Source organism: Aythya fuligula, chromosome 17 (assembly GCF_009819795.1).
Source record: "Aythya fuligula isolate bAytFul2 chromosome 17, bAytFul2.pri, whole genome shotgun sequence".
NCBI classification, from domain to species: domain Eukaryota; kingdom Metazoa; phylum Chordata; class Aves; order Anseriformes; family Anatidae; genus Aythya; species Aythya fuligula.
In genome coordinates this window covers 9,389,632-9,441,885 of record NC_045575.1, presented here as the reverse complement: position 1 = coordinate 9,441,885, position 52,254 = coordinate 9,389,632, and the positions used below count along the sequence as shown (strand labels likewise).

The 52,254-nt window shown below is 47.4% G+C and overlaps 4 protein-coding genes across 5 annotated transcripts; 3 read left to right on the top strand and 1 right to left on the bottom strand.

The window, feature by feature from the left end:
- Window positions 1-1,961: 1,961 nt before the first annotated feature.
- Window positions 1,962-6,171, bottom strand: LOC116496077 (derlin-2-like). 2 transcript variants are annotated; one of them, XM_032198956.1, is made up of 7 exons: window positions 6,060-6,171; window positions 5,896-5,961; window positions 5,705-5,778; window positions 5,156-5,249; window positions 4,034-4,229; window positions 3,523-3,613; window positions 1,962-2,931 (listed from the first exon to the last, which is right to left on the bottom strand). In XM_032198956.1, the coding sequence occupies exons 1-7, from the start codon at window positions 6,150-6,152 to the stop codon at window positions 2,820-2,822; spliced, it is 726 nt and encodes a 241-aa protein (XP_032054847.1). In that variant the 5' UTR covers window positions 6,153-6,171; the 3' UTR covers window positions 1,962-2,819. The 2 variants fall into 2 exon arrangements, with proteins under 2 accessions (XP_032054847.1, XP_032054849.1); XM_032198958.1 differs by having other exon boundaries at window positions 5,896-5,958.
- Window positions 6,172-15,179: 9,008 nt separating this feature from the next.
- Window positions 15,180-28,520, top strand: LOC116496010 (solute carrier family 2, facilitated glucose transporter member 11-like). The gene is made up of 12 exons (XM_032198813.1): window positions 15,180-16,118; window positions 18,530-18,628; window positions 19,177-19,337; window positions 20,508-20,632; window positions 21,216-21,345; window positions 21,541-21,689; window positions 22,485-22,672; window positions 23,410-23,520; window positions 24,523-24,624; window positions 24,763-24,838; window positions 25,488-25,615; window positions 26,276-28,520. Exons 1-12 carry the CDS (start codon window positions 16,098-16,100, stop codon window positions 26,474-26,476), a joined length of 1,491 nt encoding a protein of 496 aa, XP_032054704.1. The 5' UTR covers window positions 15,180-16,097; the 3' UTR covers window positions 26,477-28,520.
- A 2,007-nt stretch (window positions 28,521-30,527) lies between these two features.
- On the top strand, window positions 30,528-39,648 carry LOC116496184 (solute carrier family 2, facilitated glucose transporter member 5-like). The gene is made up of 12 exons (XM_032199096.1): window positions 30,528-30,556; window positions 31,452-31,554; window positions 32,529-32,689; window positions 33,193-33,317; window positions 34,214-34,343; window positions 35,255-35,403; window positions 36,191-36,378; window positions 37,201-37,311; window positions 37,747-37,848; window positions 38,171-38,246; window positions 38,574-38,701; window positions 39,442-39,648. Exons 1-12 carry the CDS (start codon window positions 30,528-30,530, stop codon window positions 39,646-39,648), a joined length of 1,509 nt encoding a protein of 502 aa, XP_032054987.1.
- Window positions 39,649-43,058: 3,410 nt separating this feature from the next.
- On the top strand, window positions 43,059-51,453 carry LOC116496011 (solute carrier family 2, facilitated glucose transporter member 11-like). Its single transcript, XM_032198814.1, has 12 exons — window positions 43,059-43,082; window positions 44,065-44,163; window positions 44,488-44,648; window positions 45,549-45,673; window positions 46,118-46,247; window positions 46,877-47,025; window positions 47,393-47,580; window positions 48,065-48,175; window positions 48,742-48,843; window positions 49,759-49,834; window positions 50,813-50,940; window positions 51,247-51,453. The coding sequence occupies exons 1-12, from the start codon at window positions 43,059-43,061 to the stop codon at window positions 51,451-51,453; spliced, it is 1,500 nt and encodes a 499-aa protein (XP_032054705.1).
- Window positions 51,454-52,254: the final 801 nt, after the last annotated feature.

Below are 52,254 nucleotides of genomic sequence, written 5' to 3'. Positions count from 1 at the left end.
CCCTACTTGGTGCAGCCTGCAGTGAACTCAAGCATCCAGCTGGCTTACTTGGCAGTGACAGAACAGTGTGTGACTTTGGTTAAGGTAACATTAGTTTGTCAGATGTTAGCCTGGTGAAGTTTCCAACCCTTTTTTCTGTGAAAATTGCAGCTGGAAGACAGTGTCTCTGAACTGGTACAGAAGTCAAAGACTGCACTCACAAACTGAGACTGCAGCTTCTCTTCAACAAGTGGCTTTGCTGTGGTCACTAGCAACCCACACAGCTGCCAGTTACAGCACACAGTATCCAAAACAAAGTGCATGGTCTTGAATACCCTTAGCACTGCAGCGTCAGGATTTTGCAACCCTAGGCACCGCTTGTTTCCCTGGAGAGCTTAAATCAAAATTCATTGAACTTAAAAAAAAAAAACAACAAAGAATCTATCTTGGTGCTGCAGTACACCAGTTCTTTGATGGAGTTCTACCCTTCACTCCAAGGAACTGACAAGCATTGCAAGCAGGGAAGATCTTGCTGGCAGCCTGACAGCTTCATTCAGGCCTCTATGATAAAGCCAATCAGTTTTACGATACTTGCTTGTCCACCCACACTACCAGCACAGTCAAAATCTGTTTTCTGGCTTTAATTTATCAAGTTTAGACTCAAGTAATGCAGAGCCAGTTCTGATTCCTGGGTAGGAGGGAATTTCCAGATATTGGCTTGCAGAAATCAAGAACTTGTAGTTTAACAATTAATATTATTGCAGCCTTAGCCTAGACTCCTGGGCCAGAGTGGTATGCTGTCCCTTACTGCAGAGGGTGAAAGGACAGTTCAGTGCATGAAACAAAACCTGGGATTCCTGCTGCCTCCCATGCAGAAGGGGTTTTTCCTTATGGACATTCAGAACTTGAGTTCTTCCTGAGAACACTTCAGCCTCTTTTTGTTATGATCAGGTGCCTCTTCTGCTAAGAGCCTCCTCAGGGAATGTGATCAAAACAAGTACAAAACTGCCGTAGCCTTAGACCTAGCATCAGGCGTGCATATTTTGCATTGCTGTGAAGCTTGCGGTTAAGTAACCCTAAACTTCACAATGAGGTATGGACAAAGGCACACAAGCATGAGAGCTTCTGTAGGGGGCTTACGAGCACCTCCCTCTGCTTCTCAAGACCCAGAGAAGCTGTGGGAATTTCCCCTCCAAGCAGCCAGAGACAGGACAGGAGAGTCCAGGGGGCCAAGTCCCAGAAAGATGAGAAGAGCCTGCTTTGTCCGAGAATCACAGCTACCAGGAAACAGCTGGGAGCAGCTTTCCCACCCTGTAATTACAGCTCCTTAGTTTAATTCTAGCCCCCACCAAGCACAGTCCAGCTTCTGCGTTTCACAGCTGCAGTTCTGCAGGCCTTAAAGACAAAACTTCCAGGGCCTGAAACACCAGCTGTGCATTAGGTCATGTGGAAAGCACACAGCAAGCACTTGTCTAGTCTGAGGCCACTCAGCCCCTGGTACCTCTCTGGCTCCTAGAAAAAGGTCACCATCTGTGTGCTGCTTCCATTCTCTTCCTAGAGGGAAACTAAGCACAGCAAAACAGCTTTTTTTTTTTTAAATAAAAAAGCTGTTTTCATGGGAAGCCCACAAGGAAGGTAAAAGGAGGGTGGCTGCATTTTTTTTCCCCCCCCATCAATCTTCCTTTGCCACAGGGCCCCTGTATTGTGTCTACCTGGATGCTGGTTACTCACATTTCTGTAGCTTCAGCAGTGGCTTGCAGGCAGGCAGCTGAGCAGAGAGCATGGTTAACAGCTACCCTAAGATACTCTGCAGATTTACTCAAGCTTCTGGGGTGGGGTAGCAGCACAGATGCACTAACCTAGCAAGAATGATCAAAATCCATTTAGTCCAGCTGTGATGTTAGACTAATTTGTTTAGTTTCTTCTAAAATCCAGAGGCTCCATTCCAGAACTAACAAATGCAGCAAGAGTGGAGTTACGGGCATGTTTAGGCAGCCTTTATTATGAGTGTCAAGTGCTACTTCCAGTCAGACTACAACGAGCTTCCAGCCTTGTTCCCTCTCCCTTTTCCAGGCATCCCTTTCTCCAACCAGACCTTACTGTCCTTCTCATACTCTGCAGTACTGCTTACTGCAGAGGGGAAGGACATCTTACAGCTAGATGTAATCTTGCCCATAAGAATAAGAAATAAAGTAAAAAAAGCCATGAGCAAGCAGCTTGGCAGTTTTGAGCAAAGTCCTGATGAGTAGTGGGCCCTAGCGACCTCTGTCCCTGGCAGAAATGGACACACAACTGAAAAATAAAGACTTTAATGTAAAGACTTTTTGGAAACAACAGTGAAAGAGGGTGGGGGGCTTAGAGGAATGGAAGAGGCTGAGCTGCATTCCACTACGGCAGGTTTTTCTTTGGGGACCTGGTTGTGCTTACACCATGGCAAGAAGTACTACTTGGTCAGAAGCCCACACAGATGCCTCACAGCAGTGAGAGCAGAGATCAGTCTTTGTACAGAGGGCAGAAGTGACTTGGCACACAGCAAGTCAGTAACAGCAAGAGAACGAGTAACTGGTTTAATGCCCCGCTTGATCCTTCTCCCCCACCAGGTAACGGGAGCCATGGCAGATTCCAGCCCTTGTCCCCACGACACCTCCGTAAGCGTTTGTCAGTTCTCGTGTGCAGAGCTCTGCGGAACCGCTTGGCAGGACAGGACGATGGGTTACCCACACAGACAGTGAAACAGGACACGGCAGGGTGGCGGCAACGAGTATTATTCCAGTGGGATCTGGGGCACAGCATAAACCCAGCTGGAGGAGAGGAATCTGGCCGCAGAGGCATCCTCCGTGTTACTGGGGGGGCTGCTGGTTCAGGTCCTGGTCTCCAGGCTGGTTTTCCAGACGATCCTCAGGGAGGGGGTTATAGTTGGGATCCTCTTCAGGTGTGTCAAACACCATCTTCCTGGCAAGGGACGTGCCCATCCCACCACGCAGGCAGGTTAGGAAAGGGAACTGAGGACAAACGGAACCCCCAGCCCCCCGAGAAACATCGCAGCCCCTGACACAGCCTGGCTGCACCCAGCAGCCCCCGGCCTGCTGCACAAGCACCGGCTTCTCAGCAAAACATGCAGCAAGGGCAGTACCTCAACCTCAAGGACAGCTGTGATCCCCAGCATGCAGCAGAACATGTTCTGCTTTCTTAAACCACAGGAGTGCTTTAGAAAAAAATAAAGCAGAACTGCCTGCATCCAACACTTCCACAAGCAGTGAGAAGGCTCCAGCTCAGCTAGCAACACTTTCAGTACCTGCAGCTGCTTTATGTACCCTGTGTACCCACGTGTAGCATGCAGAGTGCCAGGGCTTGCTGCTGCAAAGGCAGAAGCTGCCGAGCTGGGCTGCTACCAGCATACATTGGGGTCCTGGGCTTAGCATAAGGCAGCAGCAGGAAGAGTTAACAGCCAAAACAAGGTTACCCCACAATGCAACAAACCAGTTTGCTATGGAAGCACTGCAGCAAACCCGAGAAAACAACAAAAAGAACAGCTTTACTTACAGAAAGCTGGGAGTCAGAAGCAACTTCTTTCCTCCAGGCTGGTTGGGGAAAACATCTTCCAAGAAGTAGTAGATGTGACCCACTGCAATCCCTGGGGAGAGATATCACCCAGGTCAGGCCCAGCCGCACCTCCCTGCCTTGTGGGGCCAGAGCTGCTGGGAGCTTATGCAGCAGAGCTCCAGGAACCCCTCGACTGGATACCCACACCCCCACACCCTAGCTCCTGCCAGATCCCTCCGTGCTGCAGCAGCAGCAGCCTGGCTGTTTGCTGTGATCATGCTTTATGTGGGTGCAGAGGCAGGTGAGGCAGAACCAGACAGCCCCAGAGTGGGGCAGAGCTCCCTGCACTCAGCTTCTGTCCTGGGTAGGACAGAGCAAAACGCAGGGCACAGAGCTCAGCCAGCTCACTTGAGTAAACCCACATCTCAAATAAGATGAAACCAAGAGCAGAACTGGCAGCGCTGTGGCTGCAGAGTGCCCTCGTCCCCAGCTCCCACTGGCTGTGTCTTACCCAGCAAGTCAATGATGATGGAGTTGCCCAGGAGCAGAGAGAAGCCCATCAGGACCCAGGGCAAGAAGGGGGCCTGGAAGTTAAGGAGCCCGAAGAAGTTCATGCGAATGTAAGGGTTCCTGCGACTCCACACGTACACCAGCATGATGGTGAAAGCCTGGCCCAGGAAAAACAGGCTGGCAAAGAGACCAAATAGCTAGCAGCTACCGAGTCAAGGAAAAACCTTCCCTCCAGGTGCAGGATGCATGTGACTAGGAAAGCCACAGCTGAAGGCAGCAGGTCAGTGTGCAGAACACTACCCAAACCCTTCCTGGGCTGGCTGAGATGTACCAATCCCCACACACACCCCATTTCCCTCCCTGTACCTCACAAGACACTCAGCAGTGGTGTGTCCACATTGCTCGTTCCTTAAGCTGCTTACTGAGGCCAGGGAGCCCAGTCCTCTCTACAAAGAGACCATCAGGAGTGGCCTTCAGGGACAGGCCTTCACTTCGTTACAGCACCTGTGAGCTGGTTCTGCATACAAGCCACACGTGGCGGAGAACCCATCCTTCTGTGGAACAGTTTTAGGAGAAATAGCTTTTGCCATTCACAGCCCCCTTTATCCAGGGCACAAACAGGTAGCCAGAGGCAGAAAATTCCCATTGCAGTTGGGCTCCAAATCCAGCTAAGGCCAAGCACGTGGCTGCTCAAGCAGCTGGACACTGAGCAGGCAACAGCCAAGCATGGCCAGCAGCCCTGAGAGCTCACACAGCTCCACACAGGGCTCCAAGGGGAGAGCAGGTCTTTAACATAAGACAGCAGCAAGACGTTCAGAAGAGGTTGTATGCTTGTGAAGGAGATATTTTCCCCTATCTAGACTATTTCATCTTACAATAATCAAACTTCTTGTGATGGGGACATGTGACAGCCCCTCCAGCCAGCAACAGGTGGGCTCATGGTGCCCAGCACGCTGATGGCAGATGGCACACAGGCATTCTGCTCCCCATGCTTACAGCAGCATGTTCTCCATCACAGCCGTGGTTCAGTTTTCTACACCCACCTCGCACCCATCACAGTGCATAACACTATTCACAGCGTCTCAGAAGAACCCAGAGGGCCTCAGCCAGCTCAAAAGGATACTGTCATGAGAAACCCTCCGAAGAGGAACATGAAGACAAAGTCAGCTGTCCTTCCGCGGAAGGAGCCTTCTTCTAGCATGCGGCAGTACCTGTACCTGAGGGCAGGAGAGAAGGGAGGGGTTGCAGTATAGGAAATTAACAGCTGGTCACCCCGTGTCCCCAGCGTGACTTCGGGAACCGGCCAGCTGCAAGCCCTCGTCACAGGAAGCCAGCAGCCAGGTGTCCAAGCCCCAGAGCACAGCTCAGCAAACTCCACCTCGCGCTGCTGACCGCAGGGGAAGCAAACAGCAGCTGCTGCGCTGCTGCCAGCCTGGGCTCAGCCCCAGGGCCAGGTGCTGCTCCCCAGCACGAGCTGCAGCCCCCCACACGCTGCTCCGGGCTGGGGGGCTGCGGGCACGGCCGTGGCAGCCTGGGGATGGCTGTGGTCAGAGCCAGGGCGTTGAGGGAAGCCCCCAGCCCAAGAGGGCTGCCGAGACAGATCAGGCAGAAGAGGGCTGGGGGGGACCACACATAAGGCAGATGAGGGAGCTGCACTGCGACCAAAGGATACAGAAATATCATGTTGAAAAAGAAACTGAATCCCAGGGGCCCGAAAAAGAGGAAGTTGGTGACCAGCCTCCAGACCTGCAAGAGAGGAGAGAGGGGTGCGAGGAGGACGAGGAGGGGGCGGCGCGGGCCCGGCACCCCCGGGGCCTCCCCGGAGGAGGCAGAGGCCGAGCGCGAGCCCCCCGCGGCCCTGACCTGCAGCTTCCTGAAGATGAGGTCGGGGTTGAAGTAGAGCTGGAAGGGCGTGAGGAGCTCCAGCTGCTGCGGGGACACAACACAGCACACACAGCACAGCGCGGCTGGCACCGCCGCCCCAGCCCCTCCCGGCCCCCCCCTCCCGGCCCGTCCCCTCCCCTCACCACGGCGGCGGTGGTGAGCACGCAGGCGGTGGTGTAGGCCCTGGTGACCGCGGGCACCCCCAGGTACTCCTGCGCCAAGCCCGCGTAGGCCATGGCCGCACGGCCCCCACCCGGCCCGGCCCCGCCGCGGGGCCTTTAACGCCCCCCCCCCCGCGCCCCCCCCAACCCGTCGCCGCGCGCACGCCCCCGCCTCGGCCAATCGCGGCGCGGCGGGCGGGGAGGGCCGGCCAATGGGAGCGCGCCTCGTGCCGGCTGGGTGCCGATGGAGAGGGGATGGGGAGGGAGGGGAGGGGGGAGGGGGTCACGTGCGGGAGAGGGGCGGCCAATCAGCGGGGGGAGGAGGGGCGTGATAGGGGCGTGACAGGGGCGTGGTGAGGGCGCGCTGGGGGCGTGGCGAGGGGCGGGGCCTCGGAGCGCGCGCTGCACGTGGCGGCGCGCCCGGTGCTGCTGGGGGCCGGCTGGGAGCGCCCAGGGAGCCCCCGGCAGGGCTCGGAGCCCCCCTGCCTGCCCCCCCCCCCCCCCGGCCGCTGCTCGATGGGCACAGCCCGGCTGGGAGATGGGACCAAGGGGCTCAAGCAGCACAGAACCACGGGCACTGGGCTGGGAAAGGCACCCAGGCTCGCCTGGTCCCAGCACCCCGCGAGGCTCCGCAGGGCGCTGCCTGGATTCAGGAGGGTTCCCAACACAAATGTCCCCCGGGAGCAGCTTTGTGCCTCTGCGGTGTGCGGCCCCTGCTGATGGGGGGACTGCAGCTGAGTGCAGGAACTGAGAGTGAACAGATGGTGAATGACATGAATTAACAAGGCTCTGCTCCTTTGGACAGGGGATGAGAGATTTCACCCGCTGCAGGCGGGCAGGGGCAGAGGCAGAAGCAGAGCCCAAGCGCTGTGATTCCTGCCCCTACCTTGCTCGAGCCAAGGCTGGAGGCAAACATTTGGAGGCTCGGCTGGAAGGTCGGCGTGCTGGAGCTCAGCCTCGCTGGCTGCACGGAGATGAGAGCTCAAATGACCAATCCCACTTAACGCCACGTGGAGGACTGGGTGCAAATCAGACGTTACGTGAAATGTAAAACAATGTCATCAGTTTATCATTTTCCTTTTTTTCCTTTGTCTGACAGCCAAAACCAGAGAAGTCTACTCCAGGGTTTCGCTTAAGGCCGTCTTTTCTGTGAGCCAAGGGGCGAGAGTGGGAAGGTGATGAAACGCATCAGGAAGCTCCCATCCTGCACGGGAGGAGGCCGATCAACCCCGTGACACCCCTGGTTCCCAGGCTGCTTTCTGCCCGTGATCTCACTCCCTTCGGAGCCCAGCCAAGCTGACTTCATGCATTTCGGCGCCCGGGGCAGCTTCAGTCTTTATTACAATCCTTGTCATGTTTTATGGGCTTTGGGAGTTACGTCCTTCCGCCACCTCACATCAGAGAGAGTGGGTCTTGTGCGCTGTTGGCTGCGGATCCATTTGGCCTTTGATGTAAATATATATTTCCTGAGGGGGAATGGTTTTGTGAATACACAGTGACAGACCACTACTGTTACCTCTCATTTTGTTTTCTCCATTTCTGGGGTGATTTTAAGGAATCACAGACTCACAGAAGGGTTTGGGGTGGATGGGACCTTAGAGATCATCTGGCTCCAAGCCCTGCCCTGGGCAGGGACAGCTCCCACCACAGCAGCCTGCCCAAAGCCCCATCCAGCCTGGCCCTGGGCACTGCCAGGGATGGGGCAGAAACATTCGAACATGCGAGCATTTACCTGGGGTGGCAGGCGAGCTTCGTCCTGCGGCAGAAACTCAACAGCTTCCCATCTCTGCAAACCAAACCAGCCAAGAGTTAGCAAACAAAGACGAAAGTTTGAACTCTCCCCATGAGTTAAGCAGCTCACAGACCTCAAGGAGGCACATGAGCAAAGATAAATGGGCTGTCGCACAGTTCATCTCCTTTGTTTGTAGTAAATTATTGTGTGTAATTCATGTTTCCTGTCCATAAATGCCAGAGGAACTTGAAGACATGGAATCCTTTCTAATTTAGTAAAGACAAAAACAATTCCTCTCAAGCCCATCTGGAACTTGTTTTTATCATAATTGTTTTGGGCTCAGTAACGAGTTCAAGATCTAACTGCCCTCCCTAATTGTTTCAAGAATAAACAGATGCTCCGTTTAAAGGCAGCAGCTCCCCTTTTGCCCAGGCAGCAATCTGCGGGGTCGCAGATGAGAGGAGCCGTGCGCTGCGTCAGCACAGCCCTAATGAGCACTCGGCGCCCTCCAGCAGGAGCCTCAGGGCCACCAGGGGCTGGCGGGGCCCAAAACCAGCCCCCAACCATGGTCTCTGTTAGTGTCCAGCTGGTGACACGTGCCCTCTGCTCTTTCATGCCATCAGCTCGTCCCCAGGCCACCCAGCCTGGAGACCATGAACACCACAATGAGCCCCCTGCCCATCTGAGGGGCAGGGTGTGAGGTTGTGCACAACGGCCGGAGGAATCCTCCTGGGGGGCTTCTTTCTGCTCTCAGACTGTCCTTGGTAGCATGGCCGACAAGTGCCAAGAGCCCCAGATCCACCACAAGGCAGTCACGAAGTGTCTCTCCTCCAGTTTTGGAAGCTCAGCTCCATGAACCCGCGGTGCACAGATAAGCCGTGTAATCACAACCGCCCGGGGCACTCGGAGTATTTACTTTTCCCTGTTTAATGGCCATATATAAATTCCTTCTCCTTCACTGGAGGATTTCCTACCACACATCAGCTAACTCTGTAGTTTGATGGCTGAAGTCAGGGGAAGATGAATCATACAGAATTGGATGCTGTTTTTTTATTATTTGCTTGTTTATTAGAAAGAAACTAAAAATAACATTTATTGCTCAGTCCTCCAAGGACATGTGGGTTGCACAGGGTTTGTGGTAAATCAAAGTTTGTGTAGTTTTTATTTCTTATGCATTTTTGGTTCAAAAAGACAGCTTTGCTTCTGGCGTATCATGAGAAAGACGTCACCTCAATCTCCTTGAGCAGAGCCTGGTCACACATCCAAATACAGCACCTCTTCCAAACAGCTTCTGATCACGAACATCAAGAAAGAAAAGCTCCGTCTCTTAGCATAGTTGTTGGTTCTTTGATTTGTTTTGTTTTTTCCGCAGTGCTTAATCACTCTTGTTACATTCTTCTGCCTTGTGATCTGCTCTCTGCACCCCAGGTCACCTCCCAGGGCTGTCAGTGGGGAATATCATGCAAGGGCATTCATTTTGTAACGCTCGTTTCATAACTGCTGTGGCCAGATCACCGCGAGGAGAAACAATGCTCATTTCCTACAAAAGGTCTGTGCTCAGCTGCACACAGCAACACACACACCGAGCATGCTGCCGGCTGGTGAACACCCCCACAAGGCATCAGGAGCAGCAGTGGCACTTTGGTGCTCGGGGAGGCAGGACGATGCACGTGTCCCAGCCCAGGTGGCTCTCAGTAAGCTGGGAACAGCTCTAAGAAAAGGGTCTGTCTGAGGGGATGTTAAATAAAACATCAGGATGGGCCTGATGCTGTGACATCCCTGCACAGATTTCCCTCTCCTCTGACGGGCACATCCAGCACTACTTACTGCCACGTGGCACAGGTCAGTGCCTGTCCCTTGTGTGTCCCTTGCTCTCCCCAGCCTTCAGATCCCCCAGTCTCTCTAAGGCCCTGTACCAGAGTATGGTACAAAGGATGAAGGAACGGGAATAGTTCAGCTACAGCTTGACCTACAGCTCAAAATGGACTGAGAAAAGGGCACTTCAGTTATCAGAAGTCTTTTGGGCTTTCTCAGTTTTCCCAGAGAGCCCCCATTGCTTATCAGGAGGATGAAAACATCAACTGCTGACCAAGGCACAGGACACCGAGCCGTTCTTCCAACATCCCAAATCGTAGCTGGCAAGTGAAAGCAGCTAGCTGCCTTGGCCGCGTCAGCCCTCGTGTCCTCACAGGACTCAGCCCCCACGCATCTCCTCAGGGCTGGAGAGCATCCCAGTGGCTGGGTGGTAGCAGAGGCTCTGTCAGCATCGGGTCCCTGCCCTGAGAAGCCTCGGCAATGAAGCTCATTTCCTGGGGTTGTCACACAGTGCCTTGACCTTACACAGATCACAGTTTTTTTTCTAAGGAACATTGCGGAACTGCTGGAAATGGAATAATGGTGTCACAGCAGGGCATTCGCTTCCTACGCAGAAAATCCCCTTTAACAGCTCAGTTTTACAAGCAGTGCTTTCACCATAAAACCAGAAGAGCTGCTGGCTGTTCCCCCGAGAAAACAGCTTGTTTGTGGATGTGTTACCTGTCTGCTCCTGCCTTCCTAGTGACACCTGCAGGAGTCAGGACAAGCAGCTGGAGGTTTTTCATATTTCACCGTGACGGCCCTTACAGGAAAGAGAGAACGCCTCGCAGAAACAGCCCGGCTACAGCCTGGGGGACAGCCAACACCCAGCCAGGGAACAGCTCCAACTGTCCTGGGAGTGCAGTGTTTGTAGGGGGCATTCATCCCGTGGAGCCAAGCCCTGCAGATGGAAACGGGGCCCCTTTCCTCCTCTTGCAGTCGGTCCAGAGGATTCTGGGTGAAACCAGTGACGTCCAGGAGCCTTTCCACGCGGCAGATCAAAGAGCACGTGTTGATAAGCTTTCCTAATGGCACGGTTCCTACTTGCTGCTGCAGCCAGGTAATTACAGGGAGACTGCCGTCACATTCTCCGAATAGCTGCTCATGGCATCAGATTTCCCCTAATTATGACAGGTTTGAGTTCAGTGAGAAAGTATTTGAGGGAAGAGGGCTGTAGATCTCCGCAGTAGTGCTGGAGACCTGCAAGCTCCCTGCAAAGTCAGGAGTTTGAGTGACTGCAGGAGGTGCCTCCACCAGCATCCAGAGAGGAACGCGTCTTGGAGAGAGTGGCTCTGCACAGCTCACGTGCAGAGGTGAAATAAGCAGGGGTTTGAAGAAAGCCCTTTGGGATGCCCAGAAGAAGCTGCAAACACATACCTCTAGGATTTCCTTTGGACTGTGACCAATACGGCCTTTATCTTCTGTTAAATAGAGAAATGTGCATGTATCTGCCTTGGAAAGACAAGACAAAGCGCTGTTCCAAGCAGGCAGCCCTTGCCCAGGCCATTGCAGAAAGACGTATCTTTATTTGAATGCAGCAGGAATGAGAAGGATGCATCAGCTTCATGGTGTAAGGGCCCAAGGGTATGGATGGAGCCCACACTGCCTGGGTGAGCTGCATTCCTTTGCCTCCTATCCAGCTAGAGACATGCTTTGACGTGTTGGCTTCCATCTAGGGAGCTAGAAATGGAGTGATCTCGAAGGCTCCCGGGACACCTCTCAGTGTCTACAGCAACCTGCGACGTGCCACCTGCAAGCCACAGGTGGTCCTGTACACCACCACCCGAGGGGACAAAGACATGAGATGATTCCTGCTTATGAGATGCTAGAAAAAAGGAGGAAGCTCATGGCTAAGACTATGTGTTTGTTTTTTTAATGGAAGTGATGTGCCCAGACCTGGCCTCATTCTGAAAGGACAGCAGAAAGAAATGAGCTCCGTCCTTTATGAACGCGTTACCATCATCAGCACGTGCTGCCTTCACCAAGGCGCCGTGGCTGCTACCCCTTACAGTTCATACCCTGCTTCCTCAGCCAGCAAGTTACCAGCTGGGAACCCGTTAGAAGTTGCTGTGTCACCTCTGACACAAACCACAGGCAGCCAGCTGCTGGCACCTGGATTCAGAGCCTGGAGGAAACCTTGTGCTTCTCCTGCCGCTTAGTGGCTGACGCTGATGCAGCACCCGGTGCAAACCCTGCAGGGAACCAGCCCTGCTGTGGAACAGGTCTGCAAAACATGAGTCGGGACAAAGAAGTGCTTAAAATAAGTTATTCTTATTCTGGATGCTTTGAAATCTGCCAGGACCCACATGAATTTCACTCTGCGCGATGAAAGGATGTAAAAACACATGATTACACCTAACATATATAGATGTTGTGATATATAGATATATGTAACATACAAATACAGATATTACGTGAAGCAGCCTCTCTGCTATTAGTGCTGGCAACACAAGCCCCTCTGCCTCCACTGGGCCGTGTCTGTAGGACTGACGAGGACACACCATTTCTCACTGGGAGCTGTCTTACAGAAAGGGGCAATCCTCTCACTGCTGGTACTGCAGCCCTCATGGCACAGGGAGCCATTTCTGGAGCAATAACCAGCACCACATCTGCCAGGGGGCTACCAGCTACCCCAGCCTGCTGCAATTACGGGTGGTTAACAAGGGAAGAGTGTACAACTCCCACCCTAGTGAAAGATAAGCCAAAAGGCAAAGATGAAAGGTCACAGAAAACGCCACAGTAGCCATGCAATGAGGCCTTTTCTACTTGTTAGAATTTAGCTGGAGCTTCTCAGAGGTAAAAGGAGTGCCCCCACTGCATAGAGCTCTTTAATTTTTAATCAGGGTTTTCAAACAGAGCTGAGTTTCAATTCTGTACTCCCGGGGTGTGACATACATGTAGATCCACTGCACGAAGACACCTCCACCATGCCTCCATGAACAGCTCTGTTCATGTAAAGCACGTTACATGTTACATGTGAAGCACGTTACATGGCTGTTGCAGGAAGGACAGACGAAAACACGACAACCACCAGTATGGTCAGACCATGCTCTCTCTTCATTACCCGAATAGCCTGACTTTTATAGCAAACTTAACAGGGGCAGATAGTGTCTCACACAAGATTAGTAATATAGCTAAGTCATCATTAGTAAGTCGTACAATGTGGCGACCCCACTGAATATTATCCAGGAACATTTGTACATTTATCAAATTATGTAACACCATAGTTATATCACCTTTCTGTGGACGAATAGTAGAGTCTGATATTTTCCATCCCAAGTATAGCCATGGCTGTTTCCGTTGAACCTTCTCTGGGGCTATCTTCAACCCTTTTGCTTCCAAGGTATCCTGAATGAACTTTAAATCTGAATCCTGGAAGCATTCTGGCCTACCAAACCAAATGTTATCCATATAATGGGAAATAATTACTTCATACCATGCTGTCCAAATTGGTTGTAATGCCCAGGCCACATGTAATTGACACAATGTAGGGGAATTCCTCATCCCCTGCAGAAGCACTAGCCATTCATAGCACTTTGCCGGGGCCTGTTTGTTAATGGAGGGCACCATAAAAGCAAATCTCTGACAGTCCTGTACAGCCTGTGCCACCACATCTGGCTGCGTGGACTGATCAACTCTCTGTACCCTTTCCAACACGTCCTCTACCAGTTTGGTTCTCAGCAGTGTAACTAAGATGTTCTGAGTTTTGGGGTTTGCATTATCAAACGCAAACACTTTAAACATACTGCTTTTAGACTCCACTGTTAGATCAGGATGATCAGGAATTGCTGCCCACAACCGATCGATAACTTTAGCATATGGTCCCTCAGGAGCCTGTTCTACAGATGTGAATGGAGGTGCTTTCTTCTCCCCTGGGAGACTAAGAAGAGCCCTCTGCGAGCTGTGCAGCTGTTTGGTGAATAATCGCAGGGAACTGCAACTGAACCTGGGTACTGAGATAAGGACCCATTCCCTTTAACATCTCTGCAGTAATCCCATACAGAGGGTCCCCCGGTTGACACAGCTGACCCGCTTCCCCCTGTGCTAACTGCAACCATTCCCTTTCAAACAATAACAATGGGGAAGAAGTTAACAATAAGTGTGCCAAGTTTTGACAGTCAAGTGGACACATTAGTTCTGCCTGGAAAACCCACTGAATTATCTGCCGAGCCGCCTGGGATTGTAAACCATAGTCCATAACCGTTTTTCAAGCTTGTTGTAAAAGCTTCCAATCATGCGGCTGCCACAACCCGGTGCCTTGCACAGGGTCGATAATAATAGGGCAGGCCAAGGATGTAGCATGCCAGTGCCCCTCTATGATGGCATCACGTATGACGGAGCACCTGTCCCTCCTTGGTGCTGACGGTGTTGTAGCGATGGATAATGAGGGAACTGGCTCCGGTGGGGCAGATGAGAGAGGAAGCTCCTCCAAATCCGTAATTTTTAAGTTCCCCAATTTCTCTAGCAGTTCTCGGAGCAGCTCCTCCAGTGAAGGTCGATTTTTGCAAGCTGCTGCTGCACCTCTCATTGGTGAAGCATCCCGAGTGGATTTATTGCTGCCTGTCAGAGGCACAGATGCTGGCAGCACAGCTTCAGCAAGATTTTCCGGTGCAGGGGGTGGGGAGGGCAACGCGCACCCCCGGGGTGGGTGCAGGAACCGGTGAAAAGAATCGTGCCAGCCGTGTTCCTGAGGTCTCAGGTTTTGTACTCGGTGGTCTGTCAGTCCCAGACGGTACTGACAAAGCTTGCACCACCACCACAGCCAGCTGCTGTTCGGTTTTCATACCACACAGCGCATTAATCACTGTGTGCCAGGTCATACTTAATCTTTATCTAGCTGTCCACTGGAGACGGCTTCATCCCATAAGCGAGCTCCGATGTGCCGCCGCTCATCAGGGCTAAGCATTAGAGGGACTCCCTTCAGAAACCCTCCTTCTGGGCCCAGCGCACCAAGGCTCGGATCTTTTTTACACTGCAAGACACACCTGTCTTACAGACCATACCGCAGAGAAGCTGCGCGGCCGCTTCCCCCTCCGTGGTGCCGCCGGGCGGGCGGCAGGGCCGTGATCTCCGCGCCCCGCTATGCGCCCTCTCTCCACACGGCGGCGCTCCCCTGGCGGTCCCGCTGCCGCCTCCCGCCGCCCGCAGCACCTCGGGCCCGGATGTTCCGCACCGCGACCCCGCCCGGTGCCTCGGCTCCGCTCCTGGGCTCCCTGCGGCTCCCAGGGCTCTCTCCGCGTCTCGCCGGGTCTCAGCCTGTTCGGGTGCCCTGTGTTGCAGGAAGGACGGCCGGCAACACGGCAGCCACCAGTATGGTCAGATGATGCTCTCTCTTTTTTACCCGAATAGCCTGACTTTTATAGCAAATTTAACAGGGGCGGGTAGTGTCTCACGGAAGATTATCGGTTAAAAGCACTCAGACAACTGCATGAAACAACCCCACCTGCGAGGAAACGACCCCCTTGTGATTAGCAGTCGCGTAGATCCCGTCCTTGAAGCCAGCTGCTGGCAACAATATTTTTTAAATTCCTCAATTGCGCGATGTGGGAACGCTGTCATGGGAACTTCTTGTAGTCGTCCTGGCAGCGTGGTTTGCTCAGCTGCAGCAAGTGATGGCCTCCGTGCTGTTTCAGAAATCCCCCAACACATGGCCGTACTCACATAACGCGCTGTGGATCCCATGAGCGATGTGTCCGAGCACACAGACACCCACACCCTGTGGCACGAGCAGCCCCAGGTCCCCTCGCAAGCGGCGCGGAGATGCTTGAACAACGGCAGAACAGCAGCGGGCGAGATGCTGTGACAGCTCAAAAGGAACCGAGAGCATTTTGATGCGATACTCAGGAGTCATTCGTCCCCCAGCAGCCTCCTCTCCCATTCACACCTCACCCCTGCATTGCAGGACACCAGCAGGAACACGGCAAAGGGCCTTGGCCTCACAGTGGATTTCAGAGGCCTGGGGCTGGTTCCTGCCACTGTCAGGACCAAAGGAAATGCTCTGGTTTGCCCTGCGGATGCTAGATTGAGTTCCAGGGCAAGTGCAGTCATAAAAATAGCTCAGGCTTTACTTCTCCGATCACATTTAATTGGACAAACACTACCGGGCAGCTACGTCGGACGCTTGGAGAGGGAATCCATGCTGCACACCATACCGGCCTTCAACAGGAATTTAGGCAGCTCTGGATCTTGCAGAAACATTTTCCCCAAACTGCCCTGTATTTCAACAAAATTAATTGAGCTGTCTTGCTAATGAACATGCAGCTCTATTTAGAGAATGTAAATCAGCTGGCAAGACACCTGCCAAGTCAAGTGTGTTATCCTAATGTAATGGGTGACTCAATACACATTCCTATGCTGGAGATTTAAATAATCCCTTAGAGCACCGCTGAGAGCACCAGAGGCTTTGGCAGACAGAAGAAAACCTACCAAAGAGGATGAACAAGCTGCAGAAACTGGTAAAAACCATCTACTTTACTATTATTGTTGACAGGTTTTATTTTTCCCCAGTTTTTATATGGCTGTGTAAGTACCAACAGGTTACTGTAGAATTATTTGTCCAGCTCATCCCAGTCCTTGGGATAAAGCTGACAGGCTCATGGCTCTCCTGGCAGCTGCATGCCAGGACAGTCGTGCAGAAGGCAGGTGTTATGGAAGGTTTGGGAAGGTAACCCTGTAATACAGCTCGGCTCTGAGCTCAGAAGTGCTTGGTGGCTCCTCAAGGAGCAGCAAACCATCTTCCCTTAGCTCGTAGCCACAAAAAAAGGCTGTGATACCAGACCTGATAGGTGATGCACTCTACAGTGAAAACAGGGAAATTAGCAGGAGCATTTTATCCTTAAACACTGCGATTAAAAAAGAAGAAATGTGCTGCTGGGGAAGAGGAAATCTCTCTCACTTGGAGAACTGGAGTAAGTGGGAGAAGCAGAGGCAAAATTAGGTGTGCAATCCTTAGCTCTGATTTCAGTAATGAGACAGGGAAGTGATGTAGCCAAGGGAAGTGCGAGCAAGTGAAACGCACCCACTTCTAACTGGGACAAGGGAGAGCTCAGCCTCTTCTTGCTGCAGGGCTGGAACAGCCTGGCTTCTCCTCTGTCAGGGAGAACATTCTGTCTCAGGCTGCTATGGAAGTCGTTTACAGGGAAAGGCTTTGATGAAAGGAAAAATCTGAGATTATTTGAATTTGCAATTTAAAAAACTCTTGGGACACTAGGCAAAATTTTCCTCTCTTTGGTAGATGGATCTCTGAAAGGAAAACGAGCAGGCAGAGCAGAGGGGGCTTCCCAGAACTGGCTTATCTAAGTTCTTCCCAGGGCCAGTGGAGTCATATTCATGTAGCAAAACAAAATCTAGCCTGGGGTGACCCCGCTGGTGGCGAACAGCCAAGGCTGAGCATGGGCTCCTCATGGCACCCTGCAGAGCTGTCCCACTGGGAGGGGTTTGCACGCAGGGGGCTGGCAGAGACCGTCCTGGCAGGAGGTGTCAGGCTCAGGGCCAAGTGTCCCCAGCAGGCTTAGAGTGGTCTTGAGACATGGGACATCTCATGTACAGGAGGGCGCAGGCACAAACTAGGTGTGAACTGACAAGGACTGGTGGTGGGGCTGCAGCGAGGATGGAGGCGCTGAGTGAGGAGGCACGATGCTGCTGACACTCGGCTGTGCTCCTCTACAAAGGCAGTCGGTCCATCTGGGGGCAGTCAGACACAGAAAAGTGTCCAGGCAACCATGGCAAGAATGACCCGAGACTTACAAATGTGACAGAGGAGGAGAAATCAGCAGAAATGTTTAGAAAGTTTCTCTGCAGTGTCCCTGTCAGAGTTAGCCCCAGTGATGTGATGTGGAAAACCCAGTTGTGCTATAATTTCAGGGCATCCTGCTATGAGGGGGGAAAAATGAAAGTCTTTTGCTCACAAGCCTGGCAGTGAGCTCTCAGTTCCCATACTGTGCCAGCTAGGACAACTTGTCTACACCCTGCAAAAGGCAAGAGACTTCCCCAACACCCTGATCCTGTGATGCTGCATGAAGCAGCTCCATTAAAAGGCAATATAAGCAACGGGCAACACCAGTGGTGGCCTCAGGGAGACACAGAACATGACACAGGACCACCTCTGCCACATATTGCACCCACATCACAACACTGAAAGTGTAGAAAATATTGTGGCTGAATACTCAGCTGTAGCCTGCTAAACACAAGGACCTGTAGGAGCAGCTGTGTGATGAGAAAGTTCAGCAGAAAGACATGGCCTGCTCTGTACAAAATGCAGCATAGAAAGGCGCTCTATTTTAAACTCAAACAAAAGGACAAAGGCTGTATAATTGCAACAAAAAGGTACAAGAAATAGCATGCCACTGCATCAGAAGTGCATCGGGTATAAATAGCCACAAGAAAATCTCTTATACTCCAGGGAAGCTCCATCCAGGCTTAGCTAGAAATGATTCAGGAGTTATTAAGCTTTGGCAATGCTTCTTGAATAATTCATCACATGAGTACAGGTTTTTGTAACAAATTGAGTTAACTGAAGCAATAACGCCAGTCTCTACCAGTATTTACTGTTGTGACACTGACTTTTTGTAAGCATATACGTTAATATTAAATGAAAGACACTCTCAGGCCTTGGCCCCAAAGCAGTCCCAGACTCTTCAGATTGTTAATCCAATGGATTAATAACATCATTTTGCAGTACAGGGAGACATAGATTTTAAAAATCTATTTTTTTCTTTCTGTCTTTGATACCTCCCATTACACAACATCATTTGTAGCCTGCTCTAATCTTCAGTACACACTACCCAAAGTGTGACAAGGCCAAATGTGTGCTGAGCCATTTTGTTCTGTGCAAGAAAGCCATCTGTTTTCTGTCCATCTTCTTCAGCTTCAGAGCAGGATCCTGATCCTGACAGTATGTGCTGCTGGGATTGGAGGCACTTTCCAATACGGTTACAACATCTCAATCATCAATGCTCCAACTTCAGTAAGTACTGCTAGTCCCTCGGGCTCTTCCTGGGCAGACACTTCCTCGGTGTCCTGATGGTGGCATGCCACCAAAAATATGAAGACTGACTGTGCTGAGGGTGAAAATGTTTTGTTTGCTCTGTAAACTTCACAGCTGAGGTACCAAACTTTGCTGTCCTGAGCCACCCTCGTGCAGGATGTAGTGTCAGAAGAATGTATTCAAAAGCCTCATTTCAATTGTTTTAGAAAATCCAATTCTAAAATTCTCCAACCTGCATCCCATAAAACTGAATTTTGCCTTTAAACTCAAAATCAGGCCCATTAAAATATTTTAAATTATCCAAGATAGCTGCACGCAGATATAAACCAAGTACAACTTTGAACAGCTACAGGTTTACACCCTCAGCCCCCTGTTAAAAACACGTCTGAAAACTGGAGGCCGTTTTCAGCCAGAGGTTTAGAGGCACGAGCACGGAATAAGCAGGTACATGAATAAGGAAGCCCTTACACTTCTCAGCATCCTTTCTCTCCGTGTGGTGGTTACACAGCACTGTCCTTCCCTCGCAGTACATCCAGGTGTTCATGAACAAAACCTGGCAGGAGCGCACGGGTGTTCCCCTGGAGGACAACATGATCCTGCTGCTCTGGTCTTTCACCGTCTCTGTGTACCCTCTGGGGGGCCTCGCCGGGGCTGTTGTTGCTGGTCCCATGGCCATCATGTTGGGAAGGTAAGAGGGTGCTGGCTTTTACTTTACACTTTGCAACTTTCAGTAGTCCGAGAGGAATTACGACCCCTGTCGCAAGATAGCCACTGCAGTTACAAACCATGAACTGCTGCCCTCCATCACGGAGCAGTCTGCAGTTATCCATGCCACAGCACCCACCTACGCAGTCACCACCGTTTCTGTGCCCAGTTTTGTGTTGTCCTTTCAATCATGAAGTCAGGACAGAACAGGCCAAAGATTTTTCTTCAGAGCAAACTGTGGGAATTGGTAGGAAGGACACAGGAAAAACAGAGTGTGCTTGCAAAGAGCAGCTATTGCATCCCAGCTCCATGTGGCTCCCAGCCCACAGGCTGCCTCTACGTTTCTGACTGAAGTATTTCAGGGGGTATTTGTTAAATCTGCTCATTTTTTTTTTTATTTTTTTTTCTCTGTGCTTGTGTTCCTGAAAAACATATGCCTCTCCTCTCCTGTCTTTCAAACCCAGCTCTGTCCCTAGTTCTCTAGAGAAAATCACCATTGGTGTAACCAACATAACCCAGTAGGAGGTTAGATTGTACCTGCTTCCCTCCTGACCCCAAGAATTTCCCTCTGTGTGCTGTCCCTTTGGTGTGCTCCTCTCACATGCTGACGCAGGCACTGCTATGCTTTGGGGTGGGATCGGAGGGCTGTCCCCCACAGCCACTTTTTCCATGGTTGTGAAGACCTGGAAGGGACGTGGCTTTCTTATCCAATGAAAAGTTTCACCTTGTACTACTTAGCAATAAAATCATTCCCTTCATGAGTAAGAGAAAGATTCCTAAGAGTAGGTAGGGCAGCCCGCTGGGACTGGAGAGAATTGCTGGCTACTACAGGTCAGGAGAACTTCCTTTTTTTCCTGGTTTTGGACAGAAATTCCACCTGTGACACTTGAAAATATTGAAAAATTGAAATATTCTTCCCCATTCAAATGGGGAGCGCAGGAGCAGTGAGCCTGGGTGACGACCCCAGGGGGCCTTCCCTGTGCCTAAACCCAGCCCTGCAGGGACACCCTGTGGTCGTGGTGGTAGTCAGCAATGGCCCTACTTGTGTGAGCCGTGCAGATTTTCTGTTAATGCAGATTCCTGTTTTGCTAACAACACCCCAAAGTGCTGACCTGTGCATCTGAGCTCACAACCGTGTCTCTTCTCTCTGAAGGAAGATGTCCCTGCTGGTTAACAACGTCTTTGTGCTCATTGCTGCCATCTTGTCAGGATTCAGCCAAATGGCCAAATCCTTTGAAATGATTATGGTCAGCAGATTCTTCACTGGCATGAATGCAGGTATGGCAACGTGAGAAATATAGCAGAACAAACATGGTAACAAGTATCAATTAGAGAAACTCAAATGGGAATGACCCAAGGCATTAAAATAATTCAACTTCTAGTATCTTGTGCAGTCTGCATGCTGGGAGGGAAGCCCTGGCAGAAACGGAGCGAAAATCAATCCCTCTCTGCTTGTAAGCAGGTTATCGGTCATGTCCCACGGTACATTTTTTATAGAAGTTCTTCCCAGAGAATAATGATTGACACAGGTGACTTAAAATGTGACCTTACCCCCAGAATGGGGTCTAGAATGGAACATCGTTTGTAACCTCAGATTTGGTGCTGAGAAGACCATAGGACTGAGGCCCAGACACATTTCAGTTTCATCCACTACTACTTATTAGTATGCAAATGTGTGTTTAGCAGCTTATGCAGTAAGAGGGAAATTAAAGGTTTGTGTGAATAATAAGCACTGGTAGATCAGTCATCACATGGCCTGTAGCAGAAGGGTCCAGCTGGCAACCTGGAGAGGTGGCTGACGGCGCTTGTCCTCGTCTCCTCTGTCTCCAAGCTGAGGCCAGCATTTGTCTGCCCTGCCCAGGTGTAAGCATGAACGTTCAGCCCATGTACCTGGCAGAAAGTGCCCCAAAGAAGCTCCGAGGAGCTGTGGCCTTGACCTCCGCATCCTTTACAGCCCTGGGGTTGGTGCTGGGGCAGGTTGTCGGACTCAGGTAATGTAGAGCTAGAAGCCCAGTTTTTACTTATTAAATCTTTCTTCTCTTTCTTCTTCTTCTTTTTTTTTTTTCCCCTTTTTGCTTTACTCCCCCTCTCTTTTCTTTCTTTTCCAGTGCCCACATGCCACAGAGGATGCTGGACTCTGTTGTAAATTTTACTGAGCAATTATGTTTTATTTTATTTTTCTCCAGAGAGCTCCTCGGAGGGGAGGAGAGCTGGCCGTTCCTTTTAGCTAGCAATGCAGTGCCTGCCCTGATCCAGCTCATGGCTCTGCCTTGGTTTCCTGAAAGTCCCAGATACCTCTTGATTGACCGTGGAGATAGAGAATCCTGTGTTTCTGGTGAGTTTAGGGTTACTGCCAGCCTCCTGCTGAGCGCCCGAGATCTGCTGACTGAGCAGATGCACAGTAAGAAGGCTCAAATCACAGTAAGAAGGTTCAAATCCTGCTTTTGTACACAGACTTAGGCTGTGGCCTCTTGAGAACAGTGCCATGACTTTTACACGTGAGCAGTATCAAGTTCCCTTTCTGAGCACTTCTTCTTCCAAGCCAAGGAACCTTCTATAATCTCAAAAATGTTTGATCTGTTAAGATAATTGAAAGGCATCTTCCTACAAAGGATTTTTTTTTTTTGATACAAAGGTAGGGTTAAAAGGTGGAACTTGAGTTCACAGCAGGGTATATGTTTTGCAACCTTGAAGTGAAATAAATGCTGCCTGGGGAGCTCATGACCAAATCTGCAGCAAATTCATATTAAGGGATTTGCTTAGATTTGTAGCATACAAATCCCCATATACAGAGCAGCTGGAATTAGTTTCCAGGAAACATGTACCAAGAAGATCTTAATTGCCTGCATTTCCCAGGGAAGTCAAGTGAGATATGAGCCTGAGGCATGGCTGCCGAAATGGCACTGTTTGGAAATATTTTCTTGTCAAACAACGGGGATTTGCAGTCCCTTTCCCCCAGTCCTTCAAGGGGCTGCACGGCAGCTTGCCACCTCTGTGGAGGCAGCACCATGATCACAGCTCTGTTCTGCAGCTTCCCGCAGCCATCACCTCCTGCTCAACCCTTCAGCCTGCAGATACAGGCGATCTGAAGGGAAAGCCCAGGGGATGAGAGGTTCTCTTGTCCTTGCAGCCCTGCAGAAGCTCAGAGGCAACAGCGACCTGGGAGCGGAGCTGGAAGAGATGCTGGCTGAACAGGCCGCTGCTAAAGGTCAGAGGGCGAAGAAGCCTTGGGAGCTGTTCCAAAACCCAGCTGTGAGGTGGCAGCTGGTGAGCATCATCGTGCTGAGCAGCGCCATGCAGCTCTGTGGGAACGATTCGGTAAGCAGCCTGGCGCTAGTGTGAGCCACATGTACGAGGTGTTGGGTTTAATGTGCCTCCTGCAGGACGAGAAGGAATAGTGCTCTGCTCTGCCTGTGGAGATCTTCCTGCTGAAAGACATGGACAGAGTAGTGAAAAGTTGAATTTGAGCATAAAAAGGGTGGCATAAAAAGGTAGCTGGGTACAGACGCTAGGTCTGTGTTACAATGCCCATTCACTATGCAGGAAAAAACCCTTTGGCATCCAGCCCTGGATGAAATGGGGAAAGCTAAATGGAAATGCCAATAAACCATGGAAAACAAGATAAAATCTATGTACAACCGCAGCCTTCTGAGAGCTGAGGAAACAGCCTTCCTTTGCTGATGAGGGCCTTCTCTTCCTATAAGTGCTTCCTCTCACATCTAGTAATGGGCCATTGTAAAGACCTCTTGTTCCAGGGAGCAGCCTGGATTTAGCAGTCTGACTTCCAGTTGCTCTGCACTGTGAAGGTCACGTGGGTGTTTGCTTTAGAGACCACTTGCTTTGAAAGGCTTTGTCATCAACATCAGGGTTCAAATCTCAGATGCTTAATTCCCAAAGAACACCTCTGCACTATGGCGAGCTTCAGAGGGATGTTGTCAAAATTGCCTGTGAGACGCAGCACCTTAGTGGGGCTCTGCGTGGTTCTTCAGGAAAAAACAATGGGATGCATCTTCAGACACCTTCCCTTACTGCTCTCTCCTCTGTTCTCTTCCCAGATGTATTTCTATGCAGCCTACGTGTTCCAGGAGGCTGGAATTCCTCAGGATAAAATCCCGTATGTTGTCATCGGCACGGGGAGCTGTGAACTGATCACATCCATTACCTGTGTGAGACTCTTACTGCAGTGCTGACATGCAGGCCATGCTGACAGGGAGGAGCCCGTTAATTACAAACTTCAGATTTACATCGCCTCGCATCCCAGGGAAGCACTTTGCAGCACAGCAGTCAGGCAGTGCTCAGCTTTCATGCCCAGAGGGGTTAACGGGGCAGTACAGTATGTCTGAAAGCTGTCTGGGAGGGTCTAAATGGAAGCTGTGCTTGTGATCCATGCTCATTGTCATTTTCGTATATCCTCAGCCCCTGTGGTTGAACATCTGTGATTACAACCAGAGCCACTATTTATCCAGACAACTGTGGATGCAACCTCAGAGGCTGAGGAGGAGAACAGCAGCAGAGGAGTCCATAGCAAAGTGCTTTTCCTCTTCTTTCTGGCCACTCCATTCAGTTTTCTCTCCTGCAGCAGAGGCCAGTATTCCTGCCACAAGCTGTGGCTAGCAGGCTGTGCCCTGCAATCAGTCCTCAGTTTATCTGGGGGACACTGAAGCCTCCAGACCCTGGCAGTTTGTGATAAGAAGTTACCACCCTGACCCATGCACCTCAGCCGTGCCAGTGACACACTGGGCCCAGCCATCCTGGATTTTTAATCCTTCTCTCTACAATATACATCAAGAATGAGAAACAAACTTAACGTGATAGAGAAATAAATCTTCTAGCCGCTTAGCTTGCCATTTCTCAGCACCAAATATCCTTAAAGCTTTATATTAAATATGTATGTATATATATGTTTTGCTGCATGTCACTACAGATAGTGGCAGGGTTTAGGTGCAGCTGGGACATTCTCATCTTGCCTGAAAACACATCATGCCTGGCTCCTGCCAGCAGACCCCTTCTGAAGGACCATTCTTTTTCTGCTAAGAAGTGGGCAGTATCCTTGAATCAGCTGTAAAGCAATACAGAAACAGAGAAATGAAATGGGGCAGAAGGGGACAGGCAGGAATCTGTAAACAGATGTTAAATGTGTTGTTTTATTTCACTGTTCCGTTGTGCAGAACATGATCATAGACTATGCTGGTCGGAGGCCGCTGCTGCTGGGGGGCTATATCTTCATGGCAGGATGGGCCGTGGTCTTCATGGTCGCCCTGAGCCAGCAGGTGACAAACTTCACTTCATTATTTAAGGGGAACGGAGCTGGGCTTCACCTTTTGTGTGACTGGGGTGGTTAGAGTTGGCAAATAACAGTAAGTGTCCTCGTGTCCTTACTGGTTTTGTGTTGTTCCCTGCGACTGGAGACTCGGATCAGCTGGATGCCCTATCTCAGCATGGCCTGCATTTTCGCCTACATCCTGAGCTTTGGAATTGGACCAGGTCAGTTCTCTGAGTGTTTGCACTGAAACATTTGGGTACTGCAGACTTTTAGTGATGTGTGCAAGCAGCAGATGCCTGGAAGCACAATTTCCGTGTCTGTTAGCCTACTAACACTTATTTTCTTGGCAGACCATGTTACTTTCTGTGCCTGGGGGCAGGGTACACGGGTTATGTGTGTGTGTTTGCTCGGTATGAGTAGATGTGAGGCTCTGTTTGCTGACATGAATTTGAAGGAAGGGCAGGTAAGAAAAGAACCAAGCTGCCAGTGTCACATACCACATGGCTGGGAAGTAATTTCTTGTCCCGGTCCCTACAGTGTCATAGGGTTGAATTAATTATAAGCTGTTCTCACAGATCCTGGTGAGAATAATGTGGATTACAAAACCTTTCCCAGCAGTTCATTCTAACATGAGAGAGTCTGAATAATTAGCCAGCCCTTAATATTCAACCCAAAACTTCCCCACTGCAGTTTATCTCTATTACCACTTGTTCTGGCACTGTTGACGAGTGAGAATAATTTACTGAATAATAATCTACTACTGTTCTCATAAACTTCGTGTTGTTTTTGCTTGTTAGTATGTGTTCTCCTGTTTTTGGTCAACAGTATTACGTACAGTGTTTTTAACTTTCCTGCCATTTCTTTTTCCAGCTGGTGTAACGGGAGTTCTGCCCACCGAGCTTTTTGACCAGATGTCCCGGCCAGCTGCCTACGTGATCTGCGGCTCCCTGCTCTGGTTCAACCTCTTTCTGGTCGGAACAGCCTTCCCGTTCATTGTGGTGAGTTCCCACAGCGATGCCATCCCCTGTGGCTTTTTGGTCTTCTGTACAAGGCAGAGGCTCTCTATTGACCATGAGACAAGACAGGGCCTGGAATATCACAAGCTGCAGACACGCAGCAAGCCAGCACTGCCATGAAGGTTACCTTTATCAGGGAAGCAATCAGAACTCCTTTAAGCTAAACTTTCCTTGTGTTCCCTAAGGTGATTTCTGATGTGAGGCTGGACACGGATTAATTTGGGGCACGGATTTTCTATATCCCGCTCTCTCCTCAGCTGGGAATGGCTGGGACTAGAGATGTGATCTAACTCCCCCTGCCAGGCCCTGGCACCATTCCCTAATGTGGTTCCTGAAGTGAAAGGAAGCAGAAATCCTTGATATGCATGCAGTCCTGCCTCATTTCCTACTGTGGGTCCCCATTCTGTACAATTATGTAGAGACAGAAAGACAGAAAAAGACATTTTGAGATACTCTTTCTGCTGTGTCAAATCTCCCAAACTGTGGTGGGGAGCTGTTGCACCTGTGCATGGGAAGTCCTCACTCAGGAACACAGAAATGCTCCCTGGCTGAAGTTAGTCTGTGTAGGAAAGGGGTTTAGTGACCTGTTCGCCATCACACAGAGTGTCTCTAACACTGTCTTTTTCTTTTCCTCCTCCTCAGAAAAGTCTCGGACATTTCTGCTACGTCCCATTCCTTGTGGTCTGCATCTGCACTGCTCTCTATATCGGGCTCTTCCTCCCTGAGACGAAGGGGAAATCCTTCCTGGAAATCTCAGAGGAGTTCAGGAAACGGAACTTCAAAGCTCAGAGCCACGCAGCATTGTATAAAGGCCCCGAGGAGATCAAATCCACCGTGTTGTAGCAGAGGGAAGGAGAATGGCGCCTGGGGGAAGCTCAGCAGCGGCTATGTTCTCTTGCAGGGACACGGGGAGAGGAGGAGGGTTAGGGAGAACATATTACTCTTAGGTTCACCTCGAAACGATTTTAGGCCAAAGCAGAAAACGCAGCCGTTCGGTCCACATTACTTACTTACATTGTTTGTTAAACTCCTCCTAAGCCACCACTTGCTCTCCCTTCCTGCCTGCACCACTAACACGGACTTGTACTTTGTCAGCCCTGGGGACGTTCTCAGTGACTGGCTTCCTGACAAGCCACCTGGAGGCTTCTTGTTAAAAACTGGTCAAGGGTGACACAAGGGTTCCACTGAAATACTTTCAGACAGGTAAATCAGAGAGACACCTGACAGCAGCAAAACACGGATAGGCAAGGGATCTGATCGGTTTTCTCTAGGAGATCAATAGATGTTACAAACTGTAGTGAGACGCCTCTCCACCTGCTGAATGCTCCAACACCTGATAAACTCTTTTCTTGCTACACAGCTTAAAAAATTGTCCTGCTGCTCACTTCCATGAGTTGAAATGCACAGTACTTGCTTCCAGCCAACACTGAGACTCAGGCCACGCTGCCAGGTACCTAAATACTGAATTGGGATACTATGGTTAGGTATTGAAATCTGAAATTTGGCCCCAAAGGCTGAGTTTAAGATGGGCCTTGATTTAAAAAAAAAAAAAGAGAGAGACAGAAAATGAAAAATAGATTTCCTCCTTTCCCAAGGAGGTGTTCATAGGTGTTCTTGGATAAATGGATACACCCACTGAAGGGTCCATAGCTAGCAGCCAAAGCATATCAGCCTGCCACACACCACCAGATCTTTGCGTATATAGAAGTTTGTGCTTATGGAAATAAATCATGTTGCTGCTTATTTAAAGCAAATCTATAATGTACATCAACTAATAAATCTCTCTAAATATTTAAACATCTATTTTAGGATTTTAGTAGTAAATAACACATCTATATATTAGAATCCATATGAAAGAGGGACAGACTGCTGCCTTATTCTCTTATCATCAATTACCACCATGCAGTGCTTCAGCAAATTTATTCTAAGCATCTTCTGTATGTCTTCTCCACCCAGACAGTAACTTACACCTCAGACGCCTTTTTTTGCTTCTAAATCTGTGTTCTCAAACACAAAAATTAATACGATTAAGTTATTTTTTTAGACACCAGATGAAATTCTCAGTACCTTGTGCAGTGCTCCTGTTGTTTCTGTTATTAAGTGATTTCAAATCGCCCCCTACTTGTTGAGCAACAGTGAGAGTTAATTATTTTCAGCTATAAAAACATGTGACAGGTGGATTAGGAAGAAAGCTTCTAGTACTTGCTAAGTGGCTTATTATACAACTGACTTTTGGGCACTGTTTGCAGACTATTTATTCTGGGCTGGTTTTCTTCATGGCTTGTTTCTTGCCATCCAGTCCTCTGCTATGAAGCACAGGTAATTCTCCAGTCCCACGTGCACACCATGAGCACAGACACTGCTGACGCACCCTGTGGGGCTCCCACTCCATTTTACACCCACGTTCTGCTGAGGCTGGAGTGTGGTGAGGAGCTGCGATGGCAGCTGCTGCTTCTGGATGTGGAGAAGATTCCCCACAGCACGTTCTCATTTGTCTCCACAGAGCATATTGGAAAAGACCCAGATGTGATGCTGATATTCTGTAGATAGCCCAGTAGAGAACAGGGCAAAGGTTCTCATTTCACATGGTTTTCCCAGGCATCAGGTTGACTGGTGATGGTTTTCTGCTGATGGTTGCAGCAAAGAACGTATACATTGGCAAAATAAGTAGTTGAAGTTTCTTTCTGTATATTTGTAACTAAGTCAATAAAAGTGCAGCATTTTTAAATGGCATGAATGTAAACATCACATTTCCAGAGCGTATTATGGTCATGCTGGGCATGAGTGGAGAGGCAGATATATTTCTCAGACAAGGAGTCTGTGCAAGAGCTGTCTTTCATTGTCTACAGTTTACAACATAGGGAAAATAAATCTAAACTTTTGTTCACTTGTGTTTGGTGCTAGTAGTCAGTCACACACACACACGGGCAACAGCATGTCTCTGCTTTTGGGCAACACTGAGATTTGGAAACAATCAGGAATTTGAGAAAGACAACCAAGAGTAAGACACCTGCAAGCTAGGAAATGCAGAGATACTTTTCATTTATGCAGTCTGGAGAGCGCAGGAAGGGGCAGATGGAAAGCGTAAAATTGTTGAAGCAAAAAGTGCTGGTAGCATCACAATGGTACCAAAATACTCTGACATTCCTTTGGTGAGGATCAGAGAATACAGGAGACAGGAGGGAAAACAAGGCAGTAGAGAAGACGCAGGGTGGAAGCTGGGGATGGACTAAAGAGACTGCCTGGGTGAGGGAGAGCCCAGCACAGACTGCCAGGAGGTGCAGGTCAGAGAAGAACTGGGCAAAACGGAGAAGTCCTGCGACATCCAAAGGTCCTCAGCTCAGCCACCTGAGTCAGCATTTTTCTGCTTTCCCCAGATCCCTGGAAGGACGGGCACCTTCTGCAGCTGGCCGTATGCCACACAGCTGGCGAGGAATGACACGCATTCAACACTTCCAGAGTTAGGGACCCCATCCTGCGAGTACACTTCAGGAAACACCAATTCCAACTCCTGGCGTTTCTTCTGACTATGGCCTGAAATCAGGTGTCCTCAGAGTGACTAAGCAAAGACAAACAGTGGTTACATTTTAATTGATCTGATCGGTTACATTTTAATTGAAACACTTAACAAGTTGGTTAATTGTTACTGAACACACCTTCATAAACTGAAAAAATGTATGTCAGTTGTTTAGGTCAATTTTCTTATGTGAAGCATCGGGCAGAAACGCATCTTGTAAAAACCTTTTAACAGAAACACGGAGACTGCTAGATAGAGGTGATTTAAGAATATGGATAAAAGTAAAGATGTCCTTTTTTAATTTTACAGTTAGGATGCAAAACTGACGTTCAACCTCCCTAGCATCTACCCTGCTACGGGGACACAGACTTGAACTTTAAGGCAGTGACCATTACCCTTGAAGAGTCGACTGACCCTACAACCCAAGTGTTGAGTGCTCAGGCTTAGTCAGGCTTAGTCATGTTTTGGAGTCAGGCTTCAGAAGGCTTTACCGTGGTGAGGCTCAAAGTAACAGGACCTCCTCCTTTGGTGTGATGAGTGATTACCCAACCTATGTCTTGGGGAGGCCAGGCCAGTCTGCTCTGGTTTGTGCTGGTCCCTGGACTTTGCTTTCCATTAGTGCCTTCTCGTTGTCCTTTACTCATCTCCTGCAGCTCCGTGTCAGCTGTCGCTTCAGCTTCTCTTCCCAACTGACCTGGCGTGAATGCTCAACTCGCCGAGATGACCGGCAGTTTCATCAGTAACCAACACAATAATGACAAACCAATAGCAAGAACTTCATGACAAACCAAAGAGAGTGCAAACACTGAAAGAGAATGAAACAATGTGTTGAAATATTATCTCGGGCTCCTCTTTCTCTATATATAGACTGACTTTTTCCAAATTACCTGAAGAAAGCGTCAGGAAAGACCTAGCCTGCAAGCTGAGATGACTACCTTTGCATGCAAGTTGGTATATGTTTCTCTTTTTTTCCCCCAAATAGAATATATTTCTTATTTTTTCCCCCAAATAGATTTTTTTCAGTACAGATTTTTTTCTTTTCTGCTATTCTAAAAGACCAATTGCATAAATTAAGTACAGAAAGAAAATAAATCTGAATCAAATATCGTTAAAATAATAGTACAGAGTCATAATTGAGAGATATCAAATATCTTGCAAGAAAATATTTTTAAAAATCAAAGAAAATTGGATTTGAGAGCACCTTTGTGTTTAATGCCTGATACGTGATAGAGAAGATAAACCAAAGGAGTTCAGAGCAGAGCAACAAAACAAGGCTGCATGATTTGACAGATGGAAGAGGACCAGAGGACTGAAAAAGTCCTCCACAATAAATGAGTTATCAGTAAGTAAGTATCTGAAAGATGTAAACACCAAAGGATGGAAATCAATCCTTTCTTGTCAAGGAGGTATAGGAAAAAAATACCCAGAAAATATAAAACAAAGATATTTTTAAAAAACAATTTTAGGATGAGTATTAAATAACAATAATAATAATAAAGTCTTCCTGATTTTAAAATCTGTGAGACTGGAAAAGGCACCCAAGAGATGCAACACAAAACTGAAGCAATCAATCAAGCAATGGTGTTATGATACAGAATGAGGATAAGATGAAGAAATTTGCTGCAGGTGCAATACACGTTTTGTACATAGAATAGAGTTTACTGACTTTGTTGCTGATGATCTGTCTCATGCTGATGTGTGGCATCTTTAGGAACATGAAGGATGTTAGGAGATGTCTAGTTGCAGAGACCACAAGTCTCATTTCTTCCTAGTGCTCTGACACGCAGCAGATTGCCATCATTTGATTTATGAATGCACCAAATATCAGATTTATTCAGAACCGAGTCCTCTGAAGCCAACAGTTTTACAACATGGATAAATTTGGTGCCCATTGAAACAATGGCATTCATCTGATTAGAAATCAGCTTGTAAATGTTTAGCAGTTATTGCTCAGCATTGCCTTTGGATACGATTTGTTCTAGAGATAAAAGTGCAGCATCGTGCCATGATTGCTGGACACATCCCCACTAGGACTCTCCGTAACGGAGCATGGGGAGTGGGAGGGACTAGCAATCCCATGCTAGTGCCAATTAAGTTGCCCAAAGCTGGAGCCAGGAGCACTGAAGTGTGAATCCGGGTGCTGGGAGAAGTTCTCTCCTTTCCACAAATTTTCTACTGCCCTGTGCTCTTGCTGCTGTGGTCTTGCACTGCACTAGCTGTAAGGGTTCCCACAGGCAAAACGGGACAGCCGGGGCATGTCTGAATAGCTGCACTTGCTTTCTTTGCTGTTTTTTCTTCCAGCCAGAAAATGAGCTACAACCTCTTCCTCCTGGCTTTTGTCCTGGGCATTGGTGGAACTTTCCAATATGGGCTGCAAGTCTCCATCATCAATTCTCCTGCCGAGGTAAGCCCACCAGTTGAGCTCTCAGCATGGATTTCAGTGTCCTCATGTGCTCCTCTCTCTATTTCCAGTCACTAGTTTTTCCCTTCTGCTCTCAAAGCTAGACTTGTGGCTTCCTGGTTCTCAGAGCAGCTGCCATCGCTCCTGTGTTTCATTGCATTTAACTTTTGTCTGGTGTCAAGAAACTGGGAAAGGGGAGGATGAGGAATATCTATGAAGACAGCCATGTGTCCATTACTGAGTTGGATTGTTCACAGGACGTTCTGCTCTCTCCAGAGCTCAGGGACTGCCTTGCAGCAGGTCTCTGGCTATGCACACTACGTCTATGTGAATGCATCTAAGGCGAAACAGGACAGGGAAGAACTGTAGCTCTGGAGCTGAGGTCAGCACTGATACCGCAGCTGAAAAAGGGGAATTGGGTGAGGTGTTTGTCATCTTCAGTGGTGCTGAGGACACCGAGCTTGTAGTATCACCACATTGCAAAGCCTCATCCTGAATGAGGACACACTGAAGTTATCTAGAGCAGGTCAGAGAGACCCCAGAATAGTGCACATCAAGGGACAAATCCTGACCTCACTGAGGTCAACTGGAGTCAAACCTGAATTTCACCCAAGGCATCAGGCAGGATGCAGAAGGTGGACGAGAGGAACAAATGGGAATGGAGGGAAAACCTGGGTAACAAAATGGTCAGGGTCTAGCACATAAACAGAAGCCCAGCTTGCCCTTCTCTTAGTGGCACCCACTACTGGTATTTAATATTGATAGTTACTGTGATTCATTGCACTGTGTTTTTAAACCATGGACTCCTGTAATGTTAGTGGCAAAATTCCCTTTCATTTCACTGGGGCTAAGATTGCAGCCAAGGTGTTGATAGAAATGTATCAAGCAAGACACGCAGGTAGGTAAGAGAAGCAAAAAAAGAGGTGCAATTATTAGGAAATACGTTGATTGAGTCCATTTCTGTTTTTCTTTTAAAGTACATCAAAAGTTTCATCCGTGAGGCCTGGCTGAAGAGATACGGATCTTCTCCCAGTGAAGAGATCATTACGTTGATGTGGTCCTTCGTTGTGTCCATTTACAGCATCGGTGGGCTCCTAGGGTCCTTGTCTGCCGGGTATTTGTCTGTTAGATTTGGAAGGTAGGAATAATGACTTTACTGGTCTTTCTGTTTACGCCAACACCTGCAAAAACAAGTGGTTGTCTCTTGGTAGAAACACTGCTTGTAAAGCAGTGCTGTGAGCAGCCCAGGGCCACTTCAGATCAGTTCAGTGAAGACAGAGAATGGCAAAAACTGCCAATGATCACGTAAATCATGCCATGGTCCTTGTAAATTCCAAAGCCAACCTAGTTCAGAGAAACCACTTGGGGAGTGCATACCTTTTAAACACGCATTTCCCAGACACCATCTCACAAAGGCTGTTCCTCAGCATAGATGCAGGCTCCAGTAGAATACATGCAAGTGGTGCTGTAGGCATGAAAAGTTCCAGCTGGCTTTTCAGACTATGACAAAATTTTCTCCTTTCCCATTTGCTTCACGGCAGCTGATCTCAGTGATACCCATGATACAATATGTGACTTCTGTCCAGCCATTAATGCCACATGGGCAGTATTCATGCTCATCCTAATTTAAATGAATTCCAGGAAGAAGGTCATGCTGCTCAACAACATCCCCGCTCTGCTGAGTGCAGCTCTGATGGGACTCAGCCGGCTGTCTGGATCCTTTGAGATGATCATCATTGGCAGATTATTAGCTGGAGTTTGTGGAGGTAAATCTGCATTCCTACATATGGGTTTTAATAGCTGGGAGAGCAGTGGCTGAGGGTCACAATGTTTTACCAGTCTGACTGTATGGATTACAAATTTTCACTAAACTCTGAAGAGTGCCTGATTACTGAATGAACTTTTTACTAAGAAAACACAAACATAATTAATCATGTGTGACAGCTCCATTTTTTTTATTTTTATTTTTTATCTTCACATCCAATCCATATAAAAATACTACCAACTTGTGAAAAAGCCAAAGCGTGTGATATTTCAGGGAGCACGCTCACTCAACAGAAAGCTAACCTCTGTTTTTTCTCTTGCTGCTGTTGTGGCTGACACTGCCTTCCACGTTACAGACAAGGGAGTGGTTTTCAAGGCAGGCAATTCTAATTTCCAGATCCTGAGAAGGTTACACTCTGTCGGTGTTTTGATCCCTGAGCAGCTGGATAAAGAAAATACTAACCAGCAAATGAATAAATAAATGTGTTTTAGTGAGAATAATTCTTAATTAATTCACAGAGTAAATGGAATATATGGTGTGATTGTGTTAACTTTTGGCTTCAAGCACAAAATAAAGCACACGAGATCCTGAGTATATGCTGACATGTCTAACTGGGATTAAAGGGATCGATAGCAATCCTGTGGCTGGAGGAGCCATGGCAAGGGAAGGCCAGCCTGGTGAAGAACTGACTTCCCAGGAGAACATACTTGCTTAGTGAAATACTTAGCAAAGATGCAATGCCAAGGTGTTGGGAACACATTTTGTGTGAGCCAGACTCATACTCAGCCCTGTAAAAAACATTTTATAGCCTAATCCTTTGCCCTTCCAAAACACCAGACCGCCAGGAGTTTGTACTGCCCCGGTACTGCCCCGTCTGACGGTCATTTGTCGCTGCAGGTTTGGGTCTGAATATCCACATCATGTATGCTGGGGAATGTGCCCCGCAGAAGCTGCGTGGGGTGATTGCCATAACAGCTTCCACTGCCATCGCCATCGGCAAGTTTATAGGATTTGCTCTGGGTCTCAGGTAAGGGGGTCAGAGAGCTGCTTAATTTCTTCTGTTTTTAAAATATGTGCATATGTCAATGCAAGCCTACAGAAAGGCAAATCAACAGCTTTTTTAGACATGTTTTCAGGGTACCCTAGGTAGCCAGACCAAATTGGCTCGGCACGAATTCCAGACTTAAGTAAATGGAAAACAGAAATCATACAAATATTTAATACTGAAGAATGATGTTGCTTCCTGGCAAACACAGATCAAAATACAGAAATGAAAACCTTTAACAGATGAGTTTTACGTCTTACTTTTTTAAGAAGGAACAGTGAGTGTCAGATGGACCAAAAACTTCCTGGAAACACACAAAAAGCAGCACACCCACTCACCAGGCACTCATGCAAAACCAGAAGGCTTTGGTGGATCCCTGCCCCTCAGCCCAGGCCCTGTCTGCCTGTCCTGTGCCAAAGGCAGTCTGTCCTGTCCCCGGGCACAGGTCATTCTGCCCGCAGTGTACTCGGAGCTGCTTTTTTGGAAGGCCAGTCCCAGGCTGGGAACCCACAGATCCTATCTTCATTGTAACTTGGGAGTAACTCTTTGCAGCAGAAGCAGAGGGATCAGCCACTGCAGGCTCTTTCTGCGTGCTCTGCCAGGCCAATGCTCCTCGCTGGGGGATTGCAGGCTGCAGTTAGGGTGCTGCACTCCCTGCTGAGCAACAGGTGGCAACGCTGTGTAATGCCTGTGCTGCAGGCAGTGGCACTCTGCTCTCCCCTTCCTCCTCCTTTGAGATTTAATTTTTCTGGGCCGAGAAATCCTGGAGACCCCTCAGTGGCGACTGCCAGGACACACGCAGCAGGGCTGAGGGACCAGCCTGTGTCCCATGTGCTCACTTGGCCAGTGCACAGCAATGTTCAGCTCTTCTTGCTCTGCTGGTCTGGTTTCAGAGAAGTCCTCGGGGTGGATGCTTTCTGGCCAATTCTCATGGCAGCGAACGCGCTTCCTGCCCTCATTCAGCTTCTCACCCTGCCCTTCTTCCCAGACTCGCCCCGCTACCTGCTCATCGACAAAAAGGACAAGGAGGGGTGCATCAAAGGTAAGGAAATGGGCCACAAAGCTTTCATTTTAGCAAAAAAAAAAAAAAAAAAAAAAAAAAAAGGAAAATATGGGAAAACCCCACAGACCCACAGACGCCTGGAAGAGATGTTCAGTTTGGAAAGAGACTCTTGGCTCTGAAACCACCTGCAGTTTTAACACAAGGCAGCCCCTTCTGTTTTGGTGTTAGAGCTGTCTTGGCACTCGTACTTGCCTTGTCCCCTGCCAGGATCCTCTGGGGGATGCAAGCACGCGGAGCTTGTGCCCTGAGCAGTCAGGGCACGGATGCAGCACACCCTGGCTCTGTGTAAGGAATGGATGCTCCCTACCAGCATGCCATTCCAGGTCTTCAGCAGGCCTAACAGCAGCCACTGACATGAACACAGAAACAGCCATTGTGGCTTTCTGGAGGATGAAAAGGCAGAACTCTGGCTTTAGACTTATTTTTTACCATAGGAACTGTTTTTCCTTGCTTTAGTGTATGCCTGAGAGCTGTATGTGTAGCGGGAGGGGAGTCAGGGAAGGATCAGTGGGAATTTAGGCTCGGTTTACAATGAAACCCTGTAAAGAGCTACTGGCCAACGGTGAGGTTGTGACTAAGATTTATGAGTAAAACCAGTTCACAGTGAGCTGGGTCAGCATTTAGGCTGAACCCAGACCTCTAGGAAGTTCACACAGGCAAAGAGCCTGAAGCTGAAATAAAACTGCAAGGCAGGATGTACTCCCTGAATCCAGGGCTGTGCTGGGGAGTGTGGACCAGGAGTCACCTTCTCTTTCCATCCGTCCAGCTGTGAAGCAGCTCTGGGGAGACGGCGACCACATGGCCGAAATAGATGACATGACTGCAGAGCAAGAAGCCATCCGTGGGGAGAAGGCTAAGCACGTCTGCGATCTTTTTCGTGACAAAGCTGTCCGCTGGCAGCTCATCACTCTCTTCCTCGTCGCCGCATGCACACAGTTAATTGGAGTCAATGTGGTACGTGTGCCACTTCTCTCTGCTTTTTAGTCTGCTTACGATTCCTTGGCAAAAAGTAAGTTCTGCAATGAGTAGTAAAATGCTGATTGCAACAGGGGCTGTAAGAAGGGGAAATGTCAGTGTTTATTATAATCTATTCCCATGGAAGCTTGGGACTTGGGATAAGGTGAGATCTGTGTTTTAGCAAGTGTCTTCTGAAGGCATCTCTCTTATGATAACACATTTCAAAAATCAGATTAATTTTGCAAATTCAGAAAGACTTTGAGATTCATAAAACCATTTTCTACTCCTCTCTTGCAGAAGTAAATATATCACGAAGGATCAGTATAAATTTAGTATAGTCACAGTGGAATTTCTTCTGCGTTAGGAGGACTTACATCTGGAAAAATAGTGGCTATCGAAATCACTGAAGATATTTAGAGATGCAATAGATAATTTAAACCATTTGCTTAGCAAGTACTGTCAGTATTTCTATGTGCTCTATGTTCTGCACATGAGACACTAAAACAGGACGTGTGCTCCATGTCCTGCATGAGATGCTAAAGGATGAAGAATTTTGTAACCTGTAACATAAAGCAAAGGCCAGTGCTAAAAGAAAGCAAAAAAAGAAAAAAAGACCGTGTGTTACTGAGTTAGAAACAGAGCTGTTCACAAAAGCTCTTCTGCACAAATGAGTCTCATGGAAACATTGAGGATTAGTTACTGAAATCAGGAAGATTTTATTTTCCTAAGGCCTGATTAGTTATTATCTGTCAAAAAAGGCAAAGCTAGTGTAAACAGAACCACCTAGGAACAGCCTTCACATGTTTTTGTACTTTCCAGGTTTACTTTTATGCATACAATGTCTTCCTACAAGTGGGAATCTCCCCTGCTCAAACCCGCTACGTCTCGCTGGGAGTTGGGGTCACCGAGATCCTCACCACAGTTCTGTGTGTAAGTGGATCCTCAGCTGAATTCATCCTGCTGTAGTGCCCGTTTCATTGCAATCTTTAGAAACTACTGCAAATCGAGCGCCAGAAATGAAACTCCTGCAACAGTTCAGCAGGAGTACCTTGTACTGATCCTGCAAAACACCTCCCTTCTCAGCAGGACTCTCGGCTATAGATTTGTGGCAATGAACAGTGCAAACGTTTCCACGTTGCTGTCCTCCCAGCTGTCCTTTGCCTGCAGAGTGCTGCCCTGGTCCTGCCCTGCCCATGCAATGCTCCCTGCAGCCCTGCACCTCCCCAGCTTGCCCCAGCACCTGCCTCTGGTGGTGCTCAGCCCCTCCTGGAGGAGCCCAGCTCCCCAGAGCCTCCCAGACCTGGCTGCTGAGGGCTCCTCCTCGTGCCTGCTCCTGGAGCCGACAGTGTGTCCTCCTGGTTGCAGGGCTACCTCGTAGAGCGGGCGGGGAGGAAGACACTGCTGTGGAAAAGCTACACGGTGATGGCCCTGGCTCTAGGGCTTCTCACGGTCACGCTCACACTGCAGGTAAGCATCACATCTTCCATTTTATTCTATGGCAGACATCATCACTATTTCCCTTCCCCCAAATCATTTTGTAGCTGAAGCAGAATTATCCTGAGGCTAATCATCACACTGGCAGTTCCCAGCCACGTACACACAGATTCAAGGCAATAGCTTTATACACCCCTGACTGCTGCCAAAATTATCTCCCTGAAAAGTGTGTGGGAGCTGAGGACACAGATGTTGGTGATACCAAACAGTAATGAAGATTGACCCCATTTCTAAGGGAGCTGGATGAATAAAATTTTAATTTCAGGTTTAATTTGCTTTTTGTTTCCCATCACAGGATTCTTTCTCCTGGGTACCATACTGCTCTGTTGTACTCATCTTTATCTACATCATGAGCTTTGGCATTGGACCAGGTTGGTATTTCACGTATTCCATATATCTCTGCCTTCCTTACGCAGCCTTTAGGAGAGGCAAGGCTGCTCCACGGTCAGTGTGAGTCCCTGCTCCTGATTCAGTGGGAGGAGATGTTCCAGGTCCTGGAGCACTCTGTAGTGTGGCAGGAGTTAAAATTTCATTTCCTATTGCTTTCCTGCATGCCTTTCTCCTGAAGGACCAAGCAGCACCTCAAACACTTCCAGGTCAGATAAAGCCATCGACTTCCATGGCGATATGTAGTATGAGTTACAGAAGCATCCTGCAAAATTTTTAATTTTCCCTTTTTTCTTCAATGTTTTTTTCAGCTGGAGTATTATGCCTCCTGCCCACAGAAATATTTATTCAGTCATACAGACCAGCTGCTTATGTTTTCAATGGTGCTTCAAACTGGATCCAACTCTTCTTCCTTGGCCTTGTGTTCCCTTTCATTGTGGTAAGCAAAGCAGGGTGTGTTAAAACTGTTTGGGGGAAGAGGTACGGCCCTTCTTGAGCCCAGAGCCTGCTTCTCCTTTTCAACATTTCTTGCAATGGGCAGAGCCCACACTGACTGCAGTTCTGATGGTCTCTTGCTTTCTACCTAGACACATAGCTGAAGTGCAGCAAACCCACAAAATGCTGCTAACTGTGCACCCAGGGAGTATCCCTGGCAAACATGGAAGGGTGACAGGCATCGACACCACCAGCAGTCATCTGAATGTCACGAGGGGCTCCCTGCTTCTCCCTCCTTGTCCTGTGTGTCCTTTGATGTTAGTGTGGAAAAAGGCCGTGCCTGTATTTGTCCCAGAGGTCCCACCCAGCACTAGGAAGTCGCAGGGAAACAGAAGCCCCTAACCTCTGGGGACTGTGCAAGGAGGGACCGAGCTAACACACAATGGACCCTTCCCAGTCTAGCACTGACTGAGAAGGAGCAGAGAGGAACAGTAACTGGAACGTGGCTCAGCACCTCTCTGAATTGCCAAGCAATGACATTCAATGCCTGCTGAGCGTACAGCTTCCCTCCCTAGGGCAGGAAAGGAGAATTAGCTTGCCTTAACACTCAGTGCTGTTCCCACGGTGGCTACAAGCAGGACTGACATCAAGTGTTTTAGTGAATACAAAACCAGAAACATATCATACGAGAAAGATATCTAGATCAATTTATATGAACGTATTTTCTCCTTTCTTTTCCCATAGGAAGGCCTTGGTAGTTTCTGTTTCATCATTTTCCTGGCATACTGCCTGTTCATGGCTATCTTTGTTTTCCTGGTGGTGCCAGAGACCAAAGGAAAGACAATGCTGCAGATCATGGAGGAGTTCAACCGCCTGAACCACCGTGGGAAGAAGGGGCAGCCGGCCCTACCGCAGAATAACTGCTCCCTGATGATTGTTACTAGACTTTAATAATGAACTCTCCGGTCCATATTTTGTGCAAGGACTATGTTGTTCATATTTTGAAATTACAACTTTTTCTGAGCTGCTTGTGACCATGTTTCTGTGACCTGCAGCATGGTCTTTATCCTTTTTTTTTTTTTTTTTTCTTTTTGGAGGATATTCGTTGCTACATTTGAAGAAGAAAGGCATAAAGGACATTAAATTCCTGGGGTAAAGGAGACACTGTGTTAGAGAAGCATCCAGACATAGGCTGCCATCTCCAGCCAAGGTTACTGTTTTGTGCGTTGTTTCTGAGATTCTTCTGTTGGGACGTACAGCGATGTACCCGTACTGAAAGAAAGAATGACAAAGAAAGCAGAGCTGCAGACAAGCACGAGTAGGCCAATCCACAGTGGGTCTGTTTGCCTCCATCAGCAATGGCAACGGAGCATCCAGTCTTCAGCCTGGAGTTACTGCGTGTCAGAGGAGGAGCACTGAGCTGCAATGGGATTCAGTTCCCAAGAGTTCCTGGTACTGATGAGACAAAGAACTGTGGTGCCTCTCCCAGAGAACTCAATCTCTGTGTGTCTGAGTATTTGCTGGCCTCTCCAGGACTCCAAGTACTCCAAATTCCCATCACAAAATTTGGGAAAAGGGCCTCAGTTTTTGTATTCTTTGCTATACAATGTGACACACCCTTGCTTATAGTGCTTTGCAGTTTACTGATAAGGAAATGAAAAAAGCAGTGACTTGGAAAACACATCTCACTGATGGTACCTGCATTTGGCTTTCACCGATCGAAGAGTCAGGGACAGAGGAGAGCCCATCTCTGGGATTGTGTTGTCAGGGTCAAGGAATCCCGTGTCTGGAAGTGAGACCTTCACTACTGGCTGTTGCAGAGGCTGCGCAATGCAATAAAATTTGCAAAAGGACCCAAACGTTGAGTGGCAGTTTCTTTTGAACACCTAACCTCCTGCTTTCTGATTGTCACACCACCCTCTGACAAGACTTGTGGCAGTGCCAAGAGCTGGTACCAAAAGCAGTGGCTTTCCCCTGCTGTGCTGGGTTTACGTGACAAGGGTTTGGTGTGGGGGGGCTGCAGAGCTGTGAGCAGAGCCCAGCAGCTGCCCCGTGTCAGACAAGGGCCATTTCCAGCCTGTTCCAAAAGGGACCCGCTGCTGGTCAGAGCCGAGCCAGTGAAGGCAGACTTAAGGAAGGGTGAAAACGCTGCTCAACAGCAGCTGGGAGACAAGGGTGAGAAAATGTGAGAGAAATAAGCCCTGCAGACCCCAAGGTGAAAGCAGCAGGAGGGCAGGAGGTGCTCCAGGCACACAGCACAAGTTCCCCTGCAGCCTGTGCAGAGGCCCCTGGTGGAGCAGGCTGTCCCCCTGCAGCCCATGGGTCCCACATGGAGCAGATCTCCACGCTGCAGCCCCCCCGTGGGTGGAGGAGCCCCCAGTGGAGCAGGTGGATGTGGCCTGGAGGAGGCTGCGGCCCATGGAGAGCCCCCGCAGGAGCAGGGGGTTTGGGGGGGGCTGCCACCCATGCCCTTGAAAAGAAAGGATTAGGTTAACTAGCTTAACCTGGCCTGGGCTTCCTCAACCCTACTGGCTTGCAGGGAGGAGTGGTTTTGTGTCTTTTAAGACACTAAAGGCTCATTCCTTATACCCGTCTTCCTACAGTGCCATCTTGCTCAGCATGCCTGACTTCTTCCCTTTCCCCCCCTGCTAGACCATACTGCCTGCTAGAGGGAAATCGTGGTAAATCATTAATGCTGCCATAAACCAGCATCTATTGGAAATAAAGGTCAAATGAGTGCTTGTGGAATTTGCAGTGTATCCGTTTGCTTTCCAGGATCACTAAAGTGCATCTTTGGAAATAAACCCCTTGTGACAAGAGTAATGGGTAAGCTACTTCCTCGGTCTGGAATAAGCACATTCCTTGTAATGCTCAAATATTAGGTGAAAAGACATCCCTTCCAAGGGGACTCCACTCCAAGGTGTTTGACCCTATCCCCAAACGGTTTGCTGTTAGCCTGGCAGACCCCCTTGAGAGGGAAAGGAAAAATAAGAAGAGACCTGCAAGAGACCAGCATGAAAAAGTCTGCAAACAGACACAACATCAACTTTGACACAGGAAACAAAAGAAGTTAAAAGGAAAGGATGAACTTGTAAAAAGCAAGACAAAACCTAAATAAGGACAGGGATTTTTGCAGTAGTAATTGAAGAGAAGGGTGGATTCTGAGGTGTTTTAAAAGTGAGAACATTTGAAGAGTCTGCACTGAGAGGGGCAGGAAGGAAACGCTGCTACAGCTGATGTGGAGGTGACGGCGAATTCAGGGAGGATGCGAATGGCGTGGGTGGACAGAGGAACTACCTCACCGTGCTGGTGTGCCACAGGGCACCCAGGCAGAGGCTTTGGAGAGAGCGTGACTGCAGAAAGGTCGAGGCGTGACTCAGCAAGCTCGCTGGGGCTGCCGGGCACGGGGACGCACGGGCTGAGCTGCGGGTGGCTGCGATGCGACAAGCACTGCTCAGCAAAGCTTCTCTTGTCCTCAGAGCTGCCACCTCTTCTGCACCAACCACAGACGGCTACATCTTTATAGGACGCTGTGTTGTACTTAGAGTAGTATGAAACGTTGTTTGTAGAAGCCTGAAGGAATGAAGAAGGAATTTGCGCTCTTTGTAAATAGGCAAGTCTTTTGTTGAGTCAGAATAGTTTTTCTCAAAGTGGAAAGGACTTCTTAAAATCAACCCTAAAGCCAGAGCAGAATGAGCTCCCTGCTCTGGCACACACATGGCTATCTCTGCTGTAGCAAACAGGTAATAGTGGTTAGCAACAGGTCTGAGTAGTTCTGGAAACAGTGTGAGCCTCGAGAAAACTGGGTGTTCACAAGGACCAAGGCTCTTTCTCCATGCCAATATTCAAATACTTCATGTCCTGCAGCTGGGAAATTGCTCAGATACTTCAACCGATTGAAAATCTTGTGGTGTGCAGAAAAGCAGGCAGCACAGATACACCATACTCTGTGGTGTATCTCTGTGGTGGGCTGGGAGGAGGGCACACACTGCTGACACTGCTGGCAGAGAGGGAAGGCAGGCTGCAGCCCTGCAGGAGAGCTGCTAACACCGCCCGAACCCACAAAACAGGAACACTCGGTCGCTTTAGCAGTGCAAATAAGGGGGAGCACTCCCGTTACAAGGACAAACATTTACCAATGTTGTAATCAGCTTGGCATATCCGAGTCTTGGAATAATTAAACCAGCAAAAGGAGACCCTGGCCAGTGATGGAGGAGGACATAATTCACCAGAAGGCACATAGTTAGAATTTAACTTCTGTGCTATGATCCCAACTTCTTATAATCTAAGCATAGAAAACGTATCACTCAATCTGACAGACTTGACAAGGGCTCTCAGAGCAGGCAGGTTTTCAGGGGGAAATGGCTGGTTTCCTCTCAGACCTGGTGAGTATCCAACTTCTTGTCTTCTAGCCCTGGTCACCGATAGCAGCATAATCTTTTAAGATTACAGAAAAAGGGAATCAAGCAGTAATGAAAATGAACAGAGCACATGCTGGGGACAACACTGATTCAGCAATAAGACTGAGTACACAGCACCTGCAGAAAATATATTGGAGGTACAAAAGGGAGGGGTTTAAGAGAGGACCTGGGAAGCCAGGAAAGAACAGACCCTTTGAAGAAAATGGATAAAAGAGTGGTATGGAAGAGACAAAAAGGAACAAATCTCCCACTGTACTGCCCTGCAGTCTTGAAGACATTTGAGGATACTCATCTGTTTACAGTGTGACCTGACTAAATACCTGAAAACTTATGTGCTTGTGAAGGGTGCTCTAAAATTCAGTGTACATCATGGGAACACAGCATTTCAAATAGAAGTCATTCAAGCAGGGGCTCTGAAGCTGCAGATTCCTACGAGAGTAATAAAAGTGAAATTTAAAAAAAAAAAAAAAAAAAAAAAAAAGTTTTAAGAGGACAGACTTGATTATTCCCTGGAAGCTGGTGAACGAAGTCTCCAAGAAGTTATGGTTGAAGGGAAAAAAGGATTCAAGAAAGGTGTGGCTTCTTACCAGTACAGAAGCAAACATGAACTGTTTCAACAAGGCTTTTATGATTTTTTATGATTTTTTAAAATTTCTGTGGCTGCCAAAATGAAAAGAATTAAAGACTGCATCTTTCCAGGCTATTAGTAACCAGGAGAAGAACTTAAAGGGATGTGTGGATTTGCATCTTAACTACTTCCCAGCAATTTTGCTTCATTATTGAAACATATAATTCGTTGTTGTTGTTTTGTTTTGTTTATTTTTTTTCTTTATAAAGGCTTTTTAATCATGGAAATGTAAAGATGTAATACCTTATAAATTACCTCGTGTTTCTGAAAGCCCTGCTGGTGTCAGGACCTTAGCATGTCTTTCATCATCTTTGGCAGGTTCAATACCGGAAGCTATTGCTAATGATTTTGGTGCTAGGAATTGGTGGAACACACCTCTCTGGTTTTCAAATGTCTGTGATCAATTACACTTCTCCAGTAAGTAAAGCTCTCACAACAGCAAACCTGTAACTGCTTTTCATGGGTCTAGGCCTTACACCTCGAAGAAGCTCTAAAAATCTCTTCCATGGTACTACGTGAGTTTATCCCCCGCTCTTTCCCATCCCTTACTGTCGCAGTACATATTACACAGTTGAATGGAGGGACTATGGAAGTCTTGGTGGTTCCTTATACTATATCTTTTTCCTTTATACAACATCTCAACATAACGACTATTAACCTAGCTTTTTAAAATCACCAACATAATAAAGAACTATTGCAATTAGTGCCTCAGAGGAATAAATACCTCTTTTTCTGTCCAAGTACATTCAGAAGTTTATCAACGAAACCTGGCTGGAGCGATACGGTTCAGCGCTGCAGCAAGAGACACTCACATTGCTGTGGTCCTTCATCGTGTCTATGTACTGTGTGGGGGGAATGATAGGATGCCTGTGTAGTGGGTACCTGACTGCAAAGTATGGAAAGTAAGTATATTTCCCAACGGTTAACTAATTAGGGATGCCATAAGGGAAGCAATTAACTATTACTCACCTCATATAATAGATGTAGGAATTTTCACTTCCCCGTCTTGGTACAGAATTAACTCTACTCTGCGTGTATAACTACACCTAGGTACATTAGAGAGACAAGAACATGCAGCTGGTTCTGATTACCTTTTCACAGTTTTTGGTGCCATACAATTCCTATATGTTTGCTGAAATTTTAGTAAAGAATCACTCTGAAATTTCTTCATTGAGCAATAATGCCCTAGGGAGCCCAACAACACTGCAAGTGTGAAGGAGATGATAGATATTCTGTAGGCAAAAGCTTTTTCTTTTTTTCTTTCTTTTATTGTTTTTTTTTTTTTTAATTGATTGCAGCTCTTAAAAAAAAAAAAAAAAAAAAAAAAAAAAAAAGTGTGCAGGTTCATTCCTCTTTAAGAATAGCCAGAGTTTCAGCAAAAATAAGCAGAATCTCTCATGCCACATTCAGAATCCTCTCTTTGAGCTCAAGGTGGATAGGGAATCTAGCTCTCCCTAACACTGGATTTGCCTAGCTCATGGGACAACCGCAGTGTTGGGGATGGGAGCCTGGCCCAAAGAAGTGAAAAAGAAAGTTCCTTATCAGTATCTACCTTAAAGGAATTTCCTTCAGTGTCACAGCATGCTCACATGGTATTAGCATAGAAAAGAGAAGTCTAATTTCTCCCTTTCTGCTCTCCTGAGAAGACATCACACCTTTTCCTAATCAGATATCATTGCCCTATAAGCAACGGATTTTAAAATGTCCATGGTTTAGCCCATAAATCCAGAAGAGAACATGCAGACATTAGTTAACTATGACAAAGTAAAACATGGATCATACCCACATGTTTGCTCTTGCAGGAAGAAATGTCTGCTGTTCAATGATGCAGTCCTAATAGTAGCCACACTGAACACTGGCTTCAGTAGGAGAGCCAAATCCTTTGAGATGATCCTGATTGGGCGCTTCCTCGAGGGCATCGGTGCTGGTAGGACTTCCCACTACTCCATGTTAATGTGACTTCGTTGGGGTGGATACAGAAATCTTCCTGCTGTGAGTACCCGGGCATGCACAGTAACCCCAGTAACCCCAGTGGAACAAGGAGCAGATTGGGAAAACTTAAGATGATGGCTCGCAGCGAGGCAGCAGGCTGCACAAACCCATTGCATAGTCCAGTTTGTTCCCTGGGCAGGGACAATATAATGACGAGCTGTCCTTTGGCTTCAAGAGGTCTTTCTGAGAAGGGTATCTGGTGGATTAGCAAAACATCTCACTTAGAGTAGATGTACATTATCAGCCTACTTACTGTGGAGGACATACAGAAAACATTTCAGGAGGGAGATGAGAGAGCTACCTTTGGCTGAAGGAGAAATGGAAAGGGACCCTCTCTCTTATTTTCTATAGCTTTAGTTCTCTTTTGTCTTCTCTTTAGGAATACATATGAATGCCCATGTTCAGTATGCAGGAGAGATCTCACCTAAGAAGTTCCGTGGATTTGTAAATGTGACCTGCTCTGTGTTTCTTGCACTAGGAAAAGCTGTAGCAAGAATTCTTGGATTACGGTACTTGTGCTGCTCCTTCTGGTCCTGTTTTCTATTTGTCTTCTATATGGCAGGAAAGTGCTGTCCTCCTAGTCCTAGAAACAGACACACACTGAAGGTGGAGTTTAACTTTGCTTAGCTACATCTGTCAAACAGGAAACGTCTGCTTCATGCCAGTCACTGAGGTTCCCTTGTCAGTCTCTGGGGTGAGAAAGACCCTTCTATTGAGAAAGGATGAGTCTATCTCTGGAGATGTAGTCTCTGCTGAAGTTAATAAGAAAAAAATATGTATATAAACTCTTACTATACCTCTGAGACCTGACAGTTCTGCTATTTTTTTGATAATCTCATGCAGAATTACTATATTAGTTGAGATAGCTGTTGTGGGAATGTCCAAACTCCACTGATATTTAGAAAATACTCAATTTTGGAGAAAAATCTCAATCTTGCAGTAGAACTAAGGTATCAGTCTATTTTCCTTTCCCTAATCTAAGCATCTTTTATATCAATTTATTCTTTACAGGTATATCTATATCTATATAGATATAGATATAGTTTTCATTTTGCTAGTTTAGGATCCAGAAAATACCAGACTAGGTGTAGAATATAACTGTATTGGCCTATACATACACTCTTGTGTGCCTTCGTAGAGATCTTTTAGGAACTGAAGACATGTGGAATGTGCTGTTGTCCTTCTCTGGGTTGGTGGCATTGATTCAACTGCTCTTTTTGCCATTCTTTCCTGAGTCACCTCCCTATCTCTTGCTTCAAAAAGGAGACAAAGATGGTTGCTTGAAAGGTAAGAGAAAATTTTAGATCCCTAATTTGTTAGACTGTAACTCTTGGGAAAGTGAACCTAATAGAGGGAATTAGCTTTTCTATTGTACAACTACAGATTTCCTGATAATTACATGATGAGAGATCTTGCAAAGATCATAGCATAAAATTGTATTACTCTAGAAAAAGAGGAGTCATCAGAAATATTTATGATCTACCTTTAAATACTAGAACAAGTTGAAAGCCGTTTTCCAGGCCAGTCTCAGCATGTTGCAGTAAGCTGTTTTAGTTCTTTGTTCAGTGACTGATGAATCAAGGCATGGACTCAACTGTGAATGACTAGTGGATCAGATGACGGAAGCATATACTTCATTTTGTCTCTTCTGTAGCCATGAAGCAACTCTGGGGAGAAGAGAATTATCACACAGAATTTGATGACATGCTGAAGGAAAAGGCTGTAACAAAAGGCACCAAAATAATGAATGTCCTAGAAGTGCTGAAAGAGTCATCCGTGTATCCGCAGCTGTGTACCATGCTTCTGCTTTTACTGAGTCTGCAGCTCTGTGGCCTGAGTGCAGTTGAGTATTCCTGATATCCATACTTACATCCACTGTTAAGTGCTCAGTCCATCAGGGGCTTTGCAGATGAGCAGCTTCTGCTTAACAATTGTGAAAGGCCTACAGAATGAGCTGCTGGAAGAATTACATATGGTCTGCTATGATTGCAATTTGCTTTTCTTTTCTTCACTCCCTGTCTTCCCTGTCTTGTCCCTCCACTTTTCCTTTTCCTCTTTGCCATAACGTCTTTCTTCCATGCCTTTCAGGCTGAATGATCCTTTAACTCTTCTTCTTTTTTTTTTTTTTTTTCCTGGACTTTCAAATCCCTTTTCTCCATCACCTTTCAATTTTTCACATCTCAAGCAGGTTATGTCACCTCTGCTAAGCCCCAGTACTATACTGTTACTGTTACAGTGATGCCAAATGTAGTTCTAAGTGATGCTGGGTAAGCACGTATTACATCTATTGACTATACTTCATTTTAAAATGTTTCTTATTTATTAGATCACCTTCTACACCACAGAAATTTTTCAGACAGCCAACCTCCAGGAAAACATAATCCCATATGTAGCTCTAGGAGTTGCGACCTCTGAGCTCATCTCCATCATCTTCTGTGTAAGTCAGACGCTGCTGGGGCTCTAAGAGTTCAAGTACACGTGATTTGTGTCTATTCTCCTTTAAAGTAAATGAATCTTCATTTGGTGAGCTAAAGGATTTTTTGTGGCACTACATAAGTCTGTAAAGTGGTTGATACTGTCCCTGACAAATTTCTTTCCATCTTTTAAATCTTTCTTCCCATCTTCAATCTTCATACTTTCTTATAAAAATACCTTTTATTCATACATATATAAATGAAATATCATTCAGAGATAAATGTTTGCTTATTTCCATACATTTGTATATATATATTAATGGAATAATTACATGCTTCCATTGACTTCAGTGTTCATACAAAAGTAGCTGCAATGCTCAGTCAGTGACGGCAATTCATAGCACTAGAGATGCTAGAAGGAACTCCGTAAATAACAAACTTGGTACTAACGAGACTTCTGTTCTCTAAATAAGAACTGAAGAAGAAAACTTGATTTGCTGAAAGGCTCAAAGCTGGATTTGGCCATGCTTCCAGTGATATGTTTGTTGTTGTTTTTGTTTGTTTGTTTGTTTGTTTTATTATCCCTCAGAGCTCCATTATCGATCGTTTTGGACGCCGGATTCTGCTATGGGGTGGTTATTTGTTGATGGCACTGATACTGGTGTTGCTTGAAACAAGCCTTCTACTGAGCGTAAGCAAATGTCTCTCTAGGGGTGGACCTGCATCTGAAATCTTTGTGCAGGACAGCAGATAGTCAGCCTTAGTTCTGACGTCCAAAAGAGCAGGTCAGAATATCTTCTGAACACAAATTCACAGCCCATCTTGCAAGGCCTTTATCTTTGTCCTGTCTTGTATTTCATCTTTTTAGTCAATCTTTCAAACAGTCGGTGAAAAACATTTTGTAAGACCATCAGCCTGGCGTAGCTTTCCTCCAGCTCTCTGCCTTCCTGATCTCTCTGAAGCTCTCTCATTGTTTGCTGCCCTTTGATCCCCTGGAGGAGCATCTCTTGTCACCGTTCCCATTTGCTATCCCATGTCCCATGCAACAGAAGCAGTGTGCACTGCCCCTTCCCACCACCAATTTCCACCCTCGTTGCATGTGATCCAGCTGGATACACAGCGTGCAGCTCTCTAACTCCTTCCAGCCTGGATGGTGTAGACGAGTGAGGAACTCAGTGTCCTGCCTTCCATATTTCCAGTGTTTCGTCCTGTATTGCAATCTTTGTCTCAGCCCACAAACTAACTTCTCTCTGTTTCAATCTTCTGATTCACGTGATTTAAACACTTCTCTGAAATTGTCTAAGGAAATTAGATAATTAGGTTGAATCAGTTACACTTTTCCCCATGCTGTAATTTTCTTGGAATTTATTACATGTTTTTCAGACCAGGGTGCAGTTTAACTCACCTCTGTAGATAGGACACTGCAGGCTACTTTTGGCCTTCCACTGTATCCAGTACAGAGATAAGTAGTTGTAGTGAGCATCCATTACAGAGCCCAGCATCGTGGGCTTTTTCATCAACATCACTTCTCTTGTATGTTTAGATCAGCTGTGCTATAGCTATAAAATTAATTGTCATTCTCATCCCTCCTTCTGCCCTTGTCTAGGATCGGTTCCTCTGGATGCGTTACTGCAGTGTTACTCTTATCTTTTTATTCATCATTGCCTACGGAATAGGACCAGGTGAGTGTAACAGCACTGATAGCAAGAGCAAACCTTGGACACAAGGGAATGCACAGGCCATGGATGTGTGGGAAAGTACGAGGCTGGGTGAATACATCTTTGTAAAGCAGCAGCTTAGTTTGGACTGATGGGGGAGCTCCAACTTCTGGTGAATTAATAACTTGAGGAACAATTTTTTTAACAAATTGCTTCAAACAATTCAAACCCTGATGTATCAAGACTCTATATCCTCACACTGAATTGCAGGTTCAAGGCAAAGAAATACTCATTAAAAATCACTCAGACTTGATTTGGGAGGCATGAATGCCGTTCAGTGCATGCAGACTCATCTGGTCCATCTCTGTCTCTGCAGAAAGGCAGAGGTAGCCCCTCTAAAATATCAGTTTTCTTAATTCACCTATAAAATTCAACTCTATTAAATACCCGATAGCACACACAGTCTCTCTTAGTAATTCTGCCTTTTCTCATCCTCTCTTAATCATCTACATCAGTAATGCCAGAACCAAATTTACAGCTCTCTGTTATGATTTCACTCACTTAAAAGCAATACTTACTCTGAAATTTCCATGTCTAAGCACTACTTTCAGTTATGCAATTTTCAAAATCAAACGCCAGCCTATTTTAAGGCTGAATATGAGGACTATGAATGTCTTGAAAACCTAGCAGAATTCCCATGGTAGCAAAACCCAGTCGGCACATCTGGGCAATAGACCCTTAGGGCATCTCCATATTTGATACATCTTAGGTGGATAGGAAGTGCATTTCTGGGGTGTGCATCTCTCTCTGTGGACCATTAGAGAGGTTGGTGGGTGAATTCAGATCAGGGTGGGTGTGCTTCCAAAATTTACATGATCGCACAGCAGCCTGACATTACTGGGGCACTGTGTGACCTTTGAGTAAAGTGGTTAACCAAATCTCCACAGGAGAACACAAACCATGCAGCAGTGTTTTTGTTTGCTTTTTATGTTTTTTCCTCAGCTGGAGCCGTTGCATCTGTCATGAATGAAATCTTCACCCTCTCGACAAGGTCTTCTGCTTTTGTAATTGGTGGAATCGTCATTTGGCTAGGCCTCACTTTCACTGGAATGCTTTTCCCCTTTGCTGTTGTATGTAATTTGATTCAAATCTCCTCTTTGACTCTCTCAATTTAAACTGGTTTTCTAGGTCTGGACAGAAAGTGAGATGAAATCCTTGTAGATGATCAAAGCCGTGAATTCCTTATTATTACTGGCACGTGGAGGTCATTCATGTAAAACACTTCCCTAGAGTTCAGACATCCTCTGCTGCCTTGAGAATAGACTGAAAAGATAAACTTATTCCTCATCTCGTAGGGCAAACAGAGAATTTGCAAGAATCTGTAGGGGAAAGTATTGTCAGGGAAATCACTCATTTTGCTCTGTTTTTATCTCCAGATGGTTCTTGGTCCTTTTTGCTTCCTCATCTTTATTGCTGTCCTGATCACTGCAGCAGTTCTCATCTATCTGTTCCTCCCAGAAACAAAAGGGAGGTCAATCTCTGAAATCACGGAAGAATTCAAGACACGCCAATTTAAGAAGAAACATCATCGGAGGGTGGAGAAGAATGCTACTGAAGAAAGGACATTCTGCACCAAGCTCTGACAGGCCACCTTAAACAACTTCTGCTGACAAAAAGCTGTGTCTCAGAAGCATACTGAAAGCTAACCTTTAACATGGACTTTTCTCAATAAAATATAATCCAAAAAGTAATCCACAGATAGCTTGTCATTAGTGCAAGTAGTCCTATTTTTGGTTTTGCTTTTCAGTGCCTCCTTCCTATAACAGCTCTGTGGCAGGAAGATATTCATAACCACGTACACTTCTCAGAACTGGCACAGGGAAAATATTTTCAGGCATCCCACACTGATTTTATTTCAAGTCTTTCTCATTTGCTATCACTTTAAAGAAGCAAGATTTATCTTGATGCTTGTTGCTTTGTAAGAAAGCTCTGCTCAGGATTAACAGCAAGATGAAACATAAACATAACTCCTGCAGACAATTTTCATGTCATCTATTTATGATACCTCACTGTAAAGAACCCAGTGCTGAGGATGAACACTTCAAATGAACAAATGCCTGGTTGAATAACAAAAAGAACTTGACTTTGTTCTATTTTATTTACCAGAAATATTCCAGCTATATGTCCTGATTGTTTCTGTAATGACTGTCAGGGCTCAGCCCTGCTCAATGACTAATTGGCACAGAACCCTCACCTGCAGCCTCTGGAGCAAATTGGCTGCACCCTCCACCTGTAGCAGTTGAAGCAAAACCTGGAGCAAGTTTTTGTAGTGTGAGCAATCCTGGTTGCCTCAAGGAGGGCACTGTTTAGCCACAAGGATACAAGGCAGCGCTGACAGCTGGGGAATGAGACAGGGAACGAGACGCTTTGCGACAGTACCATGG

Excerpts from the sequence above, each read along its gene's own strand:
- LOC116496077 (XM_032198956.1), bottom strand. The coding sequence starts at position 6,152 with ATGGCCTACGCGGGCTTGGCGCAGGAGTACCTGGGGGTGCCCGCGGTC. Across the intron at positions 3,614-4,033 it reads CATCATCATTGACTTGCTGG|GGATTGCAGTGGGTCACATC; the intron begins GTAAGACACAGC and ends ATCTCTCCCCAG. Across the intron at positions 2,932-3,522 it reads CTTCTGACTCCCAGCTTTCT|GAAGATGGTGTTTGACACAC; the intron begins GTAAGTAAAGCT and ends GTCCCTTGCCAG.
- LOC116496010 (XM_032198813.1), top strand. The coding sequence starts at position 16,098 with ATGAACAAGCTGCAGAAACTG. Across the intron at positions 21,690-22,484 it reads TAGAGAATCCTGTGTTTCTG|CCCTGCAGAAGCTCAGAGGC; the intron begins GTGAGTTTAGGG and ends TTGTCCTTGCAG. Across the intron at positions 22,673-23,409 it reads AGCTCTGTGGGAACGATTCG|ATGTATTTCTATGCAGCCTA; the intron begins GTAAGCAGCCTG and ends TTCTCTTCCCAG.
- LOC116496184 (XM_032199096.1), top strand. The coding sequence starts at position 30,528 with ATGGAAATCAATCCTTTCTTGTCAAGGAG. Across the intron at positions 36,379-37,200 it reads AGTTAATTGGAGTCAATGTG|GTTTACTTTTATGCATACAA; the intron begins GTACGTGTGCCA and ends TGTACTTTCCAG. Across the intron at positions 38,702-39,441 it reads TTGTGTTCCCTTTCATTGTG|GAAGGCCTTGGTAGTTTCTG; the intron begins GTAAGCAAAGCA and ends CTTTTCCCATAG.
- LOC116496011 (XM_032198814.1), top strand. The coding sequence starts at position 43,059 with ATGGCTGGTTTCCTCTCAGACCTG. Across the intron at positions 43,083-44,064 it reads CTGGTTTCCTCTCAGACCTG|GTTCAATACCGGAAGCTATT; the intron begins GTGAGTATCCAA and ends CATCTTTGGCAG. Across the intron at positions 49,835-50,812 it reads TGCCTACGGAATAGGACCAG|CTGGAGCCGTTGCATCTGTC; the intron begins GTGAGTGTAACA and ends TTTTTTCCTCAG.